Here is a 72089-nt window from a genome sequence, read left to right as displayed (position 1 = left end):
TTAAGTATGCAAACCTCTATTATGCAACAAAAATTAAAGTTTTTGTATTGGTTGAGTTTTTTGTTTGTATTCCAGAAAACTATGTTTGTATTTCCTTTTTATTAAAAGTCTATTGTGAACTAAAAATAAGGATAATATTTTTGTAAAAGAAAGACCATTTTCCATTGACAGTACGTATTCTGTGACTTTAAAGATTCTCCATATAGGATTGAAACTTGATATTTTCTGGGAAAGAAATGAGATCTTTCTAATAGACACCTCAGACTGTAGTTATAGATTATAAACAAAATTATTAGTTGAGATATTTCAGTCTCGATCTGTAGGTAACTGCTGTCTTCAAACTCCATGAATTTTTTCGAGCTGTATGGATATGTAGATTTACTTATAAATTAATTGAACAAACTCATGTAGTAAGGATGATGCATAAAAAAAAGGTAACTAGCTGATGTATGTGATAGGTTTTCTCTCTAAAAATCTTTTTAATCACCAGGGGTATGTAAATGACAAGAATTGATTTTGTTGATGTGGAAGGTTGGATATTTGAAAAATATCTGACTGGAAGGTTGTGATATTTGAAAAAAAAAAAAAGAAAAAGACTAATGAATTAAAGTTTCAGCAATTTAGCGCATTAGTCAATACATAAATTCCTGGTAGTAAAAAAAAAAAAAAAGAAAAAAAAATCCTGTTGGCTGAAAAATGTCTTAGGCATGGCAGCTAGCTTGCATTTCTTGTAAGGAAAGATGATTTGGGTCATTTATAGTCTTGTAATAACAAACTTCACTGTTTGTTCTGGAAAACTCTGAGCACAAGTAAACCTACTGTAAGTACTTTATGAATAATCTTGTTTCACTGAGTTCTATGTTAAATTTACTTAGCAACAATCATTGCCCAAATTGTTAACAATGATGCTTCGTCAGTGAGGATGCTGCGATTTTCAGTGTTTATCTTTTGAAGGTAGATACAGATCTTCACACAAATCAGTCTCCCCTCAACCAGAATGGGATGGCTCTTCCCTTTTATTTCCAAGGCAATATTAGTTTCACATTTTTGCGTGGCTTTCACAAGACCAAAATCAGAGAACCAGTAAATCAGCAACACTCAAAAATGCAAGAATATTATTTACTGGAAATATTGTAGGATTTAAAGTCTTTGTTGTATAAACTACAAGAGGATAATATTCAATTATAATATATGACAAGCAGAACTAAGTAAAAATATTGACCAAAAATTTAGATAGAAACATACTGGATTTATACAGGGCATGCTGGCTGTTGACAACAGAGTTCAACTCAAGCAATCAGTTTCAATCTTAGAGGAGAATTAGAAAAATCTGGCTTATTCATTGCTGGGTTTAGGGCCTTATTGGTGACAGAAAATGTTGAAGTTAAATTTGGAAATTCCTAAATAATTTGTCAGGAGTTTTCTGTATCTGTACTCGCCCTTCCCCAGTTGTAGGCTAGTACAGAATGTGTAAAGAATGGGCACATGCTGTGGCCCAAGTATTATGGATATTTCCACTATCATGGAAAGCAGAGGCTAAAAACCTTAAACAATGTGAAACATAGATCACATACAGATCACATAAAGATATTTTGCCCAATGTACTTACTGCACATTAAAAACTACCTCAATAGAAGACACAAGGGCAATAAAATTCTCTGAAAATCAATACCCAAAATGTTTTAAGGCCTTACAGTATTATCCACTTCGCTGGTTTTCATTGGAGGCATCTCCTGTGTGAGGATGACCCTGCAGGGCTGCTGAATGGACAGGGGTATTCCCTAATGGTCTCCTGACAGAATGAGCATTGAAGAGAAGTGCTTGCACAGCAGGTTTGGAAAGGACCAGCAACATGGTTTATGATGAAAGAATAAGAATTGGTTTTCCAGCAAGCACAAAATATACCAGCTCTTCCCTGAGGAAGCAGGCATTTAGCTGTGTTTTCAGCCATGAAGCTTGCATGAGCACATGGATTAATATCTCCATATGTTCTTCCTCATCCAGATCAGTATGAACTCCAGGAGAATTTCCAAGAAATCTGGAAACTGTATAGGGCCAATGTAAACCAAGTACTTTAGGTGCCAAGAAACTGTGATCTTGTCCAGATCCATACCACACCCTACATATGGGTTGTGTCTAAATAATACAGTGTAGGCCTAAATATACTTCTTAAGGAGTTGCATATGTCCTTTGGAAAAGAAAATTCCATCAGCTATTCTTCTATTCCTACCGTGCTGACCAATAGTTGTTGATGGTATGAAGAGAGAAGTAAAGAAGTAGTTCAAAGTTGAGCTCTCTATTTTTTACAAGCAAATCAAGAAAGTCATCACATCTTAGTAAGTAACAAAGAAAAAAAAATTGCTGCTCACATACTTCTACTCCAAACTGTATTCTTTATTCATTTTAATGATTCAGCATCAAGACTTTTATGTTTCAGAATTGTCCCATATTGACTTATACTACACTGTACAGCGTCATGCCAATCCTGATGCTACCAAAACTTCAATAGTTTACTGTAGAAAAGAAAATGAAAGGTGTGTCTAGCATTCTCATTCTAATCAGTATCAGTATTTTTGAAAGAAATATACTAACTGCCTCAATTATTGTGCCATGGTTGGCAGCAGAAGATGGCTTCAAAGCATGAAAACTGGATTGCTTACAGAGCAGATGAATCCAGAAGAGAAATTCCTGAACAATGTTAATGTATTCCAATCATCATATTGAGATCCTGAGACAAGGCAAGAGGGATTTAAGAATATAACCCTCAAAATACTTGTGCTGTGGACACTGCACTACCAGCACTAACTACACTCTGTAAAATCACTCTGTTGATTTGACTCTCTAATGTAGGCATAGCAACATTGTAAAAAAAATAATCTCCATTATTCAAGTGCTATCTGAATTGTGTGGAATATGTGAAGCAGGGTTTGGTGTCCTGTTCCTGTGGCTGAACAGAGAATGGAACTGGCCACCTTTCTTCCAGTGTCTCTATTCCTGTGAAGTCATTCTATAGAGATCTTCGCAGTCTCATCCAGAACAGAATTCTACACAAACTGCTAGCAAAACACTCTCTGGAGAACAATGGAATAGTGGCAGAAAGGATTACTATCTTGAAATGGAAATGTATAAACTAAAATTGAAGTCTTTTATTCATCCTTTTAAATCAAAAGCTGAGTGAAAACAAGATTTAGGAAAGGACAAAGAGTAAAATTCAGTAAAAGCTAGAAAGCCAGAAAGCAAAAGGCCAGGCCAATGTGTCAGAACAATGTGCCCCAGGAATATTCATTTTACAGGGAAAAAATAAGCTAATTAATGTTAACCTAACTTCATGCTGAAATTTTTCATTAGTTTGTAAACAACACATAACATTAACAATGAGTATCAAGAACCGAAATTTCTAGTTACACTACATAGGCTGGCCCATAATTCTTCAAACACCAGTTTATTTAATCACAGAATCTCACAGCACTCCAGCAATGCCATCATTTAATACATGGCAATTTTTTCCTTTATTACACTTTTTCAACAGTATCTGGTATATTCTCTTTCAGCTTCATCAGAAAAACTAGCAGCTGCTTTTTCCCAGTTTAATGGCTAATGTGACAGCATGGAGTGTCTATTGTATGTTTATTAGGTGCAAAGAATCCTAACATACTTCCAGAATCTGACCATTTATATCACATTCTAAAGTGATTTTGTCTATTGCTATTTTTACATCTCAAATATTTCCACGTGTTCTACATCAAATGTGAGTAGCCCTTTTGAAACTGAACATATATACTATTAGTAAAAGCAAGACTCAAATTGTTTATAAGACTGAGATCCCTGGCTGATGCAGAACAATATAACTATAGTGATTTTGGTGTAAAACCCTGTTAGTCAAGACCATTTTTGCTGGAATAGAAAACATTTCCTTTCAGTTCTACATATTTTTTAGTAATTCAACTAGGCTGATTTGAAATAAACAAAAAATATCAATCCAATTTCTAGAAATAAATGTCACTTATAAAATAAAAGAGCAGGAAAGTATTTTCATATTTTTCCAAAATGTGTTATTTAATGGGAAAAAATGTCTGTAATTGCTTAATTAAATTGGATAATTTTATGAAAAATATTTTTAAGTCCATATCTATTGTAATTTCTAAAATCTGTTTTAGACTCCATTTTATACAGGAGAAAGCAATAGTGGTAAGTGAGTACAAAAAAATAAAAGTAGTCTAATGTTTTATATCTGGCCGTAGATCTGTGTTTGAAAACAGGAATTGGCTTTTCTGAAACTAATTTTTATTTAATGTAGGCAACAAACAGTGGAATTATATAAAAACCAGAAATTTATAGAAAGCCATGCCTTATAAAACCCCTGGGGCCTGTACTGTTCTGACTTATTCCCCATACAACCTCATTGAAGTCAAGTACCCATGGACTTTTAAAAAATATTTGCTTATCCTGATGGACATCCAAAATGTACCAGCAATGTTGCTCATAATCTGTGTTGCATTAGGAAGAGTCTAAATGTTTTACATTGCATATCACACTTGCATCCTATTAATAGGCACTGTAGACTCAGATGTATTTTTAGATTAAGCCTCTTTGGCACTGAGTTTGTTAGAATAAACAGCTCAGTGCATCTGAAATTAGTTCCTAATATAATGTGAACAAGGCTAAGAAAAGCTGAGGCAGATTAGTGTGGATGAATTTCTCTGCTGTTTTGTGAATACTTAGGTCCAAATTTTGTTGAATTATGTGCACATATATGCACTCAATAAGATTGTGTTAAGACAATAAGTAGGTATTATTTGATGTTATATCCAATATAATGTACTCTAGAAGCTTCTGTCCTTTTATATTTATTTGCTTTCTTGTTTTCTTCAGAGCTAATATAACCAGGTGAAAATATAATGTAAAATTTATTAGCATTTATAAAATTTCTTGAAACAGTTCACACCTAAAAGGTGCCTCAACCAGAAGAGGTACTTTTCATTGCTTCACAAACTGTGAAAGATTTAAAGGTAAACCAAGCATTTTGCCAAAGCAAATACTTGATCACATTCTAAATGGAATAGGAATAATTATATCATGTGATACCTATTGTCTTGAGGAAAGAGGCCAAGCCCAAGAAAATGCAACAGTTAAACAGCATGGGTTTGGCAGAAAAGGTGGTCTTTAAGGTTTCATGATCCTTCTACTTCTAAAACTGTAGACAGAAGCATACTGTCTTGCAACTCAAATTTACATAAAATAATTATATCTATCAAGGAATGGAATACTTTTGTTATCAAAAGAAAATAAGTCAAACCAAAGATGGTCTAAATAAAACTTAGGTGTACAACAGGGACTGTTATTGACTGTCATAATAATGATAATTACAACCTAGATGATAACTGTAATTTAAATTTTCCTGGTTTTGGCTTAGTGCAAATGTAGACAAAATTGGAGGCTGGTACAGGGAGTACTATTATTATGACTTCTTTTGCACATTCCTCTGAAGGCTGTAAATCTGTCATATCTCCTATCAGAAGTTTTTATGAATGTCCTTTCTTGTGGGCAGTGCTTTCTGATCCAGAAAATAGAGATGGGGAGGGACTTATTCAGGAGCGTATGAGTCAATGGAAAGGAAACTATTTTGAAACAGAAAGCAGATTACATGTCAAACAGAAATGTTCCAATCTGCAAATAAATACAGAAGAAAATCCAACAGGTGTTATGACTCCAAGTCTTTTGATGTTTCTCATCTTCATAAAGAATACAGACAGGGAAACCAGCTGCAAATATGTTAGGTTTACTGAAATACAATACGAGAGGGAGCACTAAATACCAGGCAGTTATCGAGGGTACAGAGAGAGACTTGGGATTGTCTTTGCAGAGTAATTGCACAACACATGTTAAATCAACATATGGTTCTAGCAGAGGATAGAATAAATAAATCCTTTTAAAACCAGGCTTAAGAAAAGAGATGAAATATAACTTCATAGGTCAAAACTTTTTACAGTGGGAGGGGGAAGAGCACATAAAGAAACAAAAAAGTAAAATTACTGAGTCCAGAAGTAAGTGACATGGTGGTGGAATTATAACAGTCATTAGAGAGACTTTTATTCACATTCATTTATATAACTATATGGTGGACAGGAAAATAGGAGAATTTATTAATTTATAACAGAGAATAACATGACCTTTTGTAGAAACTCTAAATATGAGAGGTTGACTAGGTAATTGAATTTATTATTCTTCACAGTCTGCAAAATATTAAAAAAAAAAGAAAATAGGATTTTTTAATTAATCCTTAGATACTGATAAGAATGAATTCATTACCAGAAACTTCAGTGAGATATTTTGGCTAAAATAATACTTCAAAATTTCAATATAATATAATTTTTTTAATTCCATCAAAAGTTTATAATGGAATGATTGTATGAGAATTTTCATTTCTATTTCCTATGTGTTTATGACATACTTTTTTGTTGTAATTTTATAATGTTATATATATATAACTTTTTCATCTGTATGAGAGCATGATATCAGCAATTTTTAAAAAGTTGAACAGTAAAATAATATAAAAGTGTATGTCACATTCTCTTTACAACTTACCCTCAGAAAAAGTGTCCATGTCTATTGACATAGTTTGTAAATTCAGTTATTCATTTAACAAAAATTACCTAGTCTGGGCTTGGCTATGGTTAAGCTCATGTTCAAACCTTATTACAGTGCTCTATAGAGGAGGTGAGAGATAAAAGAGAAAAAATCATAAGAAAGCACTTTAATTGTTTTAGCAAATTAAAAATTATTACCATAATGACACTTGTAGTAAAAGAATTTGATTAATGACACTTTAAAATCACAGAGTCATTGAATTGCCCATGTTGGAAGGGACTTTAAATATCATCTAGTTCCAACCTCTTTGCCATGGAAAGTGACATTTTTCACTGCTAAGTCTGCTAAGAGGTCCATCCAACTTGGCCTCAAAGATAAATTGAACTGAATCTTAAATGTTTTTGTTTAAAACCAGCTGAGAATTAAACTACAAATAAGGTACATCTCCTCTCCTTTCTCTGGTGAGAAAGGCAAAGGCTATTGGTTGAGATAACTCCCTGAAAACAATCAGCCATGAGATAAGTGAAGAACAGTAACAGCAACAAAATTAACAAAAAAGTATATGAAAGAGAGGACGATTAAACAGAAAAGTGTGCTTATCTTGGCCATAAAGGCAAAGATGGAGAAAGAAAGAATGATTCATATTATCACAGTGCCACACAGCCTCCTGAACAAAGGAGAAAGTGATGGATGCCTCCTCAACTGGCATTCCTCTTCACCAAACCTGAGAGAACAAAAAAAAAAAAAAAAAAGATGGACAACCTGCCAAAAACTCCCAGACCCCATGGATTGTCTGCTCCATGCTGCTCTGGCCTGCTCACCACGGGTGCTTCCATCCCCCAGGTTGTTGGGGCTGGACTTGGCTCTCTACCTCCATGCCCACACACATGCCCTTGGCTGGGCATGGCTGGGATCACACTTGGATTCGTGTTCTCCGTGGGGATGGGAAGGGACAGGCATTAGTGGAAGAGGGGCAGATTCCACAGGGCTGGCCAATGGCAACTTCCCTCCCCTTGGCAACTGTAAGAAAATTAGGACGATACCCAAAAGGAAGTAAATCTTGGATCTTATTTCTGTGGGTCATCTGGTCCAAACCCACTTCTCCCACTCCAAGCGGTACCAGCTTCAGAGTCAGCTCAGCGTACTCAGGGTTCTATCCAAATGGACTTTGAGTTATGCTATTTCCACAGTCATATAATTTTTCACAGATGTTTTGGGCAACCAGTTCCCAAGTTTGAACAGCTTCATTGTGAAATTTTCCTAGTATCTAGCCAGAGTTTCTCTTTCTGCAGTTTGTGCCTATTTCCATATTTTTCCTTTTTTTCTGTCCCGTGAAGTAAAAACATCCATGAGTGCTTTTTTCTGCTAATCTCCCCCCAACAAAAAAAACCTAGAAACAATTAAAAAAGAACCCCAAAGATCCCATGCCAAAAGCTTTCTTTCAACATAAATTTTTAACTAAAACCACTATACCTAGGTCATAATATTTTCCTTCACTGAAGATTTCCTACCAAATGGTGGCAAAATATGTATGGAGCATATCTTAGCCACAAACAAGGCATGCATATGCTGCAAACTGGAAAATCTTAAATGTTCTTTGAACTGTTGTCAAGGAAGATACAACATGACGAGTTTAAAACTAACAGCAGTAAGTTTATGTCTATGTTCAAGAAGATATCTTAGGGAAATAAGGAAGATACCAAAACTTCAGTAATCTGGAAAGAAGGGAATAAAAATTTAGTAGGGAGAGGGAATCTTGGAGCTCTTCAAATGATGCACAGAATTTGGCTGAGATACTGTTTGTATGGAGATACATGGCAGCAAACATGAAGAGAACCAGTCCTAAATAGCTTTACATTTAAAAACATTCTAGCAACAAATTACTGATCATCTCAATCATTCAGGAGCAGAAATTTGTTAATCATCCAAATATTCATACAGTTCAGAATATTATTACAGCTAATTGACATTTTCTTCAGTAGAAAAGTTTAGCTTTTCTCTGAAGATAAAAAAAAAGGAAATAAGCCTAAGTATTTATAGGGAAAATTATCAAAACCTCAGATTTCTACTAAGAAACAATACAAATCTCCTGGGTGGACAATTTTTAATCAGTCTTGTCAGTGTCACTGTTATCATAAATGCCCTTTGACTACATTCATCTTGAATGGGTCAGGAAGCTAGGCTCATTTCTTGCTTAACAGTGAATTCTTACTTAGTGTCATTGTGTTTTATTGCTATTGCCCCTCAGTTATTCTCTTAGATCTTTGGATATATTATTTTAATATGCAGAATGTGAAATATTTTGGATCAGATATTATTTACTGTTAGAATGGTCAAGAACCCCAGATGTTCATTAACAACAAAAATGAACTTAGTTGTCTTCTTTATTCCTTGTTACAACTGAGAAAAGATTAAACTAATCCAGATGTGTCTATGCCTTTAATTCCATCTGTGTCACAGACAGTAAGGCTCTGGTCATCAACGAATTATTGCATATTAATCTCCAGAGCCTTTGATGTTACTGTTTGTCTGATATTCTGTTAACATACACATTTGTTCTCAATCCTTTGAGTAAATCCTGAGAATTTAAGTATTTCTTAACATTCATTAATTGTGGGAGTTTTTTTCCTGTTGCTAGCTATGTTTTTGCAGGAGTGTTAATTGTAGCAAAATATTCCAAAAAATTTAGATGGAGAAGCGATGAATTTCAGTTCCAAAGTCTTTATGGCAAGATAAATAAATACAATTACTGTAGCAGCTTGCAGACTTGAAATAGATCCTTCGTGCTGATACGTATGGAGATATTGTTTTCTTTATAATCTCTGATTCTAATGACCTCCAAAGCATCTCTGGAAATTTGTAAACTAGGGTTCATTTTGTCTTTGTATTTCTTAAAAAAAAATATTTTATTAAAAGAAAAACGTATCCATGATTGCTTTACTTCACTTATTAGATGAATGTTTCACAACAGTAAAGTGTGCTATGCAGGCACACCACATGTGCAAAATGTGGTTAATTACTGTTGTTTAAGTTTTACTAGAATAAAATCTAAAGAAAGTCAAACAAGCAGAGTTAATTACTTATTTTTATAATTTTTGGATCAGACAAATAAATGGACAAAGGCTTAGCAGAACTTTTCTGTACATTGACATTATTTAATACTCAGCAAAGCTTAATCAAAATGCTTTCCAACTAGTAGAGATAGAAATTGCACGAAGTGGGTAAATCTACAGTCGTTCCCATAAGTGTGTTTGAAGCAGTGCAAGTAGGTGCCACTTCTTCCTGTGAGATGAATCCTTAGGTCAAATTTTTTCATGGGTGAATAAACAAATATACAAAGAAGGTAATATTGCACTGCAGTATTTAAGTCCATGTCTTTCAGAACAATTAAAGTTGTGGTTTTATAACAGCTTAATCTTCTATAAGGTTATTAAGGAGTGATAGAAACTTGGTAGCTCAGCCTTATTCAGAGCTACAAGAGGTCCCCCATGCTCCCACTGCTCCTCATGCTCAGAAAAGTTTAGGACCTTCAACTTTTGCACATGATTTATATAGGCTAACCACCAAGTTTTCCAAATGTTAGCTATATTTACATTTCCTCCCTGGGAGCCAAATCTCAATGAATTTACAAGTCTTTTATGTTCCAGTGCCCTGAGATCTATGTTGGAAGATTTTTAACTACTGACTTGGACTGGTGAAAGGACATAGACCAAAAGAACAGCAGACTTATATTCCATTTTGGAGAGACTGAGTCCAATAATATCTCTTCACAGAAAATATGCATTAAATAAATATATTGTTAGCCAGCACAAAGCAATATAGATCCAAGAAAAGAGAACTATCATCTAGGAAAGACTGAGATTTAGTTAGTAGTTTCTCATAAAGAAAACATGAATCAATATCAATGTTGCATATGTGGTATCCATGTTAGTTAATCAAATGTTCTATTGAAATCAAATTATTTTTCCAGTTCCACTTCCTAGCAGTAAGGGTAATTTTCTGGTTATTGCTGTGACGTCATTAAAGGTATAATAGCAAAAATCTGGCACTGAGAATGTAAAGGGACCTATGAGGTAGATGAGGAAATATACTTCAGCAAATTCATAAATACACAGATAAATACATTTGAAAAATGTAAAAATAAGTATTAGAGAGCAGCAAATTAGATGTTTGTCAGCAAACTTAATACTTGCAGTAGGAACCTGTATGATAACCTATGAGCTCAAGTTAACTTTTTTTCTGGCTTTATATTTAATGCAAATCATCTGCTGAGGTAGTGAAAGTGCCTCTTTAACTTAGACAGCCAAGGGTAATTTTAAAACTCTACATATGACCTCCAATAACTTAAAATTTTACTCAATGTTGTTTTTGATCCTTAGTCTCTGTCATGACAGATCAGCTAGGAAATGCACTAGTTAATACACTTGAACTTTCCACTAATGCTGACAGCTGAATTGCTGCTTCCTAAAATTTATGTTTTTGACAAGTTTTTTTAGCTTCTTATTCTCCTGGCACAAACATTTAAGCAAGCTGGATGAATTGGTGCAGTTCCTCGGCATGTTGCTCCACCTGTTCCTCCTGCTTTCACATGAAATCCTCTGTTTTTGGTGAAAGTTGCAGCAGATTTTCCACGTTTTGAAGTTCTCACATGTCAACCTCATTGTCATCAGGATCCTGAAAAGCTGGAAATGTTCCTTCACCTCAAGACTCATGTTAGTGTCTTTGTCACATGACTATGACATGAACCTATGCAAAAACCCTGAGGGAGAGTAATAGAGCTGGACTTAAATTTGAGATTTTATCCTCCCTTGTCTCCTCTTATGTAGTCAATGCTCAAAAGTTTAGCCCAATTCTACCTTGGAATATCTTTTTTAATTGTCTCAAGATAAGACGATGCTAAACCAACCTTATTGATGCTCTATATTTTCTCCTTGGCTTACATTAGTGGCAATACTGTAAAAGGCTCTCTGATAGCTCTGGGAAGTGACCAAGTCTGGGTAGGTTTCTGACTGATTTGAGGAAACATTCCCAGAGATGACTGTAATGGTTCTTGACATGGTCATAAGCTGGTGCTCCGGAAAAAAGTGTCACTACTACAGGGATATGTCACACATATTTTCCCACATCTTGAAACTCTGACAGTTCTTTTTTCTACTCTGAGCATATGAACAAACGTGACAAGCACTAAGACAAAGACTTTCTTGACCTTGGATGCTTACATGAGGAATTCCCTCTTCCTTTCCTCCCCAAATTGTCTTTTCAGTTCTTATATTCCTGGTAATCAGTAAACTATGGGCATATTGATCAGGTTGGTTATTCACCCTCACAATGATATGGCTTTGGTGGGATAAACCTCTTCAGATCTGTAGTTTCCACAGAGAAAAGTATCTTTCCTTCCTTCTTCTGGAGTTTGCTCCTAGCCTGGTGACAGCCCAAGGTTTGTCGTGCAATATGAGTGAGAGCACTCAGGTTGCTGCAGGCAATGGTCTTTGCAGCATGAATGAAGCTGTGGATGGGCTACATGACAGAAAAGCTCCTGAGTTTTGCCCTTTGCCTTCCCTTTACCTATCATGGAAGGCACTTAAGGAGAATGGCAAAGAACTGCACAATAGAGCTGGTCTGAGTTTGGTCCTGGTCCTGATGCTTCTGACAATGCCAAAGCGGTATAAATAGAACAAGCCTGCCCAGAAATGGACTTGATTTGAACATTCTGCCTTTTTTTTTTTTTTCTTTTCCTTAAATAAACTGTGCTATAACTTTGATTGTAAAAGAGCTGTCTTTTTAGATTAATGATCTGGCCTCAGCCACACTTTTTTCCAATAACAACTGTTCCAGCAGTAAATAAAACACTTGTAAGACAGGAAAAAAAAAATCTCATTTTAAGCTGATGTTTATCTAAAGTAACCTTGGTCTGCCAGAGCGATGATCTGTAGAGTACTTAGGGCAACACAGTGTTTGATCTCTTGCCTGAGAAATCATTTCTTATAGCACCTTGTTTGCAGCAAAGGGTAAACTGCTTCCTGGCTATTTGGGCTAAGAAAATTGGTCCAACTCAAATAAATTGAGCATTACTTTCTTTTAAATACAGACCTTTAGAATAGTCTGAAACAAACAAAGTTATAGAGCACACCTATGACCTGCCCTCTGTCCTTACTCAACTCAGACTTTTAAATCCTTCTTCTCAAAGATTGTGACACACTAAGGCTATTTTTATAGAACACCTCATTATGTGACCAAGAACATTTCTAAAGTGTGCTTGTGTAAAATCATAAATGTTTATGAAATCAACCAGTTATTACCCTGGCCATGTGACAGCAAACTTCTATTTCCCCCAATATTGTTGAACTTCTGCATTGCTGCACTATTTTCTGTTCCTCAACTGTAAAACAGAGAAAATAAGTTGTGGTCCATTAAATAAAACAAATTGTATTTCAATGGTGTTATAAGATGACAAAGGGGTTTTTTGTTTGTTTGTTTTTTGGGGGTTTTTTTCTGTCTATTTTTATTTTTTCTTTTTTTTTTTTTTTTTTTTACTAAATCTTTATTTATCAAATATCTTTTCCAGTCAAAGGAAGATATGATCAAGGAAAAAACTGATGATGTTACTAGAAGTTGATCTTAAACCCACTAATGTCATTGCCTGGGATTCTACTAACTCGAAGAGTCCAAAATTACTCTCTTAACAGGATCAGTCTGAAGTAAAAACCTCAAGTATGTCTTTATTTTGCTTGCATTCCTTTTAGATAAAATAAAAAACAATTTAAAAAAAAAGGGAAAGAGGAAGAGAAGAGGAGAAGGGAAGAGAAGAGAAGAGAAGAGAAGAGAAGAGAAGAGAAGAGAAGAGAAGAGAAGAGAAGAGAAGAGAAGAGAAGAGAAGAGAAGACTTGTCTGTCAATCTGACTATCCACCATTTTTTTCCAGATATCTAACAAATCATACTTCCAGTGCCTTACTGCAGTAAGTGATGTATGTGTCTCACAAATAATATCAAGAACTATATTTTTCTCTGAGTTATATCCTTGATTCATCCCATATTTCAGAATAAAAAAGAAGTTAAAAAAGTAAAATAATTAGATTGTCAGTGCCTATACATTTTGACAAATGTCTTCAGTGTGTAATATTGGTCTTTTGAAAGGCAAATGGATTTTTTTTTTTTTTACTTTTCCATTTTTGCATTAGCTTTGTCATGAATCCAGAACTCTAACAGAGAGGAAGTAGAATCTAGTGAAGTAGAAAGAATGCATTTATTGCTTGTGGTTTTCTATTCTCCAGCTTGCTGAGAATTTTGCCGCACTTTTAGCTTTTTATGAACTGCTTCCAGGCTGATTGCTTTCAGAGCTATTGCCATTTGCACTAGCACTTTTATACTAGAGCATCAATTAGCAGAAGGTATAAATACAGGAGAACAGTACATGTGATATTATACCAAGCAGGATATAATACACTTTTTAAATACACCTTTAAAAATATTCAGCAAAAAGTTCAGCTGATTTAGCATAGATTTACCAGGACCTTCATATTAAGGTTTCTCCTCTAAATTTTGATATCTATATTTAGCTGTGAAACTACTATGTTGTGTTGCATTGAACTTGAAAAAATTGAAGAAGGGCAACATTAAAGTGTATTTTTAATTTTTTTCCACAGAAGTTTCTAAAGTGAAGGGAGATCACTATGATTCATTTGCCTTCCATGTGTTAAATGGGAATTAAACTGAAACTTTATATTAGCTTTATTGGTCCTTGAATTGAAGAGCATAAACACCAATTTAGAATTTTTCTGCATGTTTGTTCATTCCCACACTTTTCTTTGCCCACCAACAGTTTCCAAAAGATGTATTTTCTCAACCCCATAAGAAGATTCACCTTTCCTCAGATTAACAGTCCTTTCACAGCTGAAGGTGTTGCAGTGACACTAACCCACACTCTTTTATACCATTCGGGTTTTGATATGGAAAAAATACTGTCTTACTACATTAGAAGGAATAAAGCAGAAGTAATTAAAATCTGTCTCTCTGGAGAATAACCATAGATGGGTTAGTTTTCATTATCTTTAATAGTCATCACTACTGAGAAATAATTCCTTTAATTTCATTCAGCTCAGTTAATAAAACTTCTGTAAATCTCTGAATATATGGAAAGATATTAATATTATTTTGTTCTATCTCACATAGAAAAAATGAAAGCTTCAGTTACCAAGTAAAGGCTTGGGCATATTTTAGGTTCATTAATAACGGAGTGCAGAGACCTCAAGTGTTTTAATACTTAGTAGCTTTCACTGTGCTCAAGAAATAATATTTACATGTTACTATATTCAGTATACAGATAAGATCACAAATTTAAGTATGATGTTTGCTGGTTTGAACTTGCTCCTCTGTCATTATTCTGAACAGATACAGTGCACATGTTGTCTCTGGAACTCTGGGAAGAGACACTGCTCATGTGGCTGCGTGTGTGCATGAAACAGAAGATAAAAAATGTGAGGTGGCAGGATCCCAACACGTATCCTCTGGTCAGGGTCCCAAACCCTATTGGAAACGAGAGCTTCAAGTGGGGTTTATCCATTTGCAGAACGAAGTTACTGTAGATGCATAATAAAGACAGTTTATATCATATTATTACATTGTGGACACAGCAAAAGATTAGAATAAGTTCATTTATGGGCAGAAACACTATTACCTGAAAAAAATTGTCAATTAAAAAAAATATCCACTCTTTGTCTTCCCCCACCCATTCTAACCACACTATATAACATGCACATAAGAACATCATGGAATAATTAGATCACAGAAAGTTGTCAGCAAGCCCTTCATTGTCACTATTCATTCAACCCAGGCTTTGTACATGAGTCACTTTCACAGAGACACTTGTTTGCTTGCAGTTTATATCTCAGTCCAAAAGTTACTTTCCTAATTTTCATGTCCCCAGGCTATAACATTGCAATTGATATCTTAATTTTCCCTGCCTCTCTTATTTTCTTTATATATAACTTAAGAGTGGAATTTCTATTTGTCCTTTGTTGCACTTTGAGGATGAGTCCCTACAGTTAGACACACTAATTTCGTAGGCTGTTTTCCAGATATTTTTCAAAAACAAAAAGACCTCAGCATCTGCTGACATCTGTGAAGACTGCTGGAGCTCAGCACCCAGAAAATCCAAGTTTTGCATTTCAGTGCTGACCAGTAACATCAGAAATGTAAGTAAGCCCATTCAAAGTTTTCCACTAGAAGTTTAAGAAATGGAAAGAAGAGTTAAATTTACCTTCAAAAGATAATATAATCAGCAAGTGCTGGCAAATTCAAAACGGTAAAAGTATTCCAGATACTGCTTTCAAGTGTTAACAAATGACTCATTTAATGTGGGAAATGAAGTGTTTTGAATTTTCTTATTCTATGCCAGGAAATATAAGCTTCATATTATGACAAGATGACAAGAGGCCTGTATGAGAACCCTAGTCCAAGGAGGTTAGATTTTGAAGGGTGAAGTAAGGATAGAAAGCTGTTTAATAGAGCTTAGTCCTGGGTGAAACACAAGTTTTCTATTAAATCTGACAATAAAAAGCAGCTTCTACAGAGAGCAGAATGATGAAAGTCACGCACCTTGGTTTTTGTTTTTTTGTTGTTTAGCTTTGTTCGTCATTTTTTTTTCATTATTTTTCATTAGAGAAGTAAAGTGCATGCAAGTTTTCTTGGTGCAAACTCTTTTGTTCCCTTTTATGAACTTCAGTATAATATCTTCATCTTCTTAAAGACTGCTTATTTCCTAATCCATTATGAAAAAGTGCTTTGTTTTGATTTGGTGCAGTGGGTCTGTGTTTTTGAATATTTTTTTCTGGTTGATTATACTACTTATTATACTGACATATACTGCCTTATGAAATATTATACATTGCCTTTTACACATTGTGAAGGTTAAGACTAATGAAAGTCAAGGAAAATGATCACAAACTCTGCTGTAAACAATTAGGCCTTAAACTAGTACATTAGCTTGTGTTGAGGGGCCTCTTCAACTCTGGAATTAGCTAAAACACTCAGATTTCAGATTGAACACAGCCTGAGAAACAAAATCAGTTTCCTAGTTATTCAGAACTCACCCACAGCAAATGTAAGGCTAAACCAAAGAAATACTACATTTTCATTAGTCCTAAACATCAATACCACCATTACTAGGTCTAGAGAGAGCTAGAGACGGAAAAGGTAATGCATGATTTGTATCTATGTTTCACATTCACTCTACAAGGTTTTCTCTTGGTGTTTGACAATGAGAAGTTACCAAAAGGTGCATGTCATTCTGGCTGGGGTGCAATTGCTGCAGCAGGTCCTTCCTTCTACACTGTCCTAGAAGAAATCTGAGTCTGACCAAAGACTTGTGTATGTAAATCTGTCTTTCAGCTTTATTCATGCATATATTTCCATCCTTTCCCCTGTCTAACAGGGAAGTCGAACAAAAGAAGTGAGGATGTATCTTTTAATTTTTGATTAACCTCTCCTTCCTCATCTTAAACCTGGGTAGGAGTCACCACCTTTTCAGCAGATATAGTGAAATCAGGTAAAGACTGCTCTCATGCCTACACAACTTTAACAGTTTTTATTTTTTTCTATCTTTTTTCCAAGAAAATATTTTATCTTAATAGTGTTTATTAAAAATTTATAATCAATTGCGTAAAGTATGAGAATCACAGGTGTGGTCTATTGCTAATACTTATCTGAGACAATAAAGATTTAACTTTATTATTTTAAGTGATAGATAACATAAGATACAGCCTCTATACATGACTTTTAGAAATATTGTATGAAATGGGTTACTATTATAATAAAAACATTCTAAAAGCAGGAACTGCTACCCTGAAGCTGGATGGATGTACACGAACTGTAGGCCATAACTTTTAAACACTAATTTTCATGCTAAAATAAGTACTATATTTTTGAAAATATTTTATCTTATCTAAATTTAAGCACATTTCTGTGGTTGTACATTGTACTTCAAAATGAGCACTCAAGCCCTTTAAAAAACAAAATTACAGGGATCCATGAAAAAGCTGTTTGCTTAGAGCAGGGAACTAGTGAAAGCAAAGACAGCAATGACAGTGTAAGAGCTTTGAATCCTTTGAAACACTGATCCAAAATGACAATGTACTAAACTGTTCAAGAAGGTCTGTGCTTCAAAATGGCAGCGTCAGTCCTTCAGTCACATCATGCTCACATGTCTATGTGGACACTACTTGTACTGTGTGCAACAAAATCAGCTTCAGCTTTGATTGTAAGAGATCTCCCCTTGCATTTGTCCAACAGAAGTGCTGCTGTGGAGATTTATGTGCACAATATGAACAGAAAAACATGGGTAGATACATAAAAATAATAGTAGTAGTGTTGATTAGATAAATTCCATTACATTCTTTGTCTTGTTAAAAATAAGGTGCAAAGAAATTGGTGAAACTGTATACATTTAATCTATGGATTTTAATATATTTAATAATTAAATATATGTGCATATATATCACAGAATCATAGAAAGATTTGGATTGGAAGGGATCTTCAAGGTCATCTAGTTCCAATCCCCCTGCCATGGGCAGGAACACCTCAAACTAAACCAGGTTCCTCAGAGCTCCATCCAGCCTGGACTTGAACACATCCAGGGACAGCACAGCCGTGACCTTTCTGGGCAACCTCTTCCAGTGCCGCACCATGCTCACCACAAAGGATTTCTTCCCAACATCTCATCTAAATCAACTTTCTTTCAGTTTAAAGCCATCCTCCCTTGTCCTCTCACTACATGCTTTTTTAAAATGTTCCTCTCCACCTTTTTTGTAGGCTCCCCTCAGTACTGAAGGCCACAACTGGGTCAGTAGGTCACAGAGTGTCTTCTGGAGTGTTATCACAGACATGAATGAGACAAGGAGGACATGTGTCCTAGATAGATGATTGTTCATGCTTAGATGGATCAAACTGCAGCTAAAGGGTAGGCTTCTATCCCTTTCTATACTAAACATTTCAAGTACTTTTGATTAAACAAAGCGATGGGTATCATCAGTTTGGTTTTTCTGCAGCTCTTGTAGCTCTAATCTTCCTTTGACAAAAAAGAACACTGAAACCATGTATCTCCCTTTGTTTGCCCAGCCTGATTTAAAATACTAAGTGGCGCCATCTGATCCATTGCTTTACTTACAGCAGCTCAAATATTAAGATTTCTGTGCAAATCCTGCTTGTTTATACTGTGTGACTTGAATTTGTGTGGTCTGCAGGCTTTTACTGTGAGGACGGAAAGCAGTTATTTCCTATCTGCTCAATAAAAGGGGATTTAACATCTCATGTAACCATTATGATCACAAATAGGAAGAATAAATATGTGATATTGCTCTAATGAAATAGAAGGAATAATATATCCAAACATTCCTATGCCTTAAAATTTACCTCTAGAATAAATTGTATGAAATCATTCTCCTTCTTTTACATAGCACTTTGCTACAGAAATTTGCCTTATCAGTACAATAGAGGACATCTTATCTTTATTCTGCATTATTATGCAAAAGAGAAGTTTTGAGCAATGCCTGTTCACAAAAATATTAATATTTTGTAGAAAAAACATATCCTTAATACATACAAATATTGTGGCATAATTTCACATAATAATATACATTGAGTGTTTCTATTGTTCCTTAACTAATTCTGGTATTATAGCATATTGATTTCTTTGCTTTAGTTCATCTGAGAATAAATAAATCTGGGGTTATTCATATGTTTCCAAGAGTCAGCATCATTCTTATAGTCATCTGACAACACCACTGTGATATGTGGCTGCATTATCAACCTAACGTGTTGGTAAAGCTCAGTTGTAAATGCAGTATACAGGACTGAAAACAACATTGTACCTGAACAGTATTGCATTTATTTTATAATCTAGGGATGAAACAAATCCCTAGATGCTAAAAATCCCCGATTTCTTATTTAATTTCCATTGTAAGGAAATATGATTTTAAACTTTATTTACTGCTAATGTTTGAATAAATCCAAATTATAAAATCTCTGCTTTTTGGTGAGGGGGGAATATATTATCATAAAATAGTATAAACACATATCAAATCATCATAAAGCAGGGTTAAATCATTATAAAACAGGTCTTTTGCTTCTTGGATTTTATATTTCAGTAAGTTTAAATGTAAGACATTCTTAAACCTTGCTCTCAAATGATTACTGCAGTTTCTGAAGAATTGATTCTACAGTTTATTTTGGGTTATTTTTTTTTTAAATTCCAGTTTAGGTATTCTAAACTTGGATTGGATCTGCAATAGCAGTGATGGCATCTGGAAGGTATTTTAGAAACAGAAACTCAGCCAGAATATCAGAGGAATGCAACATGTGGGCAAAGTGTGCTAACTTCATTTGTGCAATTTAGCCTATTCTACAGCCTTAAAACTTCAAGATATTATTTGATATACACTGGTAGAATTCTGATTCAGACTGTGTTTATACTGCATTTATTTCTTTTAATAATATTAACATAGCACTCCTTGTATATGATAACTTGATTGCACTTTAAAGAAGGTTGAGAACCTTGAAAATAAAAAATGTCATAAATTTTCATTTTACTTTTGGATAAAAACAAGCTAGTTTTGCTACATCATTTGGTAAACTAAGAAAGATTTTCAAAATTTATTTTAACCTATTTTTTTCACACAAATGAAATCTTGACTTTTCTGCTTGCTCAGAAAATGGTGTATTTATCAATTTTCTGTTCTTCACTCAGAACATATATCTGAAATAAAAAAAGCAATGAGAGATGCATTCAACACAATTACGTTCTCATATATTTGTATATTGCCAGGTTAAGCTCAGAAGTACTTGACTCAGAAGTGCAGTTTAGCTCTTTTTTTTCCATTTTTCTTGTCACCTAAGCTTATTCTAAGTACAGTCTCTGTTACAATTGCTGCAGTAAAGTACAAGGGAAGCAACACCTGTCCCTCCCCACCTGTGTGCCCACATAAATCCACTTGTGACCCAGCCAGAACCCTTTGTAGCCATTCATCAGTTGGGTTGCATGAAGTCAGTTGTACCACTTGTGCTAAATTGATCATTAATTTGAACTTCCATCTGAAAGCCCTGTTACTGACTTATGTAGAATCTGCAAGTCACACACCTTTGCCTTAACTGGGAAGTTTTAAAAAAGTTGCCATAAAAAAGCATACACAGGGATCTGTTGAGAAGGTGCTATTATATGTGGAAAATAGTCAAGAACTATCCTATTGAGCACATCATGGGTTTTCCAGTTCTCTACAGCTTTTAATCTTGATTAATTATTTCTCTTTTATGTCCAGGTATTTAGGGAAAAAGAGAGGGACTGAAACAGATGAGTACTGAGCCTTTAACAAGCAGGCTTCAAACAACTCAGGACCTGCTCCATAAATGGGATGACAGGTGGCAAAGGAAATGGAATACTGAGAGATGTGAAACCATTTCCATTAGAAGCAAGAATAATCATATGTACCCAAAATACTGAACTAGAAGAGGATTCTGAGTTTCTGTTGCACAATTAGATTTATTTACTCAGAAAATGTCCAAAATATACAAATGAAAAATTAAAAAGACATCTTGCCATACATCATCTGCTTTGTCTCATTTTGTACTAACAGAGTCAGTGAGCTTGGCTATATAAAATGTGATAGATGTATGTCAGGTTTTATATTTTCATCCTTTCCAAATCAGTGTTATAATTATATAAAATTCAAAATTCTTGAAGCTTAGGTTTCATTTCTCCAAAGGAGACTCACATAAAATATATTAATATTTTGTCTGAATTTAAGTCAAAAATATGAGAACTGAAGTTTCAAAGACCACTGAAAATATCCCCAAGCTCCTACCTCTGGTCAAACACTAACCTGACTGTAGGTAATACATTTCTGTCCTGCTTCTTCTTCATTCACAGATGGTGCACAGGACTGAATTCTACAGAGGTTTCACTAGGGTCTCATTTAAGGCCATACTACATAGGGTAGTCTTGATTAATAACAGTTCAAAATGATAAATCACAGAACAGTGTTGTAGTGTTGTATTGTTGCAACCAGAGCACACTGGAAGATTATTGTGGATGTTTGTCTTTTGCGTTGCAGCTGAGATCAAATACAGGCTTCCCAGGACCATGGCAATAAAAGCAAACAGGTCTTTTTTTGTTTTCTGGGAGAAGATGGGGAAGAAAGGCATCATCTATGGAAATGATTCTCACTAATCTCTCTAGATTGTGGGAATAGCCCAGGTGTGTGACCATGGAGTATGTGAAACGCCTTGGGGATACCATGTCTGTTAAAAATATCTTTGCAAATGGAAGAACTGGGGGGAAGAAAATAGGTGTACATAAGAGAGAGCAATTACAATCCCACAATTGTAGGTACACAGTTTGTGGTGATTGTGAGTGGGGCTGGCCCAGCCTCATCCCCAGTGGGTGCAGCTGTGGAAGCAGGTGAGCAGCACTGACGGCAATGAGCCATGGAGTGCCCAGGGGCACTGACCAACCACCAAAGCGAGCAGAGGGCACACAGGTGCAATGCATGCACATGAGGGGTATAAAAGGTTGGGCTAAAGAACAAGAAGAGCAGATGCTTGAAGCTTTCTGAAGTGGTGTGGTGTTATTCTGGGTGAGTTGAGGCTTTCTGGAATTGTATGGCGTTACTCTGTGTGTGGTAGCCCTCTCAATTGTGACATATGCTGCCACACACAATGATAGGACTCTTCTCCCAGTGTAGTTCTTAAACTGATAGCTGAGTAAATGTTTCTATTTAGCTAAGACTGTTCCCTATACAGAAATATAAATTTGTACAGAGATGGAGACAAGAGCTGCAGTTTTCCTCTGTAGTTGAGTGCTTTAACATCCCACTTTAAAAGTTGGACTTGTTCTTTCTGCGTGTGGCATAGGAACCTTGGACTTCTCCATGTCAGAGAGAGAAGGATCCAAAGGAAGTTGGACATCCAGGCCTAAATATCTTTCTTTGTCCTTGCCTTATGTATAGAACATCTGTGAGATTGAGACCAAGCATTTGGTTAGCAATGTCTCCAGCAAAGCCGTGGACCCTCGTGAAGTTATGATGTGAAGAAAGACATGGATGGGGAAGGCTCCAGCATAACCTTCCTTTCCTGGACTCTTGAGATGTCAGTTGAGGAGGGCCCATGGCTACTTCTGACATGGCTACAGCCCTTGGTGATGGTCAAGCCCCACTTGGGGGGGAATGTTTCCAGCTGAGGCTCTCGAGCCTGAGCTGAGCCATAGCCTTGGCCATGCTATCCTGGTGCTGCCAGTCTGCTCTTATCCCACAGCCCTGCCTGTCCATCCCAGGGCAGCTCTGAACTGCTTCCCTCACTGGGCCTGATCCACATCCCAGGCATATCTGAGGAGTTCAATAAGTTCCAAGTTCCTCAGTCTGACCAGTTAACTTGTATTCTTTGTGCATCTCCCAGTGTCTGCATTCTAAAATCAAGGGAGTGGTGAATACTATTTAGTTATCACTAAATAGTATTCACCACTCCCTTGAATTTAGAATATTTGAAGGTCTCTTTCCAGGGGCATATTAGTCTTAACGTAAAAGTAAACATACAATCATGACTTAATGCAATTTTTCAATCTTTTTTGAACTATTTGAACCTATTTTGCACATTGTTTATGAAATACATAAAAGCAAATACTATATCTATTTGTTATGGCTTGGCTAAGCTCTACATATTTATATTCTTATATATTTTTCTCTTAAATACTCTTATTGTATCCACTGATTTTAAAACTCTGCTGGAATTACAAGCCTTTTTTTATGACAGGATACTTACTATCTCATGTTTTGCACTGCAGCATCAACAATTCTTTGCACATTTCTTATAGACTTCTGTGTTTAATATCAACAATGTTACATAAGGAAAAAATCACTCCCCATGCTTTGACTCAGTGTGTAATTCTATTAAAAATTCAAAGTGGGCTGGAATGTACTTCTGTCATCACTCTGCTACAATGATAAACTAATGATTTCCTCCACCATCACAACAGTGTGTGAAAGCTGGCCTAAATCTATGGAAGAGATTTGGGTGATAATTATTTGCAATTCTCCATGAAAAATATAATTTTATATCAAAGTGAACTTTGGTGTCTGCCTTATCCCCTTCTGTACTAGTTTTTCAGGGTTTTTTCAATCAATTTACCTCTATAGAGTTCATACCTCTATATAACCTTCTGTGAAGAAAAATGTTACCTTTGCTTCATAAGAAATGTTGAAACTTGTTCCACTGTATTGTATTTCTGTCATGGCTAGTCAATCTGACTACTCAGTTTTGAAACTTGTGTCATTTTGTGCCTGTCTCTAAATTTCACTCAAAGAATTTTTTTAGCAAATTCAAGTTGTTCATTGTCTCACTGATGCCAGCAGCAGCAGCATATTTTCTACTAGACTCTTACCTGTCTCCTGTTTCCTGGCAGTTAATAGGTCAGAATTAAAGAGAGAGCAGGGACAGAGTGCCATTATAGTGATGGTGGTCTGAGCTCTTGCACCAGGAGGGCCAAGTGGATGAGTCCCTCTATAGACAGGTAGGAGCAGATACACATTCACAAGCCTGGTCCTCATGGGGACCTTCAAACATCCTGATATCTGTTGCAGGGAAAACACAGCAGGGAATAAGCAGTCACAGAGGTCCCTGGAACATATTCTCCAACTGATAGAGACCCCAGCAAGTAGAGGTGTTATGCCAGAGTTTGTTCTCATCAACAAGGAGGGTCTGGTGGGAATTGGAAGGTCAAGGGCAGCCTTGGCTGCAGTCATCAGGGAAAGGTGGAGTTCAACATCCTTAGGGCAGAGAGGAGGGTTCACAGCAATCACTGCCCTGGACTTCAGGAGAGCATATTCTGGCCTCTCTAGGGATTTACTTGGTCGATTACTGTGATATAGAGCCCCAGAGAAAAAAAGGGGCTCAAGAAAGCAGATCACTGCCCAAGGATTGCCTCCCTGAAAATCAACAGGCATCAGGTACCTGGACTTATGTAAAGCATTTGACACTGTCCCTCCCACATGACATCCTTGTCTCTAAACTGGAAAGGCATGGATTTGATGATGCTAAAATCCCTGCATTAGCCACAAAAAGAACTAGAACTATAAAAACAAGACAGAAGAATCTTAATAATGTCAGGGGTTGAAGCAGTCTAAATTTCATTAGAAGAGTACAAGCCATAAATGTGGAGAGTGTAATAGGGGAATAGTCACTGTGGGTTATGTGGTGAGATGATGTGTCCTCTGTGAAAGTTATTTTAATCTGGCTGTAGTACATTATATTTTTTTTTCTGTAAAATATGATAAATTAACAAGATTATTCTTTTGAGTAATATGTCTATCATCCAGTGAAGCTAATAATCTTATATCCTCCTTCTCAGCCTTGTTGCACTACTTGAGTTCAGGCTGCTGATCCAAAAGTAACCAATACAGTCACAGCCTGCTCTTAATGCTCAGTAATTTCATTGCTATGTCTTTTCTGTGGGGTCATGCACTGATAAAGAAATGTATGCATAATCTATCTTTGCATTGGCAAATGGGCCAGCTGTAATAAAAATTGCTGGGTGAACTGTTTGGAGATTATTTAGTTTTAGGTTCTTGGTATCAGCATTCCTGCAAGGGCTCACTTCCAAACAATGGATGCTCAACTTATCCCACTATGAAATTAATTTCAAGATGTTTCCTTACTGGAAACCAGAATGCACTAACAATTAGTCATAAACTTAAAAACAATAATTAACACATTCATCTTGACTTATTGTGAAAATCTAGTATTAAAAAGATATGATGAATTCCTTTTTGATGAGCTTTTTCTGACAGTTTTGTGCAGAACCCCACAGTTCTATTTTGTTATGCTTCCTTTAAAATAGATTTATAATGGAAATAGGGACACCCCTATGTACAGCCCTAAAAAATGAATTACAGTCATAGAAATTCACTGAAGCCTTACTGAAATCTCTCCTTTATTCTAAGAATGCTTTTTCAGGAAATTGGAGACTGTGATATTGTCATTGCCACTTCAAGTTTACTACTGCCAACTCTTTTCTTCAGTTCTGCATTCAAGCTCTGTATACTCCACTGCATTTCAAAATAGCTTTATTTTTCATAACATCTTCTCTGTTAAACCACTAAAAAATAGTAATATTCTTTTGATATTTGTCAGAATGTGTTGCTTAATAGGAATACTAAAACTCCTTGAATAAATTGCTGGAAGTTAGGCTTTTAGTAAATCCATGCAACATAAAGGTAAGAAACTCTTCATTAGCTTTCTAACAATCTACTGTCCTGAATTATGAATAATGATGAATAAATTTCTGCAAGTCTAATGTATTTTATCTAAAGCATTTAAGATCATTTGCTATAGTTACTCAATTTACATCATGAACTTAGATATACCCATGTGGCCCTCATTTTAAGAGACCAAACTGAATTATATTTAACCACTACAGCTTCTGTGACTATAAAATAATGAATCAATACAACTAAGCACATGGTGATTGACTTACAGTTACAATGTTTCCTAGAATCAATGAAAGAAATTGGTATTATTAGTCTTATTTGCAGAAGAAAAAAGATACTCCATTGTGGAGTATGGGTGTGTGGCAATGGGGGAACCTCCAGCACTACTGCAAAGGTAGATGGTGAATATTTGCAATAATATGAGAAACTCAGAGTACATAATGGGGAACTTTCCACTGGACTTCTCTTTTTATAGTAACAAGAATAGAATTTTAAGTACCTTTTTCTAATAGTTTGATATAGTGTTATATAAAGCTTGTAAAACAACAAAAAAAGGTCTCAGATATTCAGTTGCAGTATTTTTTCAAACTTTTTCTGAAATCACTTATTCTCTTTTTCTTCGTTTCATGCGTTCAAGAAGAATGCATGAACATCATTAATCTTTATGTTTTTCCCATTCCTTTAAGATATTTTCTAGAGATCAAACTTTATAAAGGAAACACCAATTGTATCATCCTTAAAAGAAAAACCTTTAAATTTTATTTATCAGTACATTCCTAATATTGTGAATATATGCTAACAATTTAATATTCTTAAAAAAAATGTTTGGTGTTAACACAATCATCTTCTTAATATTAGTTGTATAAAAATAACAAGAGCTAGCAGAAACTTGCAGGAAAAACCTTTTATACTGTAGTTTTTAGATGGGTTTACAGCTAAGGAAAGAAAAAGGATTTTATTGTTTTGATCTTTTAACCATCTTCTATTAGATGATATTATAATTTCTAAGCTTTTTGTGGGTAATTCCATACTCAATAATTCATAATAATACAAGAGGGAATTCTTATTTCTAGGTTATGAAATGGTTGTGTGTGTGCTCATGGCCCTCCTGATTTATAGTTCTTGATGTTGAGTAGCCCCACTGAGAATGACAAAGAAAACCTTTATTGCCAGGTGCTGTCATTCTCTTTGGTGTAATCTATTCTTTGGTGCTGTTTCTTGAAGCTTTCTGATCAGAAAGAGAGATTCTCAGCCCAACGCCTAATTTTTCTGGGGCAGCTTAAGATCTTTTGAACAGGGATTTGCCCATTGCAGTGCTATGCCTCTTACCTGTGACCCAAGAAAATAAAATAATTAATTGGTATGTATCCATACTGTATCTTCAATGTAGGCTTAACAAGTGTACATGTCCTGTGCAGAGTTGTAATTTATCCAGATCTGTATTTAATACAAATAAAAACCACCTAGTAAATATCTTGGTGTGTCATCTAGTTTGACTTTACCAAGGCTGTTCCAAAGAACATTGTTCTAGTCCAGCCTTATATACTTCAGTAATATAGAAGTTCATCAACTGTTCTAGGTAAATTATTGCAATGTTTAACTAATTTTTTATTAGAAAATAATTCATTCATTTATTTAATCTCAGTCTCCTTTCACATGTCCTTACACCTTTGACACATTCTCAGGGTGGGTATAACAGCTGACTAATCTTCATTTATTTGTGGTGTCATATTCAATCCACCTTTTCATTGCACTAAACTGTTCTTTCAACACTTAGAGGTGTTTAACTTTGGGCTGAAGTATATCTTTGTTCAAGAAAAGTGTGACTGTGGTTCAGTTTAAAAGCTGTGCAACAAAGAAGCCACTTGAATATGCAAAAGTGCTACAGAGAGCAAAGATGAAGGAAATCTACTGCTTTCTAATGAATTAACTCTCCAGACATTTTTTCTGCTGTCTTGTAATATCTGAATTTTAAATGTACAATCTGCTTATTGGGCTTTGCACTGTTGTATTCATTCCAGCTATTATTTCCTAGATACTGCACTGATGGCAGTGGCAGTTCCTCTACTGCTGCATTTGTGATCTTCATATTTCCATCCCTGGAATATCCTTGAGACATAACTACTAGAACTGCTGTCAGCTGATGCCTGGTAACTAGTGTCATATTGCTGGTTTGTGCTGCTTGGGTTTGCCTCCCAAGTCCTCATTTCTCATCTTAAAATATGAGCCGTTGCTGCCCCTTGATTTAGTCATGTTTGTTTTAGGTGTTAATGGCAGTGAATCATCTTGGGGTCTGTACCTTATGACACCCCATTAGCAGCACACTTACACAGATATCCCAAATTGTTGCTGGTTTTAAGTTCTGACCACTCTTTGACAACTGTTAAATTCTGTGGAATTCTGCATTTCCTTTTGCAGTGGACACCTCCCCATGAAAAAATTTGCACTCAGAAAGGTTTGTGGCTTTCCAAGGAAGCCTGCATAGTTTCTCCTACTAAGTGTGCTTTCTTTCCTGACTGAATTGGAGTGTCCCTAGCACAGAATTCCTCCCTTTTATTCTTTCTTTTGCACTGTCATGTCCTGAAGTTATTTAACATGGTGCACTTCATAGAAACCCTCCCAAACATGGGCTTATGCCACTAGGATACTACTAAGGGTTTGGTTTTTTTTTTCTTTTGTTTTGTTTTTTGTTTGTTTGTTTTGGTTTTTGTTTTTTGTGTTTTTTTTTTTAAGTCAGTTTCTTTTAAGCAAACAAAAAATGGGCTTGATTCATATATTATGAATCCCCACTGGGTTTTGCTGTTTTCATGACTAATTTCTCTCTCTAACCACAACTTTACAGCCTATGACCTTACAACAGCAAGCTGGCTGTAAGAAAACATGGGCTTGTTGTGCTGGTTATGCCTTTGCTCATGTTCCAGGTCCCCTGTGGCTTGTTAACTCTCCACACACACACTACTTCAATTGCCTCCAGGCCAACTGCTGTTGTTGAACTGCCAGGGATCATGAAAGTACCATGTCTCTACTGGACACTTCAGATTAAATACAAAAGTTATCATTCTAATTTATGTTACAATAAATCTAGACTCTTCCTGTATGAAACATCATTCTCTAAAGGAAAACAAAATATTATTTTCAGTCTTTTGTAGTCTCATATGAAATCTGCAAATCTACTGCAAATTATATCCCTTTGATATTAAGTTATACTAATGACAGGGAATAGATGCCACAATGAGAGACCGAATAGAAAAGGACTGGTATTACATGAGCCATTAGCACTTTATCAGCTAAAAGTTGCCAAATATGTATTCACATTCAATTACAACAAAAGCACTTTTTTGACACCTCACCAGAAACTATTAACTATATTGTCAAAACCTCCAAGTCCAAAGAATCCTGAGTGATACCTGATTTTAAGAGAAAAATACCAGATTACCAGTCAAACATAAGCAATAACATTTTTGATAAAGCTTCCTCTAATCTTAAATTTGGCTTCCTTTTCCTGCAGAGTTACAGAAATGCAAGTCATTGCTTTACAATAAAACAGAAGCACCTGATCTGAAAGAAGTATGTGATAATAGATGTATGGTGGAGGCAAGCTCCTGTTACATAAGCATACATATGTAGGCATACATAACTACATATATATATATATGCACATATGTATTTTTTATATTTGTGGTTGGTATCTGGATGCACCACTGTATGGAATAGGCTAGGTAGTGTGAATTCTTAGATCATTTATTGAAGACATATAATCTCAAGTTTAACATTTCTTAGACTGATGTATTTCTGGAAAGAAGATCTAAATGATGAGGAAATAGCATGAGCAATTTAGTAGTTGAAGCCTTTGTGAACTCCTGCTGCATCTCTGACCTACAACGATGTTGGGACATGACATGCTTTAAGTTAAGTCATCAAACTGAAATCAAGCACCTTTGATCATTAAAAAACCACATTGCACTGCTTACAGGACTACATAAAATGTTAAACTTGGCTTCTGCACAAACTTTGAATCAGCCAATTTAAAACTGTTTGGGTAATTCAGGTAGGGTAATATTCCTTATTGTTTCTCTATCCACAGGCTTGTCAAAGGAAATTTTTCTTGACTTCTCTCTTCTACTGTAACGTGTACTATTGCTGGCAGGAACGTAGTATCTTCTCCCATATTCCCACAATACATTAAAACCACTCATATTTGGACTCAATTCATATGGAAGGCCTTTGAAATGAGATTAAAATTCTATTTTTATGTAGTACACAGATTTACACATTGATTTTTCTAAGGACATTAGTAAGATGCATTGAAAATAAATGTTTAATTAAAAAATAAAACTCAGATTCAGGTAGCCTATATTAGATGTTCAGAATAATATCTCAGTAGGATTAATCTGGGCATAAAATTTGTTCAGCATGGATCTCTGTTCTGTCTGCTGATTGTGTAGAGTAAATAAATGCTTATATCTATTTTTTGACTGATTTTTGAGTTTAAGGTTCTCAGTAAGGAGATTTCAGCAGAGTACTGACTCTGCTATAATTAGAAAACTGCAAAAACCACTCCAACATGGTAACAGATATGGGCTATCCACTTTAAGATGCAGAGTACTGAACAAAACCTTTACAGTCCAACCCTTCCTTCATAATTCAGAATTACTCTGAGGTCTTTTCTCAGAGGTATCTCTTTCCAGTCACCTGAAGAAGGAAGCACCATTTGTGTATCTTGGTGAAATGGGTTATCCCCATGTGTGGAGTGGGGTCTAGATCTTGTTTTTTCCTCCAGGAACCCAGTCTGGAAAAATCTTAATATCTGGAAAAACACCTAAGGCTTGTCCCATCCAATGGTTGTACCTCTAGGGAGGAGAAACAGAATCATGTCTCAAAATGAGAATATCAGCCTTTTTCACTAGGTATCACTAAAAGTGAAAATTGTACCTTGTGTATTTCTGGTGCTTCTATTCCATTTAAATCCCAATAGAGATAGGTCTATCACTTAGAAAATCAGAAAGATTCAGACCCCCTAGATTCTAAGTGTTTTCTCACTTATTGTGTCATATGCTACAAAAGTAGTATATGTGGTGCTTCATTAGTTAATGTAGATTTGAAGAAATGAACATTTTTACTGAGAATTCTATGTCTTAACTTCTCACTCTGGTATACAAAATTAAAGGCATATTTGTGATACACTTGGTTGTTAATAAAAATGACTGATGACTGAAAGGAAAGTTCAAGTTTAAACCAGGAACTATTTCAGTATTCATCAGCCCAGGATGAATAAGTGAAGCAATTATTAAGATTTTTAGCAAACAAGCAAAATGTTAATCATGTCACTCAGACACTGAGTGACTTGTTACAAGCACCTGTATTGAATTAGAGAACCATATTGAGTTTTAACACTGTGAATATTAAATGTTATCTTCCTGGCCACTGAAATATTACACTTTTCCATTTTGAGCTCAAGCTCAATTCGTTAAATTTCACCACAAGAAGCTATTCTCCAATCTTTCATCAAGACAGGACCTTCTAATGTTTGAGTACTAATTTCAGGTGCAACTGTAGTTTTAGCCTTTGTAATCCATACTTGGCTTAATTTCTTTGATGCAATAAGTGTAATTGTTAGATATGAGGAAAATTAAGTTAAGACTATAATGTAAAAATTATATTTCTTTGATAAAGAACACACATTGTATGTGCCAAATTGATGGAACTAATGAGATTGTAAAATAGCCATGCTTAGCAGCACTGCAGTAATTTAATTCCCTAATTTGCCAGACAATGCTAGAATGGTAGGACATCCTTTTCTTTTTCTTTCTCTCTTTTTTTTGTGTGCTTTGTTTGTTTGTTTGTTTTTGTTTGGTTTTTTGTTTGCTTTTTCTTTCACTTAAAAGCATTAAGCAAAATTATGTGAGTGATCCTGCTAACAAATGCTGAATGATTACAACTAAAATAGAAAAAAAGAAGAGGAGGCAGGTAAAAGACAGAGGGAGAACATGACTTGCAGGTGTATATGGGAAATGCAAGCTAATGAAACACTAAGAGTAGGGGCCAAGTTGATGGGTTGGACTCAAAGATTAAAAGTATGACCTGAAAAATGTAAAACAAAAGGTGAAGTATTTGAGAGTGTGAATATTTGAAAATATATAAAGAAATTTTTTCTCAGAAATAGCACTTCCTAGCAGACATGTGCTATATAATTATCTGATATCTTTGAATACAATTTCTAGAACTGATATGTTTTTCTCAGAAATAATCTTCCATTGCAATTAAGTATTACCCTTACACTGAAGATAACCAGAATCCATTCATAAAATACACTTCTTCCCCAAAACTCCAAAATTAATTGGATTGGTTTAGGTTTCATTTATTTTTCTGAGGGATTTTTTAATGATTTAAAGTGTTTTGGGTTTTTTTTAGAAATATCTTAGAAAAATCTGACAATATTATTCAACATATTAAAATGAGAATTGAAGGCTTTTTTTTTTTTACTTTTGAGAAAGTTATGATAGGGTTGTGAACAATCTTCATGGAGAAAATAAAGCTCAATTTACTACATGTAGTTGGTCTTCAGAAACACCTTTTTCAGTCTATTTGTAAGGTTTGTGTTTCATCTGAAAATAGTACATTCAGGCATAGATCACCTGTCTCATCATACTTCTGATACAGTATTGCAGTAAGGAGTAATTCTAAAGGATATCTCCAATTTTAAGATGGCTGTAATTCTTCCTGTGATCTGGTCTTACTTTTTGCAGATATTCAGATACTAGCAACACTGAAGACATAAGACTCATAGGGCATTTTCTAATATTTGTACTTTACCCACTTTACCCACTATCTATGGTGCCTAAATCTATTTGCACCACACCATATCACACTGTCACTCAACAGGTAGACAGATGTAATTTTATTTCTGTAGACTTCTGCTTAGTGTGAGATATGTCTGAAAAGCAAACAAGTTGTAATGATAGAAAAATCAAAGAAAATCAAACGTTGGGACTGCAGAGAGAGGTCTATTGCCTCTATATGAATGGATGGATCTACACCAAAATGTGTCACTCAGAGTCATTCACAAGAACAGGAGTCTGGGGGGTGTTGTTCAGCAACAATTCGCTCAGAGAATATTACAGCACTGGTCAAGTATCTGAAAACTGCTTTGAACAATGTAATTTCGTGGTCTTAATTTTTTTAACCTTTAAGCATAAGGAAAATAAGAGAAAAGTGAAGAAAATGACTACTTGAGAGAAAATTATGCCAATCTATAACCAAATACATTCGCAAAAACTGTCAAATTAAACCAGTTATGCCCTTCCCACGTGCAGCAATTAATCAAAATTAAAGCTAAGCTTTTGGAGTGGATTAACTCTGACTTTTATCCTTACTGGTAATTCCTATATATCATTGATCTGAGCAAGACATAAAAATTGTCACTCCTCAGTTATAGCTCATTGTCCTGAAAGATATCATACATTGTGGATGTATAATAGATGATGTGTGCTCCATATCAGCAGCGAAAAAAAAAAAAAAGCCCTAAAAAAGCCACAAGTGAGTTGTGTATAATACCTATTTCTCATGCATAACTAATGCCATTTTGGAGTCTTCTGCTGAGGCAGCTGCTGAGACAGCTGGCTCCTTCCCTTTCTGATGATAACAGCTCACTCACACTTTGGGATTGTCAAACCTTTGCAGATAGGACACCCAATTTAAGCTGCTCTGCTCCTGTTATCACTTCTGTCATTGCTCCAAATGACAGGGCCTGCCCCGACCCCTATTTTAGCTTTGTTAACAGGTTTTATTCCTTCCTTATTTTTACTATTCCTTAGTAAAAATATGGCAAACAGTCTGAGGGTTATGCAGTAGCCTTCAGCTTATGAGAGACTAACAAAAAGCCTCTCCTGTTCTCTATCTATAGAAATATCTAAAATAAAATTTTCAGCTTTCTGGACCTTTTTTGTTCCTATTTTATGTCATACCAATGATAGAAACGATTGCTCAGTTCATGTTGGCCACCACCCACGCATAACCTGCAGTTATGTGATTTAAATCCATCTCCTATTCCAGTGTAAAAATGTTTTCAATTCTGTCTATGATCATAGTGATAACAACCAGTCTCCCACAATAAAAAACAATATATGTAAGAAAAGCATGTCTCAGGATGCCCATAAGCCCCTTCTTTCACCTCCCTGATTTTGAATCTGAGATTTACTTCAGAATTTTAGTTATATAACTCTGTAATGATCAAGTTTCTGCCAATGTGTGCGTGTGTTACTAAAATGTCACAATAGACTGAGGAAATATTTCAAAATAATAATTTACCATTTTATACCCCATCATATGTTATCAATTTCACTGCTACCTACAGTATGGCCTGACTGAATATCCATATTCAGACAAGTTTATATTTTAATGATCTATAGCTAGGAGTTATAATTAAATTATGGTTAAAAATATGAAATAAAAAATTTATATTTACTAGATGTTTAATACAGCACTTAGGTTTCTTTTAGAGACATATGTTCATTAGATCAGAACTGCTATTCTGTTTCTCCACTCTGATCCATTTTAATTTTCATCTTCTGGTAACCTAATTTAGAAATATAACCTCACAAAGACTTAGAAACAAACTTCAAAGCAAAAGGAAGACTGCTAAAAGTGAGTTTTAAAATGTTATGAGCATCTGGATTTTCATGTTACAGAAACAGACGGGATATTGATCAGCACTTTTTTCAGAGTGGGCAGCACCTGCAGCCTACAGGGGATGGATAATACACTCCAGCTCCTGTGGGAGATACCCTGTAGACTCAAGATGTAATTCTAGTAACCTGTATCAAAAAAAAAAAAAGATTTTTTTTTTACATCTTGGAAATGAATCCAGTCACAGATGGGCCTGATCCAGCAGTAGAAATCTGTTGGAAGGCTCTCACTGATGTCAGTAAGCTTTGTACTTGACCATAATTAGAATATTGTGCATCTTTCCATGAAACAAGCCAGTAGTACAATGGAAGGGTGGAAAGTTAATCATACACTTGAAATTGCAGCATGTGGCTGAATATTAAATACTGTGTTGCTTCCCTCAGCAAAATCCTGAGATGCTTCACCTTAATGAATTATTTTCCACGTGTTGCTTCAATATTTGGCAAAGACCATTTTATATTTTATTTTCAAAGACTACCTAACTTGAAAGAGGACTACCATAAACAGCAACACAAATAAATATGAACAGAGGAATAGTCAGTATATCTTGAGTCTGCTATAGGCATTCCTTTTTTGTTATTGTTATTTATTCATTTGTATAATTGTTTATTTTATCCAACTATGATTTCATGAACTGTGTATATAAGCTCTATAAGCAGGTAAGCCATGTATAACTGTCTAGTATCTTCCTGCCTATCTGAATTACTGGGCAATAACACTGAATACTGCATGTTATGACCCTTGAAATTGGAATCTCTGGAAGTATACTTTATATTCTCTCCAGAGCATTCATAGAAGCACGTGAATACAATTCTTGGTGTATGTATTGTACATTACTTAGGCAAGATACCTCATATCGCAAAAATTGAAAGATATAAAGTGAAGCCAATGCAAAATGTACTCAATATTGTGATCAATGGGCAGAATAAATGGGTTTAAAAATGCTGTGTTTAAACAAATGAGAAAGCATAAGTGAAATAAGTCATGTGTGTGAGAGGCAGTGACACTGAAGACACTTGGAGCTGTAGAGTAGAGAGAGAATTAAAAGCTGAGAGGACTTGGTTCAACATGGAATAAAAGCAATTACACGCTGACTTAATCAATTGCAAACTGATGGGGAATTCAGGAAAGCCTGTAATAATTTTGTTCTGAAAAGGGGGATAGCTATACCCCTTACCCCTCAGCAACAACGACATGCTCAGTATTAATATTCTGGAGTGATCATTACTTACTTAAAGTGCAAGAAAAGTTGAAGTGCACAACATTCCACAAAGGTGAGTAACATCAGTTTTCACAGTTTATTTGTTGTTTCAAATGAGGGTCACTCAAATTACATGACTGGGCCTATTGTAAAGCTTAAAAGGTGGAAGAGGTAGAAACAGAATTTAGAGGTTTTAGTTCACAAGTTTTAGAGCAGATTACTAAATTGAATCACAAGGCAAATCTTAGTTACTCAAACCTTTGCTGACATTCACAGTGGGAATACTTCATCCTGCTGTAAACAACAAATGTGTTCCTGCCCATTCTGCCATGCAGCTAATGGTACTTTAACACAAGAACTCCCTCAGTTTTTCCCCTCTGCATGGGAGGAAAAGCCTATCCATCCAGGAGTCCACTTAATGACAAGCTGAGTGCCAAGGTGTGTTTTTCAGGGTAGCACTATGTATGTAAGGGGTCAGGGGAGAGCAGCTATGTGCTTTGGCTTCCCTCTCAGAAGGCTGGCCAGCTGTCTCCCAGCATAATGTGCACATTGAGGCAGCTGGACAAAGTATTTCGTAAACATATGGGAGCAACATATGTGTTGTTACAGGTCACTTGGTAACTCACGCTGTGGAACGCCTTTCAATTCCTGCACCAGGACTCGTGCCCTGGAGACAAGTCTGTGGTGGCTTTCCCCCTGGGAAATTACCTGATAGGCAAGGCTTCAGCTATGCTTAATTCAGTATTTAGCAGTATGTTGAGGAAGTGGATAAGCCTGGCAGAAAAAAGTTATCAAACAAAAGAACTGGGTGCCACATGTAACAAGAGATGAATGAATAGCTTTGGTCTCCGACCTGTACTTCTGGAAAATAAACTTTGGATGTAAAGTCTTTTTATTTTCTTTTTTAACAGTTTTATTCAGTTTGAAAATTATTCTACACATTTTTTCAACTGGAATTTTAGCAAATACTATAGCCAAATAAATTTCTGCAATTCTATTTATTGGAAATATTTTTTTTTATTCTGGCCAGATAGTAAGAAGAAAATTTTCTTATATTATTTTCTAAAGTATGCCACTCATTTCCCTCTAACAGCCTATTACTCATTTTACAAATGTGATACCATCTAATGGCATGATGTCCTTTCTTTAACAAATTTTTGGAATGGAAAGACTTGTTCACGGAGAATGAATACCTGATATTCTGTCTGAGTCATGATCTTTATTCTGTCTTGTTTCAGGAAAAGTCTGAAGCAGGATGAGAAACAATCAGTATCCCACTCACACAAAATAAATGCTTGGAAGAACTCAACTGCTCAGAGATCATAACTGCACACTTCATGTACAATAAAGTGCTCATGAGTTATTTCATTTCATGGAATCTAAAAAAACACTGAGCATATCACTCTGAAAAGGAATGGAGATGCCTGTGTAAGAAAAAATTTAAAATGAGACATCATGAATTGCCACTGCCTTTAATGTGGGTTTTCTCTAATTAAAGTTAAGAAAGTAAAATATTTATTACATTATTTTCTAATTCCTGTTTTCTAATGCATATTTTTATTTCTACATCAGATTTTTCCCAGACATTTTTTCCCAGAGATTATTAGTATGCCTGTATTGAGTAGGTGGCAAGACAATTTTCTCCCTTGAGAATACTTCATTTACAGTAATTGTTTTTGTTTGGTTCCTTGTTTGTTTGGAGTTTTTTTTGTTTGCTGGTTGTTGATTCTGTCAGTTCTTTATTCTGAACTCAGCTTTATATAATAATGTGCATTTCTAATTTTACAAGTGCTTATTATTTCCATTAGTGTACTGTAAATTTTTTTGAGAAATAAACAATACATACTGAAATAAATCTGTTCCAAACTCTGCAACTTCTCACGCATACATTTTCCCTTGTACATGCAAGTCATTAAAATAAGCTCAGAAATATTTTTCATAAACCTAATTAAATACAGGAGTACTTGAGAGATTAGTACCTTACCCAGAATTCCTCATGTCTGACAAATTTGGGTGCAGTTGTTTTCTTTGGGAAAAAGAGGGTTTTGTTAACATTCCATTTGGCTGAACAAGTTAGAAAGAAATCCAAAGAATAATCAAAGAGGAGCAGACAGGTGAGGTAATGCATCTGCAGAGAAGGAGTGCGTTTCAGGCAATGTGACCCTAAGTTCAGCTACACAAGATCTATGTCTATAAAGCCCTAACAAGACATGGAACTTTTTTTATATTGATGTTTGTAAATTTGGGGTTACCACTCCTTGCCTGCTCTCTGACATAGGAACTGTGTTTCCTGTCCTATCCTTTTCTCTTTTTTGAGGTTATTGATACTGGAAGCTCTGTTGGTTGCTGACACGATACCCCAGCACACCAAGAGCCTTGTGCTATCGACTGACAGCCAATATGAGCATAATAACTTTTTAATGGCTAAACACACATGCAAACAGCAGGTTCCCTCATCTTGGATAATTATATTTCACAGCCAGATCTGGATCCTGACTCTTTTTTTCCAGGTTACCCCCTCAGTGAGTGACTGGCTTTCAGTAGTCTATTCAGAGAAAGCAGCTTCAGAAAGAAAAGAGACTTGAAAAAATGTTTACAGAACTTTTTCTACACCTTGCATCAGGCTTTCAGTTGTCAATGATATATATTTGTTTGCTATTGCCTTTCAGAAAAATCCATTAAAATTAAAAAATGCAACCTTTGACTTACAAGTGTGATGAGAAAAATAAGAAGACAAATAAGAGAACAGCTAAACCAGTGTTCAAATGATGAACTATATAAACCCTTTAGTTAAAATGAGGACATATAATTGGAAAAATTTTCATTGGTTACAGATCAAGACTGAATCAATAAATCCTCCCTTTAAAGTCAAAAGTTCTGAACCATATCCAAGTTTTTCATCTTCAGTTTTGATTCATTAAAAACAGAAATGAGGCTATAAACATTCTTGAAATAAAGAAACCAATAATTGGATTTTTTTCTCTTTTTCAATGAATTCTGGAATATTGCCTTCACCATCTATTTGAAAAGTCTGCTAACATAACACATAAAAAAGACTGCTTATTTTTAAATGCCCTAATTTTCTTTTTTTGTTGTTGCTGTCCTTAATATTATTTATAAGCATATATATTCAGAATCTCTGTCCTTGAGATACATGTGACTTTGTTTTCCCAAAGTGAATAAAAAATCTGCAATTAGTTGTAAGAACCAGTACTGTTTTCTAGGACTGTTCTGTGGCTCCCAGTCAAACAAATTCCATATCCAATTAAAGTTACATCTTCTTTTAATATGGGTTCAAAGATTAATAAAGTCACTAAAACCAAAACAAAAATCCAACAAAACAGCAACAGCAAAAAGAAAGAAGAATAAAAGTTACCATGAGAAAAAGAAAAAAAAACCCTTTCAGCTCAAATAGGCTATGAAAATTATCTCCAGTTGTATATTGAAATTAAGAGTGCTGAAGTTCTCCTGTGACTGCTGTTGTTTTAATGGTGGAGTATCTGCACTTATTTAAACATTTTTTATGTTAGACCAAATCAAAAGTCCAAAAAACCAAACAGAAATATGTTCTCTGTTCAATTTACTTTGAACTATGCCAATCCAATTAAAGAAAGAAAAGGTCTAAAACCTCATCAACAATAATTTCTTTGTTAAACTTCACTAAAGGTATGTTCAGTTTCTATTTACCTCCTCCTCCCAAAGTTTCGGTACCTAGTTTGAAGGAAGGTCATGAAATTCCTTCTAAGATAAATGTTAATTATTAGTTAGCAGAAGCTTTACCTGTCTGTGTCTGCAAAATGGTTGAAATATTTGCAGTACATTTCAATTACAAGATAAGGTGGGCTTCACATTACTTACATTCTCTTTGATTAAAATTTTCTGAAGCATTCTAAGAGAGTTTTGCTGAATTACTTGAGCTTTTTTGCTGTTACTATTAATTTCTCCAAGATTTCTGAAAAAATACACAAATATATATATCTGATGTCCTAAAAAGAAAACATCATATCTGATGATATCTGTAAAACCTGTATTTTTCTGAAACATAAAATAAGTGTGAACAGAGCATTATAAAGAAAAAAATGAGGCATTGTTTAGTCTTAGCTGCATTATGCTGTTATTCCTGAACCTGGGAAATATTTATTCTAATAAATGGAATTTTCTGTGCCATTTCTTGTCAGTAGTATGTAGTGAATGTTCCCATAAAACCCAAAAGTTATTTGTGTTTCCTGAAACCATTAGAACATTTGAAATTAAACTTTTATTGGTGTGTGCATGATGGATTAGTCATGTAACACTTAGGAACAATAAGTGTTATGAATTGATTCCATTGCAAATGGCAGAGAAACACATAGACTTTCTGGATTAATCATATGTTTGATTTGATCTTTGTTTTTTAAAAAAACAACCCCAGCATGTGTAGATGAATCAAGTAATGAAAATCTTGTATGAATTTTGAAATAGGGACAGTGGGCTGCAGTACTCCCTCAATTGTTGTGCCACTTGCTAGAAGGCAGCAAAATCATCAACTAGATATTAGTAAAATTACCTCCATAGCTCTGTCCATATTCACCTTGCAAAGATAGCATTGCTAATTTAACTGTTCCAAATGCTTGTTGTCTACGTGTATCTCTAAAGGAGGAAGTGCCCTTTTTGGATGAATGGAAGTGGATTTTTTTTTAAAATCTTCTGTGAAAACATAAAACTTAATTGAAGTCTCAACAATCCTTGTATAACTCTATTCACATTTGCTCAGTTGCTGATGACAGAGCCTCCTAAATTTTATTAAAAATGTTTTGCTAATCTATTAGGTCTTAGCCACAATCTGGGATATTATATTTTAGCTGAGCATATGATCAGTGGTACACATGGGTATATGGATCACATGTATGCATACCCCTTTGTGTAAAAACCACTAGTAGGCAACTTGTGAAAAAATATATGGAATATAAAAGTGGCAAATTTGGCAAAAAATATCTTTTTTTTCAAATGTTGCTCTGAAACTCTTGATGCAATGATTTTTTGCTCTTCGGTCAGAGAAGCAAAACCCCAGGCCGCAAAAAAAATCAAATTTGTGGTTGTGTTTGTGATGTCAAGTTCAAGCAATATTGTAATGCAAATACATATATTAGGCTTTTTGTCAGAAAGACTGTTCAGGTAATAATCCTCAATCAACAGAAAATTATTCAAGTTTTTTACTGGCTTTTAATAAAGAGAGAGATGCCTATGAATCATTGAATTATGGTTTAAAATATAGTTATAACTGGATTTCTGACCATCAATTTCTAAATTCTGAGGTATCACAATACCATAAAAATATAGGAAAACATGAATGACATGTAATAAGAGTCTTTTTCAGCCAGCACACTGGATACCCAAAGACAAGATACTCTACATGCTATGTAAGTTCTCAAGAGGTATTGAAATTTAAAACAACAGTTTGAATGGAATTTTACTGCAAAGAATAATCTGTAGGTTTATTTTTATTTAAGTGACAGCTTTCTACCAAAACTGAGAACTTTTCTGAGCTTTTCACTTGGATACTTAAGGAAAAAAGAATTAAGGGGCTGATGTGAGAAAGTTGTTTGTTAACATATTACTAAAAATTACTGTGAGATTTTCCTGTGTACAGACCCAAGGAGATGTTCAGCTCCTATGAAAAATATTTGTATTACAAAATCTGTCTTTCTTTCATAGCTAACTAAAGCACCACATGCAGTAGTATACAACTAAAGCATATTAATTGTGTTTTTATTTCCCCCCCCTCAAGAATGGCAGAAGCCTATTGTTGCTACCCACAGCAGCCTTTTCTGAACAGATGAGTAAGAAGATTGTAGACATTCAGCATCTCTCTTATGCTTTACAGGCTATTAAATACAGAAAATCAACTCTGAAATAGTAATTTTACTTCTAGAAGCTTTGAAGTTGTCTGAACAAAACTGTTTCCTGAACTTCTGTTACAAGAATCCCTAGTGCAGTGCTGAGTGTTCAATAAAAGAGCAGCTCTATGTTTGACATTAGAACCTGGAATCTGACAAAAGAATAAGATCCTTTGGTTTCTACATATTACCCAGCTATCTAAGTGACTATTACAGTGAAGAACCTTGGTCTGATTCAGTCACCAATAAATAAACCTCTAGAATCCTCTGAAGTGCCCAAGATAATCAAACTGTATACACAAGGAGCTGGAAAAATGTGCATGCAAGGACCTGTGGATGAACCAAATCCTTCAGGACCAGGACTGTGAGCAAGCAGTTTTGGAATACCTCCAAGCACGGAGGCTGCACAGCATGCCTGGGCAATCTGTGCCAGTGCTGTCACCCTCACAGCACAAAGGTGATGTTCCCTGATGCTCAGAAAGGACCTCCTGTGTTTCCCTTTGTGCCTTTTGACTCTGGTCCTGTCCCAGGGCATCACTGGAAAGAGCCTGGCTCCATCTTCTTTGCACCCTCCCTCCCCCTGAGCCTTCTTGTCTCTGGGCTATATGGTCCCACTTCTCTCAGGAGAGATTCTGCTGTCCATAGTGTTTTGGCCTTTATTGGACTTTATCCAGAATCTGTGTTTTTCATGTACTGGGGAACCCAGGACTGGATAGAGTACTCCAGATGTGTGTCACCAGTGCTGAGCTGAGGAACAGGATCACTTGCTTGTTGCTTGTCATCCTGTTGGAGAGCAAATATTTACTTTAAAATATATTTCAATATTACTCTTAGGACCAGATATGCACAGGAGCCTCAAACATGCACAGCATTAGATGTGTACAGTTTTTTGTACTACAAACAACAAATAAAGCCAATAACAGCTTATTTAGGCTTTTTATTGTAAACACATATAGCTATTTATGATTCACACACATTACTCTTTTTTTTTTAATATTGAATTAATGTTGATGAATTAGCTAATACCTTGTTTTGATTTGTTCCATTTGTAAGATTGCAGATTTAATGATTATACATACAAAATTATGTTACATTAAAATAAGCAAAAAAGATGTGAAGTACATCCATTCTAGATTTAACAAGTTAACATATTTTTCAAACATATCGCTTTAAAAAATAAATGTTGCTTGATCTCTACAGTGAGTTGAAATGAAATTCAATGCATTCAAAGTTGCATCTTTTTTATGTGTAAAACATTACCTCAAAAGGCACTGGTATGAACACCATCAACAGAACTGAAATTCACCTGCAGGATTAGGAAAAAAGTCAAATGCTGGTTGAGTTGCAAATTGAGAAACAATGTCTTTTGATTTATCTTGTTTTTTATGTCCTTTAGCATGGTGAATTAATAGTACATCAATACTTTAGAGAAAATATTTCCTGCTACTGAATCTAGATACCAGTTATAATAATTGAAAGAAAAGGACATGAGAAGCAAATATTTACAGGGGAAAAAAACGTGTATTTTTTTTCTGACACAACATTTTTGGCACATAGGTGGACATTTTTTATGATAAATTTTACCCTTTTCTTATGATAGGTTTTACTTGCTATCCATCATTTTTTATCCCTCCTAGTAGGTACAAAGCTTTATCACAAAACATACACTGAAAGATGAGTCAATGCATGTCGCTTCAAGTTTCAGAGTACTCAGAAGACTGAATGATTAAACCTTTTTTCATTAAAAGTTACCTAACTATAGACTTTTGTTAGCCCATTTTTAAAAGTAGATTCCTTAGTTTCACTGGAACACAAGTTTTTTGTGTTTCTTAGTTTGTAATACTTACATAACAATTTTAAGATCTCTTTCCCTGAAATACTTTAAAATAGATTTTGCATGTGATTTCTCCTAAACTAGCAAAATAATAATGAGAATCTCCTACAGAACCCAAGATTTATTCTGTCATAATTATGCATGTCAACATCTTGAACACATTTCTGGGTAAACCCACTCCATATAAAGAAAAAGAAGAAAAAACTGTTGGGGGTGAAATGACAGGAATAGGGGAACAGGGTTATCTCTCTCAAGCAAGCAATCACAGATCTCCTTTCACCATGTTCTTCCGGGCTGATTTATGATCTCTGTGCAGAGCCCATGGCAAATAGTTACAGTAACACAGAGCACTCCCCAGAGGCAGCCCTGGTGAACCCTGCAGCCCCTCACAGGACTGTTTTTCTGAGGTTCTGTACAGTTGATATCAGAATGAATACATCTGGGATAGATTTAGACCAACTTTATTTCCAGCGGAGCTGTCCAACTGTTCAACACTTATTGAAAATCATTCTTATCCTTGAGATAACAGTGATCTATTTATCATTTTCTAATAGATAGAGACCCGTGAAAGGGATTACGATTCTGTGACAATTAGGAGGAAAGAAAAACAAGAAAAAATAAAGGAAATCCTCAAAGTAAATGGCAAGCTGAGAATGTAAACTAAAATACTGTTTATAAACTTTCTCTAAGGGCTCACTATTTTCCATAAGTGTATTTTGTTGGAGTCGGTTTTAACTTCAATAAAATGAAAGAATCAGGAAGCCCTGATGTGTTGTGTTCCTTACAAGCTATAAAGAAGGATGAAATCCTCCTGCTGTCCTCCCTGAGAGCAGATAGCAGCACAGCAAAACACCAAAGTTCAAAGAAGCAAACCAGCTGTACCTGGTGTAAGGCTGCAGTTTGAGCACTGCTGTTTGAACACTGACCAGTACCACATTCTGTCATTATCGAGAACTCTCCTTATTCATTCTGCAATGTACCTTACTGCAAACAGTGAGCAGTTTGCACCATTTCATCCATGGTGTATAACTTCTTTCTCCTCCTGTATTTCCTTACTTTATTCACAAATTTATTAATGGGAAGAGGAGAAAAATAACATAGCAAATAGAGTCACCATTGATGTGGAAAGTTAAGGCAAGGATAGATAGAACTACTATGTGGGAAGGAAATATAATGAGCTACTTGAAATTGTTGTATCTCAATAACTGCACATTCACCAGCTCTTGTACTGTGTACTGTGCCTTCCTGCTATATGCTACCTAGCCAAATGTCTTTTCTTTATATTTTTTGTATTATAAAGAAATTGCTTGTTTCAATCTGAAATATTTAATTTTTTGTTCCTTTAAGTATTATTCAAAAGTTCACATTTTTCCTTGTCAATTTAACTGAATGATTTTATAAAATGAAAAGAAAAAGCCTTGTGGATAGACTGTTAAATACCCATTAAAATATTTCCTACTAAAAAAAGGAAAATTACTGTCTAAAGTAATTTTTCTGTGTCAATTTATCTGAGTGATTTTATAAAATTAAAAAAACCCAAAACCTCTTGGATAGATAGGCTGTTAAATACCCATTAAAACACTTCCTACTAAAAAAAAAGGAAAATTACTTTCTAAAGTCAAATATTTCCTTTTAGAACTCTGGAATTAAATGTGCATTTCATGTGTGCCTCAGTTTTGTACTAAAAATGAGACTATTCCTTTACATCAGTGAGATATTAAAAAATAAATCTATGACTGGTATTTACAGAAAAATTAGAGAAACTGTTATGTTCACTTTATTGAAAAATGGTGTAACAAATTGTATTCAAAAAAAAAGAAAAAAAAAAAGAGAAAAAAAGGAAAAAAAATCCACAACTTCATAGAATCAGAGAGTCATTTAGTTTGGAAAAGATCTTTAAGATCATTGAGCCAACTGTTAATTCAGCACTTCCAGATCCAGCAATGGATTGTCCCTGGGCAGCCTGTTCCAGTGCTGGGTACCCCTTTGTCATGAAGAAATTTTATCCCAATATCCAATCTGAGCCTTCCTGGGTGAAATCAGGGCCATTTACTTTTGTTCTATTTCCTGTTACCTGAGAGAAGAGACTGACTCCCACCTGGCTAGAACCTCCTTTCAGGTGTCTGATGACAGCAATAGGGTACCCCCCGAGCCTCCTTTTCTCTAGGCTAAACAATCCCAAGTCCCTGTCTGTAAGACTTGTGCTCCAGAGCCTTTAACAACTTCTTTGTTCTTGTTTGGACACACTCCAGCATCTCAAGTCCTTCTTGTAAACTTATTTCTGTTTTATTGTGTTGTTACAACTTTAAAAAAAAAACCAGAGGAACATAGATTAGACATTATGTTAATATCCCTTGGTGCAGAGTTTCCAGAAGAGCAACATCCTGTCCATACTTTATGTGGCAAACATTACAATTTATGAGCCCTCAAACTTTTATTTTTATTTTTCTAATTTAAACTCATATTGCCAACCATCCTTGAAAATAAATTTGAGTTTTATTGACTACAGTACTCCAAATGGATGTCCTTTTAAACACTTCTATCAATTTAAAACGTAAAACCAAAAAGAACAAGTCATTAGAAACAGATTGAGAGTAAAGAATAAAAATGGGAGATAGCCAGAAATTAAAGCCCCTGACCTGACATACAGCTGATTACAGTCAGCACCTCTGGAGCTAGTCATAAATATTAATCCAAAAGATTTTTTGTTGTGTATTCAATAACATCAGAAATCAGAAGTCTTCATTTTATGTAGCATGGTTATTTTGAATTCTAATACAGCTCAGCTATGAAAACATCACCTGTTTCTTTTTAAAACTTCTTAAAACTAAAAATTGCCTGGATCTCAGGGTGGGATCCTGAATTGTACAGAAAGTCATGTGCAGGCAGGAGGAGAGATAGGAAAAAAAATTGAGGTCATCATTTTGATTATTAATATCTGTTTGCATGGAGCTAAATTCAAATGTCCCAAAGAGTAAGAACAAGAGGAGTGTATATTTGGATAAAGGGGGAATATCCCTTGGATAAAGGTGGGGAAAACAGCTTGCTTCTCATCAATTTGAGTAAAAGCTTTAAAAATTCTTCTTTAATTGTAAAGCATACATAAATATTTCCTTGCTCTGTCTGGCTCCTTCTAGGAGTTCATTTTGCACCACAAAGCAGGATCCTGAATCATACACTTGCTGTGGTTCTGGAAACTTCTTTCATAGATATCACAGGAAATCATCTTAGTTTGGTGTCCTGTAGCAAATTCTAACAATTTAATTGTTACTGTTGAGTTAGAGTTAAGTAAATTAATTGTCCACTGAAACTGTTTATTTCTGTACAGCAAGATTTCTGTACAACCAAGCAGAACACAAGAACCAAGTTCAGATTTTTATGAAATATAGACACCTCAGGTCAAGTGAGTCAATGAGTATCATCCCAAATGTTGTTTAAAATTATTTGCCTCATGAAAATTACCTGCTACTTGTTTGATAATCTGAAAAATTACATACAAGGAATTCTTTAGGGTGATAGTCACTCTAAATTCAAGTTTAACGTATATTTTAATGCTATATCTCTAAGGATAATCATTTTTACTATGGAAGTTACTATCTTTCTCATTTTGGGGGCATTTCTGAGACACTAACATTGGGTTAATTAGAAAAGCAAAGGATATTTTAATTTTGACACTAGATTATCAAAATTAATTCTGAATTAATTAATTAAAATTAATCTTGAAATAAATTGCAATCAGTCTGAAACTGTGATTGCAGGAAATTTTAAAGGGAATCTTTTTAACCTCATAATTAATTTACGAATTTTAGCAGGATAAACTTGGTGTTTCTGAATTATAAGTACAGAATTTTTTGTATTTTTTGATATGTAATACATGCAGTGATACTTTAATGAAAATACCTGTGTACTTCTGCACTGTAGTGACATTAAGCAGAAATGGTGCTAATATTTGTGCTGACAAAAACTAACAGTATATATAAAAATACATTTTCATAATGCAATTATTCTATATAAGATCTGCATTGGTTACAGGAGGCATGGCTGTGGTCTGGATATAAAGGACAGGGCACATCAAATCATTGTGGAATTTGACTTTGTAAATGCTCCTTGCACTATCAAATAGTAATCTGGGGATCACACAAGGTCTGGTGTTCAAAAGATTTGGAAGACCATAATAGAATGTGATTTCTGACTGCTCCAAGCTTTGAAGATTTCTAGTGGTTTCTGGCAATTAATTTCATCATATTTATTATCAGGAGGCACCGTATTTCACAGGTTTAGATGTAAATTTAATGATACTTTATGAGGAAAAACTTCAGGTGCAGGTAGGGGAATATATTCTCTTCCTGTCCTAAAAAATTACTCTTTCTATGAAACATTTTAAAGTGCCAAAACCTTAAACTGATTTTTAAAGGTTTGATTGTTTCTAAATGAATTTACACATTATGGACTTAGATGTTTGGCTGTGCAGGGAGGGTTTCTTCAACACATGAAGGACTCTAGATTTTCTTAATGCATGCTGGACTGCAGTGTGAATATTTTTGCTGTTAGCAAAGGACAATTACTACTGTCAGTCCAGAGGAAAAAGCTCTTAGCCTCATTCCTAGGTCCAGCTGTTGCTGTTGGTCACACCCAGACAAGCTCTGGAGGCAGCCGGAGAAGCGCATTGACCGAGGAGCTGACCCTTCCCTCCCAGATGGATGAGCTCACCCAGCAGCAAGGTCTGGCCTTTCACCAGCAGCAGGGAAAATTGGGAACACAGACAAAATTTATGGTGTGGATCTTGCAAGACTGAAGCTCAGTTTTGTTCCTAAAGCCTAAGGAATAGGAGGGGTTTAAAAATGCTGTAGGCAGACTACCCCTGAAGCATTTGGAGCAAAGATACACTTTACCTGCAAGGCTAAGCCTGTTCCTAATTTTTGGGTCCTGGTTACATGAAGGAAAACAATTTAAAAAGCAGCAATAAACAGGACTTGATTTACATTTATTGGTTTTGATTATTTACTTATTAATTACTGTCAGAGGTATGCCACATTCCTTTAGTGTACCCAACATCACACTTTAATAATTTCAGCCAAATTTTGCCTGAAAGTTATATATACCTTTACACTTTCTCTGGGATAAATATAGGAAGAAACAAACCATTTTATAAATCTTCATATATTTTTTCTGATCTGTGCTTTTTCTTTACTTCAAAATTTATGACAATTCCTCTGTGGTTCAGAATAAGTTTTTTACTCTTCTAAGAGTAAAAAAACAACTAAAAGTTAAACTGTTGTACTTCAGGAATGTTAATCTGTGCAAGGTCTTAATATCATTAAACTAAAACCATGATTTTAGAAGAGTTCTTATTAGAGTATCATTTTTCATACAATGAAGCTTTATAAAATTTAGCCTATTTTACTTTGTTGAAATTTGCTTCTTAATTGTGGCTCTATGAAATTCACAGAGCTGTGCACTGATGGCCATGCATATTTCTTCTGTTGTTTTTTCATGTGTTGTAAAAATGAAGCCTATTGAGCTTGTCAACCTTTCAGAACATTTTATTACAATTTCAAATGTTTGTAAAGCAAAAATGAAAAGCTACCTCTCTCACTGATTACTGTTATTGTGGATTAATACCATTGGCAAAATAACAAAAGCTTGCTAAGAACAATCACACTTTCTAATATTTCAATTACTTAAAATATTACATTTGGTATCTACAATTTTTTTTAACATGAAGTCAATAATAACTTATTACATATTTTTTAAATTTTACTCTCATCTCCCAAGGAAGGAAGGAAGGAAGGAAGGAAGGAAGGAAGGAAGGAAGGAAGGAAGGAAGGAAGGAAGGAAACTATAATCTTTGGAAAATAGACTGTTACTGTATTTTTTTTCTATTTGCCAAAATATCTATTTGAAGCAAGCCATAATGACATTCTTTTAAAATGTCCTGAAAAAGAAAGTTTTGAAAATTCCTTGTCGCAACAACCTCTCTTTTTGCCTCATGAAGTATATGTTATCATAGGAAAAATTAAAGTTCCCTCTTTCTGGTCACTCACCAGGCAGCTGTGTTTGGATTTACACACTGATTCTGCATGTTGAGAAAACATCTTGAGTTCAAGGACTGGATGTTTCTCTAGCCCCTGATATGTTTCCAAAACACAAATCCCTCCAGTCCAGCTGACTTATGTTTCCAGGGTGTCCACACCTTCTAAACCTCCGCAATACCTTAAACATAACCTTTCCAAAGTACCCTGTCCCCATCTCCCCAGTCTATCACATCTTGACAAGTTAGGGACATAAGGAAAAGGAGTGTAAAGCCAGAATGCCTGTAGGATGATGAGCACTCTGATGAATTTTTGACAATCAGAAAACCATACAAAAGCAGCCCTGACTAATAACTTTACAGAAATAGACAATGTGTAATGGTTTCAAACTAAAAGATGGCAAATTTAGACTAGATATAAGAAGGCTGGTTGTAACTGCAAAAATGGCTGTTGATTATGGGCTTGGCTCATGTGCATGCAAGCAAAAATAGTCAGAGTAGTTCTAGTTCATTAGCTTGGATTTGGAACTGTATAGAAATCCCTGTGAAGCAGAAGAGAAGCTTCAGGACAATGGGGAAGGGGAAACTGCTAGAAGTTTGAAAAGACTCTAGGGTACTTTTCTTCCCTAAGATAAGAAGTTTCTATTTGTCTTTTCTTTTGATAAGACAGAGACCATTAGGAGAGTTAAGTTTTGAGGTACAGCCCCTTAGAGCATTCATGAGGATTTAGGGAGGAAGGAACTTTCCCAAAATGAAAGTGTTCAAAAAAATCTATATAACTCTTTGCATGTAGACAAGGAAGACTCAGGAATTTTATAAAGCTTTTCCAAGTCAAAAAGAATTAATATTTAGAAAAGCAACATATGTTTATAAAAAAAAATTCTTCAGACTTAAATACTGGCTTTTTTAAATCTAAGCAAATGTAATAACAGTTTTCCTCCCAAAATCTGTTCCAAACCAGAACAGCAACACTATAAATTGATCAATTCTGTATGAAAGAAGTTTATATAAAGAAGTCATATTAAAAATGTTTTGAAGGTCTAAAAATAATTTTTTTTGAATACTAGCTAGTTGCCAAGTCTCTGCTTTCAGTTGGTCCTATGTACTATAAGCACCATTGCAGTGATCAGGATTCTTTGGAATACCAGTATGGAAAATAAAATCAGCCAGGCTCTTGATATTTGGGGTGGGATTTATCCATCTCAGGATATTCTATGATTCTGAAGTTGACAAGTTCTGAGTTGTTTATCTAAAGCTGTAGATTATTTGGCATAGTTACCATCTTGGCATGTCATGGGCACTTTGTTGAAATTATTTGAGGTGGTTACAGAATTTGAGATGATGCAATCTAGATTCCTCAGATCTCTCCAGCATCAAGACAGAGATCTTGTGTTTCTTTGATTATAGAATTTCCACATAAAGGCAGAACTTCATCTTACTGGGAAAGCTGCTCCACAGCAGATGACTGTCTAGGAATTCTGAATTAGAATGCTAATTAGGGCATGTCCAGTCTAAAGGACTTGTTAGACATTTCTCTTCCTCTGAGATGCCCTGGGAGTCTGCAAGAATCAGTTCCTTCTGTTAAAGTGGTACTAGTGATTCAGAAAGATGGCTAGCAAGCATGTAAGTTATTGTTTGCTGAAAATTATATTCTCCAGATAATTTGTTCCTAGCAATTCATTAAATTCTAATTGACTAATATTTTGAATTGGGATGGAACTCTTTCTTCCTTTTGTCAAATCACTAAAAATTATAGGCATAGAGCCTTTTCAACAACAAAACAGCTGAATATCCTCATGAAAGCCATGTATACTCTGGTATTCCTTAATGATAAGAATTTCTTTCCTTGAGAAACAAATTTAACTTTTAATTTCCTCAAACCAAGAAGGATTTACTGCAGAAGAATATTGTAGGAAAAAAATAATAGTTAAAGTAATATCTATTATTTGTTAATTTACAGGGACATAAAGATTTAATGGAATATTGTATGCAAAATGTGATTACTCTAGCCAAGTGAAGTCCCAGAAGGAGATGAAATACATTTGTAATTTCATCCACACTCCACACTCACACAACCTCTTCACAATATGGAACATATCTATTTGCATTTGTCATAGCTACTGTATGTTAACTTTTTTCAGTGTAAGTAATATGAAACTTTTCCTCGATTATTGACTGTGGTCAAACTTCCTGCTACTGTTTGCAAAGTGAAACTAAACAGGAAAATTGGAGTCCGTTATAACTGTATAAACAAACATATACAGACACGTATATATGTATATACAAACATATACATATATATACATATATCTTTGTACGAACTTTGAGGAAAGCTAAATTGTAAATGAATTCTGAATGAAGCCCACCTCTAATTCAACACAAATCTATCTACCTCTGAAATATCTCCTCCAGTCTGTTAGTACTTCAGTGTTAACCCTATAACTCTTAAGACAGTGTTTTCCGTACATTTATTTGGAAACCTCAAAACCTCCAACAAGGTAGCAACCACTTTCTAGGACTGTGTTTCTTGTTAATTTTTCCTACTTCCTGGCTGTTAAAAACTGTGGTTTTCTTCAGTCCTCTACAACCCAGTTATATTTATAATCAGATAGGACTGCTGTTCAAAAGCCATCTGGACGTGGTCCTGGACAGCCTGGTCTACCTGGCCCTGGCTTGAAAAGATGAGCTGAACCACGTGACCCCCACAAGTCCCTTCCAACCTCAACCCTTATGTGCTTTTGTGATTTTGTGTCTGCCATCATCAGTAATCTCTTTTCTACAGTGTTACAGATTGTGCCTGGAATGAGGGGGAGTAAATTATACTATTGAAAGGCAAGTAAATTGCACTATTGAAAAGCTGATTTTAAAGGGTGAGTTCGATTGTTCAGTGGCTATGAGGTTACAAGGGAAATAACCTGTGGCTCTTAAAGAAAAGAAATAAAGATTTCATCATTTTGTCAAGGGGAGAGAAAGAAAAAAACAGGTGGAGGAGTCAATAAAAGTAATGACTTTTTATCTTCCTTTTTTTGTTTTTCTAAAGTGGTGAAAGCAGTCATATGTGTCACTAAAGTCAGAAAAAAATTGAGCCAAAAAACACCTAGGGAAAATACAAACTTGTGTATCATGTCCAAAAGCTGGTCTAATATCTATCATCTAGCTTCTTGAATTATTGCAAGTAAATCAGAGCTTCTGTTTGAACTCTGTTGACATACACAAACTCAAACTGGCTTGAGATCTGAAATACAGTAATTGCAAGGTTTCCTTAATTTATCTTTCACCATGATGGATTATAGAATTTTTAGTTTGGGATCTTGCTTTATTTTTTTCTCCATACTGTGTAACTTCTACATGTAGAATAGAAACCCCATAATAATAGCTCCCTCTATATTAAATATTCCACTTCAATCGTGGACTCAACATTTAGGAAATACGTGTCAAAGGAGTCATCTTTGGGTGAATACACAGGGAGACTGGGGCCCAGCTAACAGCACACCACTTATTGGGAGTGGAAGAATGTTGTCAGTTTAATAGGAAATTGAGAAATGAAAGAAATTTTTTCCACAGTTCTGGGGGAAGGCTTTTGGTGTAATCACGACCATGTGTCTTGCATGTCCCACTTTGTCATCTCCAAATATCATTGCAGCACATTGTGCAGCTGCAACTAATTGAAAGCATTTCCACTGACCCATTCTAAAAGCCACAAATCCAGGTTAGTAAGGATTTAGGAGAGGAGCATGTAGGAGGTTCCAAAAAGAAAAAAGAAAGAATTCCCATAGACCAGATTCACAAGTATACTAATAGTACCAGTGTGTGATTCCTTTTTGCAGGTGACTGCAGCCGATGTCCCAAAGTGGCTTTTCCATATCAAGCTGTGCTTTCTGAAGGAGAGGTGGCAGTAGTGATGCACATTCAATAATTACATACTTATGTACAATTTTTTTTCTAGCCAAAAAGAATATTCTATCATACAAAGTATCATGGTAGCTGCCATGTTCATGAACTCTTTCCTACACTCTTTTTTCCAGTGTCTATCTTTACATTCACATTTAGAGTTAAGAAATTAAACAAAGTCTTATTTGTTCCTTTAGTTACAGAAAGAGTTAAATAATTTAATCTCATATTCGGAATATTTATCTTAAATGTATTCCTATAACATTTCCCAACCTCCCCTTTTTAACTCCCCCCCTTATTTTGGAAGGGGTTTTTTTCCATATTACTATCTTTCTCAATTCAAATTTCTTAATCCTCTCTCAGGCACAGCTTGATAAGTGCCAAAATACTGCTTTGGAAAATGAGGACATGACCTTTTTTTCCTCTCCCTTCTTTGAGTTCCCTGCTTTGGCCAAACATTTTGCTACAATAAGCAGTCACACCAGTACATATTTGTGTGAAACTGGCTGCCCAGGGAAGTGGTGGAGTCACCATCCCTGGGGATATTCAAGAAACAACTGGACGTGACATGGAGCTATAATCTGATTGACGAAGTGATGACTGGTCAAAAATTGAACTCTATGATCTTCGGGGTCTTTTCCAACCTAAATGATTCTGTAATTATATGAATGCCTAGGCTCAATACTGCAAGAATTGTCAGAGAATCAGTCACAGTGTGGTCATGAACATGTTTAGTATCTTTATGTCAGACTATGCAGTTTTGAAATCACCCTCATGTCTGTACACATCATTCAATCCTTGACATGGGGCAGCCTAGTGCATACACAGATACACCTGAACAAATTAGATTGTGGAATGGAAATGTTCGCATATTTTTATGTTCACATATTAAACTATAAGATGCTCATGTGCTGTGTCATATGGGGGCTGACATTCACAGCATAGGTGGGAGAACATGAGAGAGGAGTTTCAGATCAGATCTGCCTTGAAAAAGCGCAAACTGTCTCAGTGATTGATTGTAAAATATGAATGAACTACACCACACAAAATTTTTGGTGTTTATAAACTGAAAGTATTCTAAAATAAGCTGAAACAGACATTATTGCATTGTCAGTGAAGAATTCAGATAGCAAAAATAATATTTTTAAAAACAAAAAAATCACTCAATAAAATCACCCCAAAATAGTCCAAATTGGAAGAAGATGTGGTTTATAAAGAAGCACACTGTAAATGAAACTTACCTGTATGTCAAACATGTCAAATTCAATTATTCATTATAGACCTTATTTTATGATGTATAATACAATTATTATTTTTTTAAAATGTTTTCCTCACTATCTAATTAATGTACATTCATATTTTCATCTAACTCAAGATGGGTTTTCTGCCCTTTAGGCCTTTTTATAATGCTTTCAAGCTATTGATTCAGTCAAGGATTATAGACAAGACTAGACCATTATGATCTTTTCATCTGACCTTAGCAGAAATAAATTTTTCCCTAGTAATTCCTAAAGTTAAACACCTTTCAGCCACAGCAATCAATTACAACATTAACCTTTAACATTTATGGCCCACTGATATTTATAATCAGGGCTGTGAAAAGTATATGAGCAATAAATATATGGTGTTTTTTGAAGAAGGAAAACTTTTTAAATTTTATCTGGGGACTTTTATACATTTAGAAAAAAACCCTTTTTTTCCGATAACTCTTGACAAAAATAAAATGAAAAGAAAATTTAAAATTTTCTTTAGATAAGTAGAGTGTGACATTTATGGGAAACCATCCAAAAATATGTTTAAGCTTCTAATAACTGGAATAATAACTCTAATGCTTTTGTGAGTATTCACATGAAGACAAAGCTTCATTTGCTGGTGATCTTTGTAAGAGAGCACTGATCTTTGGCAGAAACTAGGAATTTATTTCTTTAACGTTTTCAATTGAGCACTGAATCACCCCTGCAATAAAAAAAATAAAATAATTGAATCTCATTTTTTCTTAAAATATGTTTTAAAAAGTAACATGGAAACCAAAACACTGAGCTAATTATATGATGAATGTTTTCTGGCTGTACTTTATGCCCTATAATTCCTCAGAGAGACATTCTTATAATCACCACGCCTCTGTTTTCACATTTTGGCTCCCAAAAATTGTATCTGTGAAGGCAGAATGTGCTAAATTGTAACAGACTGAACTTATAAGTTTTTTTCAGAGCTGATTTCACTCCTGTCTCTCAGAAAAATGCCCTCAGAGACTTGTCAGGTGAGGGTGCATTAGGACAGATTATTATTAATCTTTGCATATTTCACTGAGTACTGCAAGCCAAAATTCTTATAGCTTGCTTCAATTTGGCAGGAGAAATCATAGGACTTACATGTGTAAAAATGGGCTCCAATAAACCTTCTGTCAAACTAAAAACTGGCCAAGAAGTTTTTGACACCAAGATAATTTTGATTAGCAAGGTGATATTCTGTAAGCCACATTTTCTTTCAGTTGTGACTGTTTTGGGGTCACAATTATTTGAGCACAACAATGCCCATGTTTATGGGATTGCACAAGCACCACAAAGTGTGTCTTGTAAATAAGTGAAAGAGTAATAGAAATTTTGGAGACCTGAGTTTCAAGAGGGACTATCACAAACAATACTAAAGCAGGTCAGCTATGGTTTGCATGCAGTTACATTGAAAATCTCCAAGAGTTCCAAGCCTCCCTGGGTGATTTTTGCACGGTGAAAAATTCCTGATGCCCAGTCTGAATCTTCAATCTGTGGGCCTTGTTAAAGGCTTTGATAGTTGTGAGAAATTTTTGTCCCATTATCCTTCTAACAGTCTTCAAAGCTGTGCATTAAGATGTCCATTTATTTTCCTCTACACCAGACTAAAGAAACACATTGCCCACAGCTTTATCTCACAGGCGATGTGCAATTGGTCCTCAGTATCTTTGTACTGAACTGAACTCTACACTGATTTTTTGTTTTTCAGTGTGGAATTTGAGTTTCCTTACTCTTACCTCATTACTTTTTCCAGACCAGGAACACCTTCATATCGAGTAAAAGAAGTGCTTTCTATCTGCTTGCCACACTCCATTTAATGGAGCCCACTATACAAATCACATAATTTGTGATTTGTTTATTCTTTTACTTGTCCATTCAATTGGCCTCCACATAACACATTAGTACTTTCCACTAGATAAACTGGAACTTTAGTTTTGTTTAATACTTTCCAGGACGTTGAAGAAGGTGTTGAAGAATATGTCTTGCAGTAGCATTTCTGGGGTACACACATCAATATTTGCTGCTACTGAATAATAACTTTGAGTAAAAAGTTTTGTACCCAGCAGTCCATTTAATTGGTATATAATATCTTAGAAGTTTCTGCCTATCGGTACTGAAGAATTGGTCATGAAAAGATGTTCCAAAGGGTTTGATAAAAACAAGGTAAGCTAAATGAATAGTTTTCTGGGGTTCATTTCCAATCCAAAGCAACAAAATTTAATATGGATTGTTATTTTGGAGAATAACTGGATTATGGAATATTTGAAAAGTACTGTTTGATCAGCAACATTTTCTGGGGACCAAGAGGAGTAAGAAAAGTCTCTGCCTTTCTGCAGAGGAAAAATGCTGTGCTAGATGAACCAGTTTTCCAATGGAAGAATATGATCATGCCAAACTCATGTAATTGGAGTGTTCCTGGGAAAGAAAGGCAGAATATTAATTCTGTTTCTCCATTTTTGGTGTGAATAAGAGAAGACTTGTCCATCAAATGTCACCATCCTTCCCCCTCTCCCCACCCCCCAAAACATCACCACATATTTTCTAACAATAAGGATTTTGTTAAAATATGTTTCAGGAATCTGTATTGAGGTAACCAACTAATACATAATGAAGGAAGCACCAGGAAAATTACGTGCTTTGAAATTGATGTGTGATACTATAGCACATTGACCTCCCAAATCTTGCTCCATGTCAGGGTCATCACACAGCAGCACCTACACCAAAAACTCCAGGCTAAGTTTACCTGTCCCTAAAAATATAATTTTCTAAGTCCTGCTACTTCTTACAAAAACCAAGTCTTTATCACAAAGCTAGCTGTGGAGAAGAAACTTCTTAGAATATTTCTTAATGAACAGCAGCAAATAATATTCCAGGCCCAACATTTAGGTCCTGACAAAGGAATGGAATTTTTGCCACTACAGAAAGAGGATTCAGTGGGTGCTCTGACTCACTAAAGGTTGGCAATTATGGGCTTTGTTTACATACAATACCTTTAGATACATACCATGTTTCAACAGGAGTTTAAAAGCACATGTAATCATATTCTCTTCCTGTTAACCCAATACCAAAAATCTTTCTTCTATTTCAGAGGGCAGAGCCCTATGAGAGAGTGATTAAGCCTTCCCTATTCCTATTGCTTCCAACTCCAAAAAGCCTTATTTTTTAGAGTGTATTTCATAGTCCAAACTTATTATAATGCTAGACAGATGGAAATCTTCTAAAGGAAAAATACCCAGAGGAGCAAGAAAAATTATAGGTTACAAATAATCCCAGCTTTGTTCTGGAAGAGAAGTGCCTCACCCACATGAGGTATTAGGCCTTGTATGAGAAAATAGCAGACTGCCTATACTTCATATGTATGTGCATACATATGTCACTTCTTGAAAAACAGGTCACAAGAAAAATAAGATATCATATTTAACACATTAACACCACATGCTATTTCAGACAGGGAGATAAGATAGCATGGTGAGCAGACCTAACTGTTGGTATTTAAACTATTAATCATAACTTCTCCTTTCTAGCAGCATGGGGGGGAAAAGTTAGCATAGTTAACATATTTCTCATGCATATGTTAGCCTGCACTTCTGCACTGTAAGTGAGCCATCTTTCTGATACCTTGATTTGATCCACTGTGTCTTAATTTCTTTGTGGATTACAGTAATCAGTGGCAGCTGCAAACAGAAACATTATTTTCATTATTTCAGACGAAACTGAAAACAAACGTCAGGCTGTATGTAATGGAATAAATTAAATCTCTTGTACTTCAGATTTCATTCTAAACCTGATACATCAATCACACCCTCTGTGTGTTGTGGGCCCCTTTTCCATCTTGTTCCTGGGTGACCTTTCACTGTGTTTAAAGGATAATATAACAAAGTAGTGTTACAGAGGTCATTTTACATACCCCTCTTATTTTATATGCTTACAATCCATTGCAATAAAAACATATTAGAAATCTAAATCAAACAGACCTAGATTATGTATGTTCAAAAGATCAACCACTGGTTGGTCTGATTAGGCAAGAGAAGTTTAAGAACTACAACTTGTATAAACTACTAATATCAGTTCCAATAAACTTTCAATATTTGGAGTTCACAGATTCATGTGGAGGTGCATTGAGTCTAAGGTCTGGTTTTGGTCTGAAAGCCTTTTTGCAGAATAGTCAGAATATTCGACATAATCCTTGCCTACTTTTTAATTTTCCAAATCAATGGTTTCTGCAACGTCTCTCATCTCCATATTTGCCTACAAAAACTTGTGTTTCAGTAGCCTGATTTTTAGGGGTGGGGGGTGGGGGGGAGAGGCTGGGGCGGAAGGTAGGAAAAAAGTACAGTAAAAATTAATCAAACAAATAAAGTATTCTAGTGGATAATAAGGATGGCTGAAGAATGATTAAAACTGTGTAGCTATAATGTTATGTCTTTCTTCTTCTGAGAGATAACACTTAATCTACGAAATGTAACCCTAAACATGCATGCAGTCATTGTGCTATGTATTTACCTTTTCTATCAATAAAGTAAAAAATGCCCCCAAATCTTGCTGAAGTTTACAGGACAACTTTGATGTATGCCTTTAAGATCTAAAGTAACTTTCATTTACTAGTTTATTTTATTTTATTGCAGGGAAGGCAATAACTATTTTCTTATAAACAAGCATAATTCCTGTTGTATGACCACAACAAATCAGTTTCACATTGATGTTTCCAAACATACTGAATTTTCTTGTGATACTCACACCAAGTACATATTTTCAAAATGGAATTATTCCAAAGAGTAGTTCCTGGTAGCCTTTATTATATTTCAAAATGATTAATTTGTATTAATTCCTGTAGCTTCCACTATTACTACTCCTCTTGCTTATGCAGAAGAGTCTCACAGCCATCCTAGTGCTACTTTCCACAGCAAGAAAGAGTTATCTCAAAGCAGAAATGGACAGGCTACACTTGAAAACACTTACAACCACAAACCATTATATTTTCTTTATCATAAAGGTGCAGCTTATAGATTGGAAAACCTTGTTGACTTTTCTTTTTCCCTCATGCAAGAAGGGAGTGGGCCAAGGCAGTGGCAATCTGTTCTTTCTTAAGGCAAACTAATTTCCTACTGTTAGAGTTTCTCCTAAGAAACTCTAAAAAAATCAAGGACTTGACTTTTAGTGCCACACAGTGCAAACCTTAAGCCTGCAGTCAAGGAATTTGATTTTTCTTATTCAGTGTGGAATTTGAGTTTCCTTACTCTTACCTCATTAAGTAATTATAAATTTCACTAAGGACAACATTTATTTTTTAGAGGGAAGGCTGCTTAAGCCCATTTAAGACCCTGATGGTAGCAGGAGCAATTTTCACAGTTAACTTGTGGTGCTTTGCTTTTCCTGTACAATTATGTTGTTTTCCATTTTTATTCCTACATGATTCAGGGAAAATTCAGATGTATTGATTTTAGACTCATTTGAATAAACCCATTCATCCCCACCCTGAACACATTCTTCCTTGTGAACTTCGTGACTGATATGAGCTCATTCGAGTCAATAGGTAAATTTCAGCACTGCAAGGTTAGGGTCATAACTATTGTATTAATCTGGGATCCTATATAAGTCTTAAATTTAAAAGAGTCTTATTGTAAAATCAAAATTTATAAAATGCTGAAGTCAAAAACTTCATATAATTGCTAACAAAAATCAGTGTTTTAATCAGAGCAATTTAAGCCGCTGTAAGATGTACATCAAATACTGTGGGCAATACAAATATTTAAAGTCCAATGAAGTTATTATTAGCTTCCTTTAGAAACTGTTTCCTAATGGAAAATTCTTTGAAAAACCACTCTCCCACAAAAGTCCACAGACTGTTTTTAACTGCTGTTGCTTTAAAGAAAATGGCCAATCTGCTGCTATCACTGTTATATCATCTCTTGAAAAGGCTGTCAGTGTATTTCAGTATCACATGCATTTATACAATACAATTGTTATAGAGAAGGTATAATACTCTTTTGACTGTAGCATTGTATATCAGTTTCAGATGTAAAATATGTGTGGGCAACCACACATTTCTATACTGCAAACAAAAATATTTGTGATACTACAGGAAGAATGAGAAAGAGCTGGTGTTTGGGGAGTTTTTTTTTGGTAGTTTTAGGGGTTTTTTCTTTAAGAAATATTTATTATTTAACAATTGCATTTCTGCTTATCTTCTGCACTTTTTCTTTGTGCAAAATCCTTAGGATTGGTAACTTTTAGTGCTGCAAACTAGTGAAATATAGTGTGGGTATATGTTGTGTATACACATGGCAGGTAAGGAGACAATTGTTTGATACGTAACAAAATTTGGATAGAGTGGTAAGAAGGAAAAATGTTATGTCAAGTCAGTGTCTAAAACAAGAAAATTTTATGTTGATTGTGGAAATAGAGTTTTTGACCAATACTGTCATCTCCATTTTTATCTTTAAACAATCCAACATAACTTGAAAAATTTAACTGAAGTACATAGGGTATAGCATCATCTTCCCAGTCTTCTTTTTTGTTTTTATACCTGAGCTTGTTTTTTATGTCTCACATAGTGAATATTTTGTGTACTGTAAGCCAGAAGTCAAGACAGGATAACTAGAAACTATTCAGTAGAGAAAATGATAGCAGGCACAATAACTTTGAAAGTATCCTTACTCTGTAACTCAGCTTCCTGCTGTACATAAATGTCTGGGTATCTCACTTTGACTGTAAAGTGGCAGGAATTGCATTTGTCTCATAGGAGCTGGTGAACAGGGATCACATTGAAAGCTTTAAGGTTTGCATGATGTAGCTGGTTCAGTATAACTTATTTAAACATCAAAGATTTCTTTCTATTCTTCTCATTTTGAGTGGTTATAAACATTTCAACTACTATTTTCTCATTTAAAGCTTGCAATTTAAAAAAAAAAAAAGGAGGAATGCAAAGAGGATGTTTTTAATCAAAAACTGCTTTGGAAATGCTGTGTATCACCTTTTGTATTTTATCAGCCTGGTTAGCCTGACACCTAGTCTGCAGAATGAGGCAATGAAGTGGCTCCAAAACTGTTCCTGGTTGGGTGATTACAGAATTTTTCTATGACCAGTATTGGTCTGGTCTGATAAACAGTTCACAGGAAATTAAAGCTATTCTGAATTGCAACAGCTGCATGAGCTCCCAGCTGGCTTTCCAGAAGCCAGGGACTAGCAGTATAAAACCAACTGTTAATATCCTATATCTCAGCAGTGTTACACTCAAGAACATGTTATGGCTAAAAGGGGACCTTCTGTGTGAAGCCTAGAATTGACTGTTGGCTGAATTGCAAGCTTTAGCAGCATAACCAGAATGAAACTAACATATACTATTATTAGTCCAGATACACTGATGCTAACACAATTTAAATAGAAAGCAAGACTTGTTAGCAATACCATATTTCAAAAGTTGTTGTTTAAGTAAACCATCTACCACCAAAATTTTATTATCTCAGTTTTTAGCCTCACCTTTGCACTGCTCCCTTCAGCCTAAGGTCAACAGTTCAGCCTAGAGACAGTTGTGGGGATTCATGAGTTCCTTGAAACCTTTACTGTAAGACCCTGGTGCTGATGATGTGGGTTAACTCATTTTTCAGAAGCAGTGCAATGTTAATGATTTCTTCTGTCCTCTTTATGTCATTTTTGTGTTTTCTAATGTGCTTTACACCCTGCTCTTTTATCACTTTATGTTGTATGTTTTTTCCTTTTCCATTTTTTCCCCTCACCAGCTCCTGAGTTTTGATTTTTTTATAAACTGGTTACTGGCGAGTTATTGACAGCCCTGCTACCACTGGGATCATACTGTGCCCTAATCTTCAAGGCCTCTGCTGTCACCTAAGCTTTGTCCTTTCAGCTTCACCATAGTTACACTACAGTAGTTCACTTTTCTGTAGCATAACCACAGGCATTTCATCACATAACCATAAAATGCTAAATAAACTAAAACTAAGTAACAGCCACCTTGTCATTAATCAGTTGTTAAGGCCAAAGAAGCTGGAGAAAGGCAAGCCAAGGCCAAGCACAGCACATGTGATGGCCCCAGGCCTGCAGCCCAGCCCAGCTCAAAGCAGAGCCAGAGTTCTGCTGCAGTGGGATCCTGTGCTTGCCGGCCAGCCAGATTACAGCAGAAGGAAGTGTATTTACTGACTATTGCACACAGGAATTATCTTCTGGCATAGGCACCACGAATGACATCTTCATCTGCCTTTGACTCTGAACAGCTAAACTATGTCACTGGTGCAGAAGTCCTGGCCCAGAACACTGAGCAACTGTACAGCAAAGTACATTTTCAAATACTGTATATTTATGTGCCTAAAAATTGCAGTATTAAGTCTTAAAAGATCCTTATTATCTTAACTTTTTGACATTATAAAATGACTTTCTGTGGTTTATTTTTTCTTTAGTTTTTATAAAACAAAAGTAAGTGAAATGATATTTAAAATATTATTAAAATATACAAGCGAAATATATACCATTTTTACAGAGGGAGTTTAAGGAATTTTAGAGGAAAATACTTGCTAGTAACCATAATCATATAAATCAAAATTTGAGTTCTCAGTGATTATAGAACCTTTTCTCTTTTTAATTATACTATAATTAACCTCTGTATTTTGTGCCTTTGCAGAGACACAAACTCTGTTCAATTTCAGCCTGAGGACAGACTAGAAAAGAAAGATATTTCCTTAAATAGGATTTCAAATTTGAAGTTCATGGAAGATTTTAGTAACTGAAAATGTGTAGGCATTTAAATGTCTCTACACACTAAAAATATCACTTTATGTAAAATAATAATTCTTTCCCAAAAGACTATGCAATAACTATCTCACTGTAGCAGTTCAGAGCTATGTTTAAGGGAACCTCTTAAAGACAGGAAATCACAGCTTCCATTTGGGTAGGATCCTGGTGATGTGAATATTCAAAATTAGGGTCCATGATTCAGTTACTTCTAGCCTAGTTACTTCCTGCCTTCTCTACAAGCATCTGGAGAATAGTAGCTCATCTCCCCACTGGACTCTGAAATCAGATGCAGGAAAACAGACTCACAGTCTCATTAAATTAGATTTCTATTCTAGCACTGGAAGTTGTTTTAAATAGAAGTGGTCAGTTTGTCAGCTGCTAGAACTGGAGATAACCTTACTGCACAGTACATCCATGAACTTTCATTCACCAAGGAATCTCTGGATTTTCTTGTCCCAAGGATGTTTTAGCTGTTTGGGATTTTTACAAAGAGAAAATATTCAAGGACACTTAATTTTCATTGTTTTGGGCACCTGCTAGGAAAATCACAATCAATAATTGAATTTGATTGCTAAAAATATTCTAAAAATACACTAAAAAGATCTTACGTCTTCCATAGGTGACAAAATATGACACAGATGTTCATCTTAGGAGTCATGTTGATGAAGCTACTTCCAGCTTCTTTTCTATTTTAGGATTTGTGAATTCCCTCCTACACTATATGAGAATACAGTTCAAGTAGATGAAGGGCCAGTAATTGCACAAGTTTAGGAGCTAAAAGACAGCTGAGAGTTCCAAATTATGTCAAAGCCTAAATACAGCTGAAAGTGAAGAGATCACATATGAAACACATGCTTGTAGCAGTATGTAGACCTCTATACAGAATGCCTTCTTTGGCTGCTGAAAGAGTAAATTAATTTGGTCTAGAAACTCTAAATATAACCAATGATGCAAGCTTCAGCTATACAATACACTTAGAATAATAAACTAATTTTATTTTAATTGCCTAAATAATTAAAAAACGCCAACATTTTAAATTTTAAAAAAACCCAAAAAATTTCTTTTATAGGAAAACATTTATGTGTCTTTTTGTTCTGTGTTCTATATATACCTAACCTCACACAGAAAAGCACAACAGGACAAAAGAAATACAATATTTGCACTCTTTCTCTTGTCCAGTGTGCTGTCACTCAAAGTAGGTCACAGGTACGAGAGAGTAAAACAGAGGAAGTGTTTTACCCCCCCTCCAGCACTCTTTAATAAACACTGGGGACCTGCTGTGCCAGAAGTGATGGCTCAGAACCCTGTTGTAGCTTTCAAGGGGTTTCTCTCCCATGAACTTACACAAATTGAAGCTATATAAGCTTTTGACATTCAGAATTCTGCAGAAAATACCAGTGTGTAAATTCATGTCATATGGATAACTTTTTCTCTATCTAATTTTGAACCTAAGAATCCCCTGCCCAACCCAGTTTCACCTGGCAATCTTGGTCCTTGAAGTTGAAGTGACAATTAATAGGTATTTCCAGTTCAGTGTTTCTTCTATCTTGCATTTTTCTACCATATTTCCATCATTCTTCTTTCAGCCATCTCCCTGTGAGGACAAAGGGTTCTTTTACATACTCTGCTTTTTATTTTGCTTTTGAGCAGGCTTTTGACAGGAGTCTGCACCACCTGCCAGAAACTGTTCTCAACTTTCCCCAGTTCCACTACATCTTCATTTTTCCCACAGTGGTAAAGTTGATGCATCTTTGTTTTGATTTCCACCTGTTAACCGCAGGATCTCTTCTATCTAATTAATTGTCTCATTTCAACATCGTAACAGACTGGTCAAAGCTACTAAATAAAAACAAATTTGGGACTGATTTTTTTGCACATGTATTAATATTCTCCCCCAGATACCCTGTTTGTGAATATCTACTGCAAAACTTTTTAGTCAGCTATTGCTTTAAGTGCCCAAATACAAAAATTTTGCCAGCTTGCCTTTTGTCCTTTATTCTAAATCAGTTATGTTAACATCAGCTTTTTCCACAGATCTTTGAAGGATTTCACTGTTTATCTCATATTACTGTGAAATTTGACCACTAGTTTTCCATCTTCTAGCTAGTTCATTACAATATGAATAACTCCTGTCATGTTCCATTGACTGGAATTAGGGCTTCAAAATAAGGAAATACCAAATTTGAAAATTTCAGTATTTCTATTTCCTGTGCAATCTCCATATGACAAGGTCTTCAATGTAATCTCCTGCTTAAGTCTTCCAAAGTTTCCCTGTCTAGTCACAGCAAAAAATCAGCCAGAGCTCTGCAAGGATGTTGCATCTTCTTAACATTCCTACAGATATGGAAGATGAGTACTGAATGATGACAAAGGTTAAGTATGGGAAAATGTAGTGTTGAACTTTGCCTTGAGAACCTCCAGTCTGCATTTGTCTTGATGACATCAACAATCCTGTTAGAATCCTGTTTCAGTAAAATTTGTCCTGGATGTCAATAGCTGTGGTTTTTATATTTATTTCTATGTTCATCCTTATTTTCTGGTAAGAAATTTGCAGGTACGCTTAGTGTGTTTTGAATAGTGACGGTGCTGTGTCATGGCATATACTTAAAAAAACAAACTAATAGATGCCTCAAATTAAAAGATCCATTTGATTTACTGTGTACATCAGCTTCAAGCTTTATGACCTTCTCCCATTTCTCACAGCCACCAATACTATTAAAGATGTGAAAATTAATGAACAAATGCAAAGGACTAATGTCATAGTGAGGAATGTCATGACAAAGCACATCCTGATTTTAATAATCTGTTGCAACTCCTACATTTTGGGCAGCAAACATAACTTGGGTACACAATAAACACTGCACGCTGTATACACAACGTTGATTAGCTGCTCACAAGTGAGCACTCCCCATTCTCTGTATGGAATAAATAATATAAAGCTATATAATTAAAGGCTACATTGTAATGAACATATAAAGAACACCAGAATGAAATAACAAAAACAATTTTGATGAAAACTTTCATAATCTGACAGCTTTACAGTACAGATTTATTAAAAAATATATATTCACTTAAATAGTTGACTTAATTATAAATGTTTATGAACACTTTTTCAGAGAATTGTCTGAAGTCAGCAAATACCCAACAGCCCAAGCTGGCTGGTCCTAAATAGTGTAAGTAAATTTCCTTGACAATAGTTCCCTGCAGTTATTAATGCTATATTTGGAGATTTTCCACTGAAAAAATTTTGACAGTTATTTAAAACTGAACCTTCCCAAGGAATCATAGTGAAGACAATACATTATTTTTTTCATTAAAGTTTTTCAGTTAGCCATGAGCTAATGTTTGTCAAAGCAAGTATCACACTAAAATAAGAACAGAGGGAGGGAAAGGGAAGGTTGGTGAGAAGATGGGATTGACAGGGGTTAAGTGAGTGAGGACATCCAAAAAACATGTCTGACATGATTCAGACCAAGGATTTGAATCACCATATGAGTATGATTTAGGACTATTATTGGATGAGTTGACTGTAGTTTGTGTTGGTGGTGTTGTCCCATTTTTAGTAAATAGTTTCATGTCTCCAAAGATAGAGAGAAGAATATTTTCTCTATGGCTATAGACATAGACATGTGACAAGGACATTCATCTGGACCATGGAAAGTTAAGTCCAGGACTGAATAGAAAGTGCTGATTCAACACTGTTGAAAAGTTTGTTTTCTCTTCATTGTTCAATGAGGGAATAAAATTTAGTGTCTCCTCACCTGTTACCTGGTGAACAGCTTATTCACCTGGTCTGTGGGTGCCTCATATTGAAGTATCTCACTTACGTTATGCAGAGTGAAGATGCAAGCTTTTGTACCACCAGTGACACACCTAATTCCTGTATTCTAGGTTTGAGAACTAGATTTTATTTTGAAAAGGCCTGTAGGTTAGTTTGTCAGTCATGAATACTTTTTTTAAAATTTAAATCTCACATCATTTGACTTAATATTGTAATTTGGCAAGTGATATTTATGAGCACTTGAGAAACTAGAAACTTATTTTTGGTCCAAAGGTAGTTGGGGTAAGCTTATGTATAGAGGTTCTACTGTAGCTTGTTTAGATAGTTGGAATCAGTTATGAAAACAGAGATTCTAGCTCAGGAATCTTAAACACACCAGTGATCTCAGACATGCTCCAAGGCAACTAGTCTAGACTGAAGTTCATGTTAACATAGTTAACTAGTTAAATAGTTAACATGTTAACTAGTATTATTATAACAAAACAAAAAAATAGTTGAGATCTTTCAGCTAATGTTAGGGCATTATCTGAAAGAAAAGCTATGGATTTCTAGAGAAAAATCTAGGACAAAATTAAAAATTGTTAAAAATAAGCTATCCTATAAGGGGAGAAAAGATAGGGGAGCAAAAAGAGAGAGAACATGTAAAAAAAAAAGATAAAAAGAGATGAGATGCAGAGAAAATGCTTGGTAAATTATGTAGAGCTGAAGACAAGAACAATGTGAAATGTATCTACAGAGGAGCAGAAATCATCCTTCCTGAGATTGATTCAAAACACAGGGAGACAGCTCAGGATAACTGGGGGAGAGGAGACGGAAATAGTAGAGATTGAGTCTATGGAAATAAGGGCTTATAGTAAGGAATAAAGTCTTTCAGAGATGAATAAATCTGTCAGAACTCAGGAAGAGTTAGGAGAAAGGATGTCTGAAGTTGATGCAAAGGCTGAATAGTGGTGGGTGACAAAAAAGAATTGTAATTACTGGAATTAAAAAATAAACAATGACAGGTAATAAAAAGTCATCATTCATAGCCAGCACTAGTCAGAGATTAGCCTGTACTTCACTGAATTTCCATATTGTTACAGTAATTCAAAACTACTTCTGTTTTTCTGATGTGCACAGACTGAAAAAGAAGAAAGTGTGAGGAAATGTGCAGCACGCTGACTTTGAACATTAGCATAACCCAGTTACAGGCACAAAGATAAATGAGTACTTAATGTCAGGTTTCAGGGAGAATAATTATATTTGGGTAGAGAATCAAAGGCAAATGAAAATGAGAATGTGAAAATGAAAACAACTCTTGAGGAGCAACAAAATCTAAAGAGGTAAATTGTTCTAAAAATGCGAAACCAGCATAAACTCATGCCAGTGTCATAAAAAAACTGGCATGTGAAATCACAGACCCTGTACCAGGGACTATTTAATTGTAATGTCTAGTGGGAGTCATGCAAGAGAAAAAAAGACCAATTTAGATATATTTCTCAATTTCGTGCGTATATTAGAACAAGCTATAGATGAGGGGAATAATTAAAGACATAAGAAAATAATAAATGAGGTAAACTTCAACATGTGTTTCCCAAATGCAGATGTTCTCAAAGATCTTTGAAAAGGTAACTTCCTTGATAAGGAAATTCTTTTCGAAGCCGAAAGAGATATTGTAGCTTTTGTTTCTATCTACTTTGGTAAGGGATTTGCTGCAATGGCACAAAGGAAATTCCATCTGAAACTGGAGGAGGTGGGGATTAGCAGAGGAACTGAGTGTTGAACAAAGGGATGGCTCAAGAAAGACAGTGATTGAGGAAGATAGTATCTGGCTGGAAAAAGGCTTTTAAGGAAATGTCTCAGTTTATAGTATTTACAAAAGTCTGAATTAAAGCTCTAATAGGAAAATTCCAACCTTATTGCAAGCATTATGGTAAACCAGTAGGTACTGGAAATCAACATAATTACAGAGGAAGACTGGAATCACTGTCCCAAATCTGAATAACTATGATGATCAAAAAATCTCTGTGGGGGGATCTCTGTTGAAGAAAATTAATTTAAACCAGAGGAGATGCCAAAAATGGCTACTGGGTGACAAGGAAAGAAGGAAGCCTATGATATATGAGGAGACTTAAGGAATTGAGACTCTTAAAATCAAAAAAAGATAATAAAGAAAATAATTTCTGCTCATAAATAGAAAAAAAAAAAAAAGGAAGAAGAAATGAAGCTAATAGAAAGCCCACAATGCCATACATAAAAGGATATAGTGAGAAAAATATGATATTTTCACTAAATGGGCTTTTGATTTTTGGGCAGATTTCCATGGTTAAAAACCTTATTTATAACATGGAGGTAGAAAAACACACAGAAACAGAAGAGTTGCTGTTCCTTGCCACAGCAGGACACCACACTTGCCTGGAGGAAGACCAGGCAGTCTTACAGGTTATATATTATATTACTGCCTGTTTGATGTGTGGTCAAAATTAATCTGGCAGCTATGATTCAAAATTATCTACCATTAAAGGCTATTAATGTGGAAAACATCTATTACATTTAGTATCATTTAAGAAGGGACAACATTTATCTTCTTTTTGAGGCACTGTGTCATTTTGACTTATAGCAGATCCCTGATTATGCTACCCCAGTGCCAGCACTGGATTATTAGGAAGTTTATTTTGATTTTGAAATGCCAAAATCTGACTGCCACACCAAATCTGAATGTGACCTGTTTTGATCTGACTGAGATTACAGGACAAAATAAAAGTTTTCGTTGGCACACCTTCCCCTTTTCCTCAGCCATACACAATACAAAAGAACTTTGTTCCAAGCTACCTGAGCTCCTGGTTTGTACTCCTAAAAGTTCATTGATGTAATTTATAAAACCAAGACTGTTGCCTTGAGCTCATTCAGGCTAAAAATATTTTTATTATTATTGGCAGGCCCACAAATACTGCAGAAAAGACATTATATCTACCTGAGCTCATAGCCCTCTTTAAAGGACAAGGTTTTTTTCAATTTGATCAATTCATGTACTATTCACACAGTTCTTTAGATATTTGATTTTAAGTGCCTAAATGCATAAAAATTAATATTATAGTTTTGCATTTCAGCTGGAGGTGAGTTCATTATATTAGTTCCTGGAAGACATAGTGCTCCCATGTGACTTTTCTATTTAACACTGAGAAAAAAAATCTGTGGTACTTAATGACTAATTTATAATTTTTAAAATGTACACTTTTGACAGGTTTTAAGTAGTTTGCTAACCCATTCTGTGACGTTTTTGGCTATGAGTGTATTCCAGATATCAGGCCAAATAGGTGAATAGAAAAAAGAATTATGCTGACTCCAGATGTGATGACTTGAATGTCAGCAGCATTTGTTACTTGTAGCTCATCCTTTGATGTCTTCAGTCTGCAGCTTCCAGACACTGAAGAACACTCACTTAGGAAAGTAAAAGTCAAACCTGACTTGTGAGGTCAGAATGAATTGATTCCATTCACTACAGGACAGAAATGATTGCCATGAATATGCCCACATTTAAATTCAAATTTTTCTTAACCTTTATTTTTACTCTCTCAATAATATTTAGGATATAAACCCAGAAAATGCACATGCATGCCAGATGTTGACATAACATTTGTCAGCAAATTTTTAAAATCGTTACTTCCTTCTATATTAAAAAAGAGAAGCAACAAATGGAGGAAATCTTATTTTCTACACTGATTTTGTGCCAATATCCTTTATAAAATGTAAGTCTAATAGTACACTGGCAATAAATTATTTTAAGCATTTACTAAGAAGGCACGTATATACAATCCTAGATGAAGAACTGGGGTATCTTTGTTCTACTGCCACCTTTCTCACTTGTTGTGGTCATCTTCAACAGAGGTGTTTGCGTTGGTCAAACATAGCTGCTATCTAAATTTCCTGCCTACTTCCTCATCTCTCTGCCTGGAAGGACATGCTGTTTGTGAGAAATTGAGCAGCCTCATCTGGTAGGTGAGATGTTTGCTGGCATTCAGGTGCTCAAAATACCCCTACAGTGTGAATTCAGCTACCTTAATTTAGTTTTAAAATACAGTTTCCATGCAGCCTCATTAAGGAATGCAATTTCCCTGCTTTTCACTCTCCTTGAACTTAATTAAGTAGGTTATTCAAGCTACATGCTCCCAAGGAGGAGAAGACCATTATATGTCAGAGGCAAAAATACTTCAAATAACTTTTGTGTCACTTTTTCTAGACTTTTACAGAATATAAAACGATTTTTCTGTTCAGACTTGAGTTAAAAATGTGTTTGGATTCTTATTCTTACAGCAATTAAATTATTTCTGATATGTTTGGGTTTGATTTTTTAAATTTTTTTTTCTTATATACTGATTTATTTTCCCCCTTTAATGCTATGAGAATAAGGAAAAATAAAGTTGCAGGAAGACCATGAAGAGTAATGCGCTTGAATCACTCTGGATATTAAAATCTGTTGGAGATTCTTCATAGTATTTTAACCTGACCAAAGGTAAAAGTAATTATGAACATTATAATGATTTCAAAATACTTGACGGTGACATTTCATCTGTAGTGATTAGCATGGGGCTTACAATAACAAGCATTACGTCATTTATCCTTTAAGCCAGCAGGGGCATTTTGTACTTTCCAGGATGGCAACATGATATACTTCATTTGTTCTTAATCCTGATGAAGCTGTAGCCATAAATAATAGGTATATTTCAGGACAAAGAGACCACATTTAATAATCCAATTAATTTTGCAATCTACAGAACTACTTCATTCTTTGAAACAAAGACAATTTGAACTTATTTATAAGGGAATGTTTATTGCTTCTCAACCACATCCTCAGTAGGTGTTAATATATGTGGCAATGTAGAAGCAAATTCTTTCAGTAAAATTTAATGCTTGCAATAGAGAAAGGTATTTTAAATATGTTTCCTCTCCCACACTCTC

The 72089-nt window shown here is 35.1% G+C and overlaps 3 long non-coding RNA genes across 3 annotated transcripts; 2 read left to right on the top strand and 1 right to left on the bottom strand.

The window, feature by feature from the left end:
• The first annotated feature begins 15622 nt into the window (after positions 1-15622).
• Positions 15623-21168, top strand: LOC135301240 (uncharacterized). Its single transcript, XR_010362975.1, has 3 exons — positions 15623-15780; positions 18395-18542; positions 20896-21168. It is a non-coding gene; the product is annotated as an uncharacterized LOC135301240 (long non-coding RNA).
• Positions 21169-22175: 1007 nt separating this feature from the next.
• Positions 22176-23694, top strand: LOC135301239 (uncharacterized). Its single transcript, XR_010362974.1, has 2 exons — positions 22176-22209; positions 22582-23694. It is a non-coding gene; the product is annotated as an uncharacterized LOC135301239 (long non-coding RNA).
• Positions 23695-41417: 17723 nt separating this feature from the next.
• Positions 41418-62670, bottom strand: LOC135301238 (uncharacterized). The gene is made up of 4 exons (XR_010362973.1): positions 62594-62670; positions 58241-58296; positions 42856-42901; positions 41418-42378 (listed from the first exon to the last, which is right to left on the bottom strand). It is a non-coding gene; the product is annotated as an uncharacterized LOC135301238 (long non-coding RNA).
• Positions 62671-72089: the final 9419 nt, after the last annotated feature.

This window comes from Passer domesticus, chromosome 5 (assembly GCF_036417665.1).
Source record: "Passer domesticus isolate bPasDom1 chromosome 5, bPasDom1.hap1, whole genome shotgun sequence".
Classification (NCBI taxonomy): Eukaryota; Metazoa; Chordata; class Aves; order Passeriformes; family Passeridae; genus Passer; species Passer domesticus.
The sequence above is the reverse complement of the archived record's forward strand: the minus strand, read 5'-3'. Positions and strand labels throughout refer to the sequence as shown.